Source organism: Arachis duranensis, chromosome 8 (assembly GCF_000817695.3).
Source record: "Arachis duranensis cultivar V14167 chromosome 8, aradu.V14167.gnm2.J7QH, whole genome shotgun sequence".
In the NCBI taxonomy this organism is placed as follows: domain Eukaryota; kingdom Viridiplantae; phylum Streptophyta; class Magnoliopsida; order Fabales; family Fabaceae; genus Arachis; species Arachis duranensis.
In genome coordinates, this window is record NC_029779.3 from 44,505,090 (window position 1) to 44,566,629 (window position 61,540).

At 33.7% G+C, this 61,540-nt stretch overlaps 3 protein-coding genes across 5 annotated transcripts; 2 read left to right on the forward strand and 1 right to left on the reverse strand.

Moving 5' to 3' along the window:
- Positions 1-10,891: 10,891 nt before the first annotated feature.
- Positions 10,892-39,886, forward strand: LOC107463014 (uncharacterized). 3 transcript variants are annotated; one of them, XM_016081710.3, is made up of 36 exons: positions 10,892-11,907; positions 15,190-15,334; positions 16,241-16,519; positions 16,695-16,862; positions 16,964-17,179; positions 18,420-18,514; positions 18,832-19,006; positions 19,932-20,356; positions 20,446-20,563; positions 20,733-20,807; positions 20,902-20,973; positions 21,331-21,468; positions 22,050-22,203; positions 22,386-22,759; positions 23,045-23,508; positions 23,880-24,215; positions 24,770-24,994; positions 25,383-25,473; positions 26,741-26,818; positions 27,045-27,335; positions 27,451-27,648; positions 27,842-28,330; positions 28,719-28,880; positions 29,061-29,390; positions 29,476-29,558; positions 29,693-29,797; positions 30,116-30,347; positions 30,547-30,915; positions 32,732-32,833; positions 33,506-33,649; positions 33,968-34,056; positions 34,620-34,702; positions 34,874-34,989; positions 35,827-35,912; positions 38,428-38,527; positions 39,361-39,886. In XM_016081710.3, exons 1-36 carry the CDS (start codon positions 11,063-11,065, stop codon positions 39,424-39,426), a joined length of 7,518 nt encoding a protein of 2,505 aa, XP_015937196.1. In that variant the 5' UTR covers positions 10,892-11,062; the 3' UTR covers positions 39,427-39,886. The 3 variants fall into 3 exon arrangements, with proteins under 3 accessions (XP_015937196.1, XP_052108864.1, XP_052108865.1); XM_052252904.1 differs by having other exon boundaries at positions 11,752-11,907; positions 15,195-15,334; XM_052252905.1 differs by lacking the exons at positions 10,892-11,907; positions 15,190-15,334; positions 16,241-16,519 and having other exon boundaries at positions 16,698-16,845.
- A 5,672-nt stretch (positions 39,887-45,558) lies between these two features.
- LOC107462964 (potassium channel KAT3) lies at positions 45,559-51,170 on the forward strand. Its single transcript, XM_052253424.1, has 13 exons — positions 45,559-45,713; positions 45,964-46,179; positions 46,409-46,559; positions 46,904-46,972; positions 47,075-47,392; positions 48,045-48,284; positions 48,358-48,456; positions 48,537-48,569; positions 49,097-49,282; positions 49,566-49,643; positions 50,092-50,161; positions 50,698-50,850; positions 51,067-51,170. The coding sequence occupies exons 1-13, from the start codon at positions 45,559-45,561 to the stop codon at positions 51,168-51,170; spliced, it is 1,872 nt and encodes a 623-aa protein (XP_052109384.1).
- Positions 51,171-51,385: 215 nt separating this feature from the next.
- LOC107462963 (uncharacterized) lies at positions 51,386-52,326 on the reverse strand. Its single transcript, XM_016081653.3, has 3 exons — positions 52,194-52,326; positions 51,615-51,666; positions 51,386-51,539 (listed from the first exon to the last, which is right to left on the reverse strand). The coding sequence occupies exons 1-3, from the start codon at positions 52,267-52,269 to the stop codon at positions 51,392-51,394; spliced, it is 276 nt and encodes a 91-aa protein (XP_015937139.1). The 5' UTR covers positions 52,270-52,326; the 3' UTR covers positions 51,386-51,391.
- Between the last annotated feature and the right edge of the window lie 9,214 nt (positions 52,327-61,540).

Consider the following 61,540-nt stretch of genomic DNA (forward strand, 5'->3'; position numbering starts at 1 on the left):
AATAATTATAATTTTAAATAAATAATTAAAATAAATAAAATATAAAATTATTAATTAATTAGATTTTATTAACTAATTAAATAACTTATATACTAATAGAGCATATTAAATTTCTTATAATAATTATAATTATTATTTATTAAAAATATATTTTATAAGTTGTACTTAATATGTTTGTAGTTATTCAAAAAAAATATTAATTATTTATTGATTTCATCAGTATGCATTAAATGTTAATCTAAATCAACGCAAAGTAAATTAAATTTTAAATTTTAATAGTATTTTTTTGTTAAAATTATATGGAGTTTTAAAACTCCAAATATCAAGGGAGTATTGTAACATCCACCACAAACCATATATATAAATTTGACTTAAAATAGCTTATGTCCAGCCTTCAAACAAACTTAAGAGTTTCACTATTAGAATAATTAATTAAATAAGAGATATTGTTTTCCAAAACTTCTGAACCTAAACATTGATTTATGTTGGGATAAGTATGGTTTTTGCCCCTAAAGTTTTCAATCAGAATCGAATTTATTTTTCTTTTAGTTTTCGATTTAGAATTGTCCTTAACTTTTTTTATTAAAAAGGACGATTTTAATACGAAAAAAATGCGTAAAAACGTGTTTGGGGAGTGGGGGAAGAAAAAGGTATACGAAGGGGGAAGGGAGGGGAGGGAGACGATGCCGGGGAGCCTCCGTCGTCGCCGCCGCCTCCTCCAGAACTCTGATGATGATGACGATGAAGGGGGAAAGGAAGCCGCCATCCCGCCGCCGCCTTGCCGTCCTCCGACACCGCACCGCACCACCACCACTTTCTTCTTCTTCTTCTCGCTGCCACCACATGAAGAACCACCGTCTGCCGCTGTCTCTGCCTTCTGCATCTGCTTCTTTGTGCTTTGAATTTCTGAAGAACCACCATCTGCTTTTTTGTTGATTTGTTGCTTTCTGAGGGGGATGGCGGCGGCGTTGGTGGTGGTGTTGGTGGTAGTTGTGGTGGTGGTGGTGGAGGAGGTAATTGTGTTGGTAGTGATGAGGGTATTTTTGTCCAAAAAAAATAAAAAAGACGATTTTAATACAAAAAAAACGTTAAGGACGATTTTAAATCGAAAATTAGAAGAGGGACAAATTCGATTCTGCCTAAAAACTTTAGGGACCAAAACAATACTTATCGCATTTATGTTAGACTGAAACACAATTTAGGCCCAGTTTGGGTAAACGACTTAAATAAGCTTTTTTGAAAAAAGAGCTTAAAAACAAGGACTTTTATTAATAGCAGCTTATAAATAAGTTATTTTGTGTTTGGATTTTTAGTTATAGAAGTACTTATTTTAAAGTTGTAGCGTTTGAATAAATAACTCAAAAAATACAATTTCTGTTTTCACAAAAAATGGATATTAAAACAAGGATGATAACAAATACTTTTCAATATTAAATGTTGATTTTCTATAACCTAATCACTAAAATTACAATTGTTTAAGCAATTAATTCTTTATAATAGCACAATAATAATAGCAGCTATATAAAAATAAAATCACATGAAAAAAAATTAAATTAAAACTGAAATTTTATACCACATACAATGTAAATACAAATTTAGTAATAAAAATAAAGTGGTAAAATAATAAAAAAAACTGAAATGAATATATGTAATAGGTGATTCAGATGAAATATTGTTTTAAAATGGTGGTGGGGGTCAATATTTTCAGCAGATAAATCATTACGTGAAAATGATGGTAGAAGACCAATACTTCTAACAGATGTAATCTTGGATGAAAATGGAGATAGGAAGCCAGGAATAAAAGTAGATTTTTTTGTTTTGAAGTGATATGTTTTACAGGAATGATAGAATGACTTTTTGAAGAGGAGAAGTCATAAAAACTACTTCCCAAACGGGCTCTTAATAACCTTAGATATTATCTCTTCAATAAGACAATAATCTTAAAATTTTAAGGTTGCGTTTGTTTTTAAAGACTAAGGGATTAAGGCCCAGTTCGGGTAACTAACTTAATTAAGTTCTTTTTGATAAAATAACTTAAACAATAAATGACTCTATTAAAAATAGCTTATAAATAAGTAATTTTGTATTTGAATTTTTAACTCTAAAAGTGCTTATTTTATAGAAATCTGATGAAAAGTAGAAATATTATGAGAGAAGTCATTTTTTTAACTTCTCTATAAGCTCCTAATAGTTTCTTAAAAAGTTATAATTTAATTTTAAAAATTACACCAGACATTAATACTACTACTTTTTATAAGTTAAAAGTTAAAAAAAATTACTTCTAAAATTTTCCAAACGGACTCTAAGACTCAGTTTATGTTCAGTAACTAAAAATTAGAACTAAAATTTTAATCTAAATACACAAAATTTCAATCCTTCAATACTTACGAACGTAAAAATACACAAAACTAAAATTTTTTAAAATAAAAACTGAAATTTTAATAACTTTTCTTTACTAAAAATCGTTATTAAATTTTTTAAATTTTAAATCCATCATTTACACGAATTACACCCATTAAAAATATAGAGGAGAGAGACACCATAGAACAGAGAGGCAAAGAATGAGAGGAGGGCCATCAGCCACCACCACCACTACCATTACGATTCCTCTTCTGTCGATTCCAACCCATGCGCTTTGTCGCTGTGACGCGCTCCCTCGGGGTTCATATTTGTGTACGTAGGTCAAGAAGGCAAACGTTTCGTGATACCCACAAGGTTCCTTAACTTATTGTCGGTATTCGCTGGTCTCTTCAAAGAACCTGAAGAAGTTTTTGGTCTTTGATGCAGCTCAGTTTACTCCTTCCTCGCAAAGTTGTGTTCTTCAATAACATGGTGAAGCACCTTGAGAAAGACGAACACACGTACAACAAGCTTCTTTTAGAGGTTTTCGTGAAATGGTTTCTGACTTGGCTTCTCATTTATGCTTAAAAAAAAAAAAGCATTGTTGCCTTCACTCCTCTCTTGCAGAAGCAAGGGTTTAGTTTTTATTAATTAAAGTCTTCTCCTTTTTATTAGTTCTTATTTTTTAATTAACAAGGTTATTTAAGTAATGTTACTTATTTTAATCTTTATATTTACAATTCCATTAGATGATCAATAAGGGTTCTGCTAACTCTTGCAAATTTTTATTGAGGTGGACTCTAGAGTTTATTTTAGAAAAAAAAAAATACATGTCCAATTATCCATGGTAAATTTAATTCAATTCCAATTACCATTAGTAAACATAATAAACCTTATCTTTTACCGTTCAAGTCTAACTTTATCCCTCAATTTCGACGGCTTCTCCCTTTTCGACATATATCCATTTAAAGACATATCTAGAAAAGACATTTCTATTAGAAGACACATGTATAAAAAGATATTTCTTAAAGGCACATGCATAAATACTTCAATTAAAAGAACATTCATAATCCACATTAACGGATGATGCATTTATTCATTCTTCTCCAAATATACATTCCATCGACGAAGCCATCGAAAGATGCAGGATTTTTGTTCGTGACTTTGAGACAAAGTCGAGAGATATGCGTTCGATGACAATCGGGTGATGGAACACGCACGAGTTTTCGCGATAACAGATTTCATCGTCACAAAACGGCGACGCACCAATGAACCGGCGACACAGTGGTTATTGCGGCTGGAAAGATAGTGCACCGCAATGGTGGCGAATCGGCACGAGTCATAAGCTCAGCGTACTTCACCTTTCTAGGGAGGACTAGGATGTTGAAGCCATTGTTATGGAGCATGGCATTTCTGAGCATCAGGCGCATGATAGCAGGCTACACCGAATCGAAAGTATTAATATGTTTATCAGAACGATGATCTGGATGGAACGGGAACAAGAGCGAGGTCATCCTCTCCACATTGCAAGAAAATGAAGCGATGAAACCTTGAAGGCCATGAATAACCACCATGTCGTTGTTGAAGAGATTAGGTTGCGTGATCTTCACCCTCTCCGAAAGAAGATGACGCGATGATAGGAAGAAAACGGAGGCTGATCACAGTGACCTTGTGAGCGGTTACTCAACACAAAACTTATATAATTCAAATTTTTTATTAATGTCATTTTTTGAAATTCAAATTTATTAAAATAATTTTAAAATTATTAATTATTAATTGAGTTGTCAAAAATTGGTAGATTGACTCTTGGTACCCAATATATACTTTTTCTAATAAAAATTTCTTATTCTCTCTATTTTATTTTAAGAGTAATTATCTAAATCAATCCCAATAATTTTAAAAGTGGACATTTTAGTCCCTTAAAAAATTAATATACAAAAATATCTTCGAGATTTTACTCACAAATTAGTCTCTAATCTATTTTCTGGCAGAATAATTACTCAAATCAGTTTCTAAAGATTTTAAAAGCGAACATTTTAGTCCAAAAAAATTAATACACAGATCAATCCCAACGTTTTTCTTTGCTAAACATAACAGTCTTCCATCAATTTTCCGACATAAGTCACTAACGGAAAATACAAATTTGACACACTTCTTTTTTGTTAACATAATTTTGGCGCATATTATAAATCAAAGAAAAATAATTTGTATGTGCCACATGGATGTATCTGTTAAGTTAGTCTAATTGTAAAATAGAAAGAGTTAATTGATAATTTGGTGATTAGGTTGAGATTCAAGTGAAAATAGAAGAATAATTTTGATATTCGACCAAGTCTAAGGTTGAGGGTGCAACTAGGAGTGAACATGCCAGCACAAGCAAACAGAAAGGTAGATAATAATAATAATAATAATAATAATAAGAATAAGAAGAAGAATTTTATTTTATTTTACTTTTTTTATGTGGTATAATTGATACTAATGAATATCACTAAATATGTCTTGGATGATGATGATTCTTATAAGCATATCTACTTATGACCAAATTGGATAGATCCATAACCAATTTTTTTAGCTTATGAAAAGTTATAACATTAATGTTTGGTGCAATTTTTAAAATTAACTTGTAACTTTCTAAAAGATTATTTAAGTACTTATGGAGAAGTTAAAAAAAAGTGACTTTTATAATTAAAAGCTTTTTATCACTTTTGTTTTAAAATAAGCACTTTTATGACTAAAAAAAATCAAATACAAAATAATTTATTTATAAGTTATTTTTAATTTAAGTTTTTATATTTTAAGCATTTTTCCAAAAGAGCTTAATTAACTTGTTTGTCCAAACTAGTCTTTACAATCTTACATAGTGCATACATATGTATATAATCAACGTTTGGACCACTTCTTCTTAATGAAAGACATATCTAACTTGGAATTAGAGAATACTCAACATAACAAAATGAAACATACAAACAATGAAATATGAAACTAAACAAACCATAATAATGTGCTTTTAATGAGTTAAGTACGATTTTGATGCCTAACGTATAGATCGAAAAAAATTTTCATCTCCAACTTTTTTTGCATACAAAATCATCCATAAAATTCGAGTTGGTTTTAAAATAGTTTTTTTCGGACAATTTTATTCCTAAGTTTGTTAGTGTCCATTACTCATTTTTTAACAGATAATTATAATATTCATAATAATAATAACACTAATAATAATAAATAAGAGAGCAGTTTGTGAAGAGGATAACATGATCGTCTTCTTTGGAAGCTCAAGGAAAAGCAGCAACGCTCGGGTTCAACAAAGCAGAGGTAGGGTTCAACAATCAGTCGTCCATGGCATCCCAGAGTTCAAAATCTTCTCGATTTTATTCACCTGCGAAGGAGTTGCTATGCGGACATGGAAAGATGCCAATTTTGCAAACTTCATCAACAAAGGATAACCTAGGGCGAAGATTTTGGAGTTGCGTATGCTATGAGATATGTTGTTGTTCCTCATTTGCGAATCTGATCAGTTTGGGGATTTGATATTTTTTCACTTACATTTATGGCTTGTGTCAAGTTTAGGATGGTTGTGATTTTTTTCGTTGGGCAGATCCGAAACTTGGAGGAGCTCAGCAGCACATTGAAATTGCAAGAAATAGGAGAAAAATTACAAGCTTAAAATCAAGATTGAAGGATGTTGAATGGAACCATAGGATTATTGTTGCTTTAGGGATTGTTGGCTGGATTGGATTTTATTTTTGTTACTACAGAATTCATATAAGTTAAGACAACTATATGAAATGCACCTAAATTATAGATGATTAGTTAGGCAATTTTAGGAGATTGTTGTATTCTATGAATGAATTTTGAGGATAAATTGTGATGCTACAATGATTTAATGTTGTATCATTTTTGAGCTTATTTGAAGTAATGAATGAAAGTGATGTTTAGGTGTATCATTTGTGAACCTGTTTAATGGTGTATCATCTGTGATGTTTTAATTTGCAATCTTAATACAAAAAAATAGTAAAGCAATATGTAAGAATGAGATTTGTAACTTCAGCAATGACCTAATGACCAATTTCAATTAAAGACAATTTAAAACAAACACAATTCAACCCATAGATTACACAAGTCTAAATTGATACTATAGCTTACAATGGATGTCATGCCACTGAGACAAAAACAAGATTTAAGATAGTGTGCTGAAACACCTAATACCAAAAAATAGGATTCAAGATAGTGTGTATAAAACATTGTTTTCAACTAAACATTGTTTCCAACTAAATAACACAGTGATAACAAAAAAATACAACAAGCAATATTTAAAGATTTTCCATTCACTAAGAGTGCCATTAGCTTGAACTTCTGCAGAGGAACATGTGCTGCACTAGTCTGGATGATAGAAAAATGTATCTTTCTCTCAGTTGGTTGACTCGGTGACTATTTTTTGTTAGAAGAAGTTACTGCTATTGTATTCTTGTTCTTGGCCAATGGTTGGGTTGAAAGTGCTTTAGGGGTTAGGCTGGAGTTGGTTGTTGGGCTGAGTTAATGTATTCTTGGGTTGAGCTGCTGATTTCTTAGGCTGAGTTGCTGGAAGATTGGGTTGTGAGGATGAATTCTTTCTCTTATTTCCTATATGAATTGTTTGACCATGGAGTTGTTTGGATGTAGGCTTCCTCCCTCTCTTGGGAGCTTTGACAGCTTGTTGTGTTGAGATTTGGGCCTATGAAGGTAATGACAATTATATAGAAAGAATGAGAATTAAATACATAAGTAAATAGTGAAATATATACATAGCATAATATAAACTAAACCCTAGAATATAATGGCACATTCACTCTTTTTAGGCTTTGTACAACCCCCCTTCTTGTGTCCTACATCACCAAAGTTGGAGCGTCTTTGAATTTGATCCCTCCGTGATATATGATTTTGGCTTCTTTTCTCCTCATCTCCAGACCCTCGCTTTCTCTTCTTTACGAGTCTATGACTTGGCCCTCTATATAGAGGTGGCATGACATCATCATATTGAGTTCTCTCCATTAGATCCAATTCATTCACAGGGTGTATCACCTATTGGTAGCACTTCAGGTAAGCATCCTTTTTGTAGCAGTCATCCATATAGGATTCTAAATCAAATCCTTTGAAGTTAATGCAACTGATGGCATGAGGACATAGAATGCCACTCATCAAAGCATACATACAGTCTCTGAAATACGCAGTAATTCATCAAGCTTGGGTTTAAGCAAAATCTGGAGACCGAATCACTTTCAGGTAGACGGATGATCCTGGATGTGCTTTTAGAAGTTTAGTACAATAATCATTAATCCTTTTATACTGCTCCCTAAATGCACCCTAAATATGGCTCAATGCCTCTTGCTTAGTTTTTGCTATCATTGATTTAGTCACAATTAGATTCCATTTTTGATGTGCCTTTGCCATCAACTCCTTTATCTCGATTCTTAGATTGGACTCCACCTTCTTCTTAAACTAGTTGCCTAACAATTTGGAGTGTATTATGCCAACTATGTGTGTATGCATGCAAGTGTGTTGTAAATTTATGCTTTTTAATTGCCATGTTTATTCCTCTCCAGCCCTGTATGCACAAAAAGGACACTCTTTGTGACAAACAGCCCTCACCCTTACCAAGTCACACTTCTTGAACTTGATATTCCTAACTGTTTGTACTGGATTAGCTACTACAATATCCTTAAACTCTTTCCTAGATTCATAAAGTGTTTTCACCTCTCATTTGTAATTAGTCATGTCTTTTTGAGGTTTATGGAATGAAAACCTTTGGCCCTCACATTTTGATCCACCATCAGCATCCTCCTCTGCCTCATTAGTAGGGGTGCACATGACCCGACTCAACCCGAAGAACCGGCCCGAACTCGAATACTTTGGGCTATGTTGGTGTGATTTCATCAGGTCTAGGATCGGGAAAGGATCTCAAAATTATACCTGGTCATTATTTAGGATCGGGTCCGGATCAATAGTTCACCTAGCCCATGTGCAATCTAGGAGACTAAAAAAGGTATATATGTTTTAAATTAATTTCAATATTATGTTATATTAATTATAAGCTTATTGTTTTGTTTTTAATCACATTTGTTGAATTAGGAAATATATCAAAGAAGCATGAAATTAGAATTTATGGACAAATTCAAGTTCAAGTATGGTTATCAACTTCTCTGTAACAAGTTTGTTTGACATAAAATTTATCAAGACCCGAATTTCACCCGGTCGAGACCCGATTTTAGTGTGGCACTAAAGTAATATGATTTCACTAGGTCTAACGTCGGGTAAATGTCTCAAAAATAGACTTGATCATTATTTAGGGTCGGGTCCATGTAAAGACAAACTCGGTTTCATCTGATCCTATGTGCACCCCTAATCATCAACCCCTAAGTTATCTCTATCAATCATATGGTCTACTTCCAATTCAACACTATATGCCCCTTCCACATCACTTAGCTCACTTGTAACAACCCTCTTACCCTTGGCCGTAGTAGCCATCTTTGGTGCAGAATAATTTTTCCCAAATTCACTATCATATTCATACTCTTTCTCACTATCAGTGAAGTTGATGTCTTTGACACTACTTCTCTCCTCATTAGATGGCAAATATTCAAGGTTATCACTGTCTTTATCACTACTTTCATGGCGATCTCCTTCAATCTGTTATTCACCATCTAACTCTACTGAAATACCCTTATTCTAAAATTCTGTTTCAACCACATTCCTAACTGCATTAGTCACAGGATTATCATCCTTTGCTATCACATTCTTTTCTTGTTCTCCTACAAATACCACTATCTAAAGACCACCACTAATAAGTTCCTCACTTTCAACAACTCCAGTATCTTTTCCTACGATATAACCAACTTTCGAAAATTCATCCGCATCCCCAACATCATGCACCACAAACAAATCTACCAAGCCCCTCATCTTAGCTATTTTGCACATCGCAATTGCATCTAAGTCATCTTTCAACATTTTCAAGTTATTCTCAGAATCATTCGCATTTAGATATTTACTATAATGCTACTAAAAGTATCCAAATTGTCTTAAATATTCATATGCCTCAAACACAGATCACCAATCGCCATCAATTTCTTCGATGATTGTAGTTTGCCCTGTCAAATACTTAAATATCCCGTTCTCATATCCGAATGTTCTCCCATGATGCACCCTCATGTTAGAGTATAACATCTTCTACTCAAATAATCTTATTATTCAACAAAATACATTACTAAAACAAACAAAAAAGAAAAAAAATAGATCATTACAAACCCTAGCTTTATCCACAGTGAATGCAATCTACATTAAACCCTATACAACTTAGATGCATTAACATTGTTCTAAATCTCAAACCACCAAAATGAAAGAAATAGTTGAAGTGAAGCGACATTGCATGGATAGCAAGTTTATTTCAACAACGGCTATCTGCAGCGATGAAGATGAGTGACGAATGCGACAACACAACCTCGATCGAACTCCCAGCAACACAATTTCTTCAACGAGTAGCGTAGATCATCCTCGTAGGAACGCTTTTGTAGGGTATGACGCAAACGTTTCAAAGACCAAGTGTGTTCTCAAACATTGTGATTTATTTGAGGAAGACGAAATGATTTTGTGGGAATGACAAGAAGGAAAAGAAACCATCAAGGGCAAAATTATCTTTAAATTTTTTTTTTTATCCGAAGGACAATTTTAAACCAATTGAAACTTTAGGGACGGTTTTGTATGTAAAAAAAAGTTCGGAACAAAAAAAATTCAAGACCAAAATCGTACTTAACCCCTTTTTAATTTAAGAGAATATGAGATTTAGTACATCTCTTTTTTTTTTTTTGAATTTGAAATTGTGTATGTAATGAGGATGATTTAATTTTTATTTTTTGAAAAAATACAATATTAGAAACTAAATAGATTTAACTTAACCTTAAAAGTTAATTTGATTATAATATCTACTAATATTATTTTTCTAATAAATATTTGAAAAATTTAGTGAGTTATGTCGGAAAATGGCAGATGACTATTATGTCTAACGGAAAAAATATTAGAGATTGATTTGTGTATTAATTTTTTTGGATTAAAATATCTATTTTTAAAACTTTTGAGGACTACTTTAGGTAATTACTCCGCTGAAAAATAAATTGAAAATTAATTTATCTATCAAAATAAAACTTTAAAAATATTTTTGTGTATTAATTTTTTTAGAACTAAAATATCTATTTTTAAAATTTTTAAAAATTAATTTAAATAATAACTTTTATTTTCATATTTACTTTTTTTCTTAAATTGTTTAAAATAAATATTCATATACAAATATCTTTGTATAAAGATGATAATTAAAAATTGTTAGATAATATTTTAGTTAAACTTATTAAATCATGATCTACTAGTATTCAAATATCAACTTCTCTTGTAAAAAAAAAAAAAATCAAGAAAATAACGAATGTTTTGAGGGTTCACTTTTTTCTTTGAAAAAAATCAGACTAAAAAAGGGATTAATAATTAAATTCGTCCCAAAAAATTTATTATTGTTTAAATTAGTCTTCAAATGAAAAAACCAGACGAAAAAAACGAGGAATACTCTCTCTTACACACTCAGACACGCAAGTCGCTGCCCAGCAATAAACTCTCACACAATCACAAGAAGATTCGGTAGAGGAGATTCATGCACAAATTCAATCAGAGCTTCGGATGAAGTGAACCGGCAACTACACCACAGTCGATGTCGAAGGAAACGGAGTTTCTCTCTCGCCTCGCCGCGAACCACCTCCACCTCGCGCAATTCGAGCCCCTCCGCGCCGTCCTCCTCGCCCTCCGCCCTCGCAACCGCGACCTCGCCCGCCGCATCCTCCAAACCCTCGTTGCCCGATCTGGCCGCTTCCACAACATCCTCTGGTCCCCCTCATGCCCCTCCCCTTCCCTCCTCACATACCTCTCCACCCTCGAATTGCTCCAATTCGATAACGCCTCTTCCCCTTGGGGATTCGACTCCGAAACGCTGCGTTTTCGCGCCGAGTTTCTGCTTTTCGTGCAGAATTTGATCGACCTGGTTCCAGAACCTTCGGATGATGAAGAATTAAGAAGGTGTAGGAGAGTTCTTGATGGTGTTTTGGAGCTTGGTGTGAAGAGGTTGAGAGTGGACGGTGACGATGATGATGTTGGCGTTGGGGATTTTGAGAGGAGTGAAAGTTCTGCTAATGCGAGCGTTGCGACTGTGGTTGAGGAAGGTGAGTTGATGAGTTTGAGGAGGATGGTTTTGGATCATGCGGGTGTTTTTGATGCTCTGTGTGGGAATGTGTATAAGCAGATTAAGCGGTGGGAGAGTGAGGACCGTGGATTGGAGGTCACTGTCAAGCGAGGGGAGGGTGGCGGAGTGGTGGTGGAGGAGGAGGAGGAGGGGGCGGAGGAGGAAGGGGATGTTAGGGTTCTTGGTTGGATACTGAGGACTATTCAGGTTATTCATTTGGGTGCTATGAGGGAGAGTCTTGAAAAGGGGGATACACAAGGAGCGGTTTCCCATATTCGTTTTTTACATTTTGATTATGGAGTGGAGCAATCTGAGTACCGGTATGTTGACAATTTCCCCCTCAATTTCCTTAACTTTTTGTACATGGAGACTAATTCTGAGGAATTTGATGTTTTTGTATACATGATGAGTTTAATTACTATCTACTAAGAGTGCAGAGATTGTTGGTAGATTCTATTAAATGTTTTTGTTTTCTTTTACACTGGCATTGTGTGCAAAATAAATCTATATATAGTATGATTCCCATTCAGATGAGGAATTCCAGTTAATCTTGGTGTGTAGTTTAGTAGTTTCGCTTCATATGATTAAGCCTGTAGGGTAGGACATCTAGTTTAGTGTGGTATCATGCCTTTTTGTATCTTCTTTATTTGGACTGCCCTACATTATCTTCTTTCTACGCATGTTTTGATGGCTCAATAACTTCGTTTGATCTGTATGTTGTTGAATATAGAAATAAGGGTATGCTTGGTTTTGTTTTTAATTGTGTTTCATGTCTTTGGTGAAACAAGGAGTGAAAACATCTAAAACAATAAAATACCTGAGGAGATTTAAAACAAAAATATTGTTTCAATTTTCATAATTTCCTTCGCAAATCTTGTTTCATTATTTTCTTCAAAAATTCATAGAGCAACAACAACAATAAAACCTTTTCCCACTAGGTGGGGTCGATTATATGGATCAAGCAACATCATTACGCCCTATCATAAATCATGTTAGAAATTAGTCCATCTATAAGTAAATCTCTCTTGATCGTCCTATTCAGAGACTTCTTAGGTCACTCTCTTGACCGGATGCTTTGATGGTCTTCTCCCAACAATCAACATGCTCAAACCACCTAAGGTGAAATTTTACAATCTTTTTAACAACAGGTCCACTTTAACTTTCTCCCTCATATATTTGTTCCTTATTCTATCAATTCGAGTATGACTACTCATCTATTAAAACGTCCTCATTTTTTGCCACACTAAACTTATCTTCATACTTATCCTTTACCCCCATACACTCTAGCCAATACAACATAATTGGTCTAATTAGAATGCGGTGAAATTTATCCTTAAGTTTCAGATAAACCTTTTTTGTTGCATATGAAGGAAAACGCATTCCTTCATTTTGACAAATCTGCTTGAATCCTTTGGTTCATATCGTCTCTATCTCAATTATATTAAATATAACCAAGATAGTTAAACCTCTTGACTTTTGTTAGGGTGTTTTCTCCAATTTTCACTGCAATGTTTGAGTTTACCCCTTGTTTGTTGCACTTACACTCAATATACTCCTTATTGCGGCTTATGCATAAACCATGTATTTCCAAAACTTGTCTCTAAAATCCAACGTCTTGTCCAAATCTTCCCTCGATTCGCCTTTAAGGACGATGTCATCGGAGAAAAGTATGTTCCATGGTATGGGTTTTTGTATATGCTCAATAAGCACTTCCAAAACTAGTGTGGAAAGATATGTGCTTAGAGATGACTCCTGGTATAATCTTACACCAATGAGAAATTTCTCTGTTATACCACGTGTTTTTCTTTTGGCAATTTCTTCTCACCTTTCACCAGATTCGGAAATCTATAATAAGAACCCTATGTTGAGTACTTGAGTGGTCTAGTTCTCTCCTGGAATAACTTAGCACTCAATTATTTGATTACTGCAAAGTTTCTATCAAATTTTCTCAACAAGAAAAAATCAATTTGAGAGCTTGTGAGTCTACTCTTATGTGTTATAAGGTGATCTTCTTGTTTTCTGAAGCGAATGTTTGCTATAAGAAACTCAAATGTTAAGGAGAAGTTCAAGATGACTTTACCCCGTGTTCACTAATCCAAAACCAAGACCTTGGTGTATCCCTTTTGTACCTGCTCCCATCCTTCCTATCATGTCTGTTTAAATCTCCTCCAAAAAAAAATCTTATCTTCCAATGCCTTGGATTAAACCTATTGGATCTCCCCAAAATTTTTTTTTGTGGTGCTCTTCCAACCAACTTGTGGTGCATAGGCACTAATAACATTAAAGGTCTCCCCATCAATAGCCAGTTGGAGTGATGATCTGATCACCCACCTTTTTAACATCTACCACACCATTCTTCTAATGTTTATCAACAATAATGCCTACCTCAATTTGGTCCTTCTCGTTTTCTATTTACCAAAGCTTAAAACTTGAGGTGTCTAATTCTCTTCCTTTGCCCTCACCCAATAGTTTTTTTTTTGTAGGCACATAATGTTTATTTTCTTTTTTGTCATGGTATCCACAACTTCCATTGATTTCCCTGTACGTGTATCTACACTCCATGTCCTAAATTGCGACTTGCCCACCTTTACATTTGTGAATTACCTTATTTACTGTTGCTCGTTACGAAAACGTCGGAACCCTTGCTCATTTTGCACTGCATTTGCGGCATTGATGCAACAAAATTTACTCATTTGACACTGTATTCGAGCCATACAATGCGTTGCTTCTGAACAACATAGGTTTAGTGCAATTCTGTGTTTGATCCTTGTCATTGGAATTCGACTGAGTTTTATGTTGGCTATTGATAAGCCTAACACAACCCTTCTCTTTTATCCAGATTTGGGACTATGTAAAATGTTTGCAACAAAATGAAAATAGAAACCACGGAGTTCCTAGCTTCCCTTTTCATATTCAATAGAAAGATGAAACTTTAAATGCATGGTTTGCACTTGGGGACTTGATTTTATCATGAACTTCTATAAGCCTCATGTCTATTGTAGATACCTGTAAAAGCTTAGGGATCTAGGCTTATTTGACTGATGTAATTTGAAGCGGTAAGCACTTATTTTAGTGAACTACTTGTTTGGTCCTTGACAATTTCATTCCTCACTACTTTTGTTATACTTTTAAGTCTCCAACCATGCAAATAATGGGACAAATAGTCTTCAAGATTTGAAAATAACAAATTTATCCGCAACCACTTCCTAATTGAACAAGTGTATCTCATTATTAAAAAATGTGGACATATGAATTCTTCATTGTGTATGGCAGGACAAATTTGTCACCATTTTTCAATTGATGGTGGATGAATTTGTCATATTAAATCTTTAATTTGTCTCATGATTTATGGTTAGGGACTTGAAAGATAAAAAGGTTATGAGGGATGAGATTGTCCAGCATGATAATTATCAGGGTCTAGTTGAGGTCTTGCCTCTTTTTCTTTTTTAATATTTTTTTCATTCTTTTATTTGTTATTCATGAAGTGATGGAAGAGGTTTCTTCTTTCTTATTTAGTTAATTTGTTTTCCCCTCCTTTTTCTCATGCAAGCTTTTCCCTATCCAAGATGTTAAGATCTAAATGTTTTATAATCTTTTTGTAGCATAGTTTTGAAAGATCTCCTGAAAGTGGTTTTATCAAGAACTGAAGAGTTTGGGGACTCTTGGAATACCATGCGTAATCAGTTACTAGGGATTTTTAGTGAAGCTCTTTCGTCATATTGCAATGACATCGTTCAAATGATACAGGTACAAGCTCTCTTTTTTTCACGAAGATATTATGAGAACAGAGCTTTTAGTGAGTAGCATATATTCATGGCACCATTGCTAATATGCTATTGGATCTCTTCGACAAATTGTATTCTTTTATTGCTCAAGTTTAGTTTTTATTTATCTCCTGAGTTTTTCCCATGTATGGTAATTAAATTAACATTTTGGAAGTGCCAAAATTGGAGAATGACTTCATCATAGTATATTTGCTTCGCGGGATTTGGATAGTGTCATAATAAATGAAACGGAGGGTGCTAGGAAGGTTACAGAGCATGTAAACTGTAGTAAATGCACCATGTAATCATAGGGTTAAGCTTGTAAAACTCCAGAAGCATAATAAAGCTGCTACTGTATAGCCTGTAGCTAGCTCCTACAGGTTGTCATAGTTAGTTAAACTAGGCTACTATCACATTTTCTAATCAAACCAACAAGACTTTTACATGTACATATATACTGTATGCACAAGACATTGCTTCAACAGGGAAGCATGAAAACAGAGAGCAGAAAATAATTAGAATTCTCAAGATGTAATTTTGAGATAGCTCATTTCAAAGAAGGGCAAGGCTAAACTATTGCTGAAGCAAACAGAATCTTATGGAAATGCTTATTTTAGCTTTTTAAGAGGAAGTTTGACAATGTATTATAGCATTCCAACTTGATCAATGAGGCCTTTTTATCTAAAAAATACATTTTCTAGTATCTTTGACTTTCTTCTATGATGAAACCAACTAGCCAGAATCACTACTCTTGATGTAAAATTAGCGTCTAACAGTTGAGAAAATATTTTTTTTTATGCTATAATTTTTTCCCTTGGACATTTTGATGTAAATGAAGAGTTTGCTCATTTAACTACTTTAAATCGTAAATATCAATTATTCTCTCCAGGGTATTCATGACGAGCTACTGTCTGAAGAGATAGAATTGGATAGAGTTCAATCTGACAAGTTTATTCCACGTCCTCTTGTACGTCTTCAAAGATATGTAGCAGAACCAAAGGCTAGTAAGAATTTAGATGATGAAGCATTATTCCCAAGTGAGGTAATCAGATCTTTTAAGACAGATATGTATCATTATGCTCGTGTTTCTGGACTCCATGTTCTTGAGTGTATTATGGATACAGCCCTGTCGGCTGTGGAGAGGGAGCAACTGGAAGAAGCAAGCAATGTATGTGCCTATCTTTTTGTTACTCTGCCAATATGCATATGTATGAATATTGTCATTCTATTAGATGTTACATTACATTATTTTCTTTGGTCATTTTTAAACTTCTGAATTACCTAATTTAACCTACCATGCGGCTGTACTTTCAAATTCAAAGTTATATGCTTCTTGTTGCCAGGTCCTCCAATTGTTTCCCCATCTTCAGCCTTTGATAGCTGCCATGGGTTGGGATTTGTTGGCTGGTAAAATATCAGCACGGAGGAAATTAATGCAATTTCTCTGGACAAGTAAGTCACAAGTAATTCGGCTTGAAGAATCTTCTCTTTATGGTAATAAATCAGATGAGGTATTTTTCATCTTTCATTTTCAAAATGTGCTTCATGGGTGGTAATTAACTAAATGAAGTACTAGGTAGAATTCTGCTGAAAATTTTGATATTTCTGACAGATGTCCTGTGTCGAGCATCTATGTGATACCTTATGTTATCAGCTTGATCTTGCTGCTTTTGTTGCCTGTGTGAACTCTGGACATGCTTGGAGTTCCAAATTCTCATTGATGTTCTCTGGAAAAGAACAGCTGGAGCTTGGAGATGGAGATGTTTATTCTGATCCTTTTGTTGAGAACTTTGTCTTGGAAAGACTTTCGGTCCAAAGTCCTCTTAGGGTAATAACCTATGTCAAATGTATGATACTGTAATGAGTGAGCTTGATGTTTTGCAGTCTTCGCGTAATACAACATTTGCTTATTATGACAGATGTTATTGACTTATATGTTATTTTATTCCCCATCTTCTATAGAAGGTCACCCTTTATACTGAGCACTTGAACGTTTGAACTTTATGCTTTTAATGATATATGATCTATCTAGAGTGGCAGTTGCGGTACTGTTGGGTTCGGTAGTAGAAAAGGGGCAAAGTTTCAGTGTCACTGTGTAGTTTTTGCCACTATTTGGTTGGAGTGATAGATTTAGGTGAACTAGAGGAAAGGTGAAGAAGATGAAGAGAAGAGGTGAGAGCAGAGCAGAAAGAGAGAGAGATATCCAGAAATGTGAGAGTGATGATTTTGTTCTTATGATCAATGATACTGAGCTTACAGCTTTATATACATGGGGACTGATTTTAAGTTAGTTAGGCTCCTAATAGATTCTAGAAGCCACTTGCCTAATCACTCTCTAAACTGCTCAAGTTAGTTAGGGTCCTAATTCTGACTCGACTCTTCTAGAGCTTCTCTCTAGCTCACTCTATTAGGAGCTAATGCGTGCACCTTCAATGACATATTTACTGACAAGCATGTTTTATGGGATAGGATTAGATGCTTAGCATCTTTTTGCTGTAAAGCTCATGATCTTTATAGGGCTTTTCCTCTCAGACATGCTGAGAGATCGGAAAGTTATGTTTTTATAAATTAATCTGTTGGTTGTTTTTCTTTTGTATAGGGGAGCCTTATCCCCAATAATAGTGATGTTGTTTTGTTACCTTTATAATCCTTTGGTAATACTTCTTGTCTCATTCTGTAACACGTTCTTAGGTGATTCTTAACCATGTAGTACTTGAATCTTGACTTGTGCATGGTAAATATACAAACTGGGATTTGAGAATTGATTAGGAAAATATATATTTGTTAATATGTAAAATACAAAGGACATCACTCAAACTTAAAAGATCTTCTAATAGATTGGAAAGCTATCATTGTTAGCTTTTTGTTTTTTATTTTTGTTCCTGTATTAGATGTCTGTTGTTCTAGTCTTCTTATATTGTATCATTCTTCTTTCATACAGAAAAGAACGGTATATTGGTTTCTATTTTAAACATTTCAGATTGGGATATATTATGCATGGATATTTTAATGTTCATATGTTAGTCTTATCTTCTGTTGTACAGTCCTGACTTTACAGTCTTTGTTAGGTACTTTTTGATGTTGTCCCAGGCATAAAATTCCAAGAAGCCATTGAGTTGATCAGTATGCAACCCATTGCCTCTACTCTAGAAGCTTGGAAGAGGTGTGCTTATGTTTTCCTTTATCTCTCTGAATGGTCTTTAGAGTCTCTTGAGGTTAAGATGGATATTTGCAGTTAAGGTGGCTGGATGTCATATTATTATTATTTTTTTTTTTATGGATTAATTAAGCTACATGGGATTATGCAAGTCGTGTGTGGCTAGAATTTCTTGACATGAAATGTTAAAATACTTAATCTCGTGTTTACTCTTAACTGTATATGTTTTTTCTTTTAGCCTCTCTGTTTTGTTGGTTTTTCTTCATGCTATTCACAAATCATCCCCCCCGCCCCCCAAACACCCATTTTGTGTATGTGTGTAGGAAGCAAGATGTAGACCTCATGCACATGCGTTATGCTCTAGAATCTATTGTTCTTGCTTTAGGAGCGATGGAAAGGAGTACATCTGATGAAATAGGGAATCATCAAGCTGTGCCATTATCCCATTTGAAGGACTTGCAGAGCCATTTGGATGCAATTAGTAATCTTCCTCGCAAGGTTATTCTCTTTTAGTGATCATATGATTCTATTGTCCCACTTGCAGTAATTTTCTTCAGTTGGTTGTGTAAGGCAGGTTCTGTTAATATATCTTATACTTATCAATCATGTTGTAATTTTCCTAGTTCTATCTAGTTAAACTTCGTTGTGTCATTCACATGGAACATACCACCACACACCAGTGATGTGAACTCATGTTGTATTGGCCATTGGGATCTTTTGTTGCTTTTTCCCCCATTTCAGATAAAAACAGTTGATTTGTTCCTAACTTACTTTTTGTTTTGAAATTTGTCTTTTAAGTAGTAAGATATTCCAAATTCGTTCTGTGAATAATGAACATTAAAAAATTACCCTCTAATTTCTTCAGGCCAAACTCATTTACCCTCTTTGTAGATCTGGTTGGTTATATTTAAAAGGGTTGATGTGAAAATAGAACTTGCTACATAAGGTGTCATTTATGTTATTTTTGTCAGTTCAGATGCTAGATAATATTTTTCTGTATATGTAACTAATATTGTTCACAATGATGATAAATATATTCAACTTTTTAAAGTTAGATGGCGAGTTTGAGACATTTCTTACTTGGATGGAAAATGTAAAACCAGAAAATAAGCTAGTGGACTAATCAATATTTTTGTCTTCTCTTAGTATTCCTTATCTAAAATTGAAAACAAAAAAATTCAATAGGTAACTGTAAGGAAAAAGTTTTGCAGGATATAATATGCTGCGTGTCGGGAACTGGATGTTTAGTAATTGATAATGAGCATCCATGCAGTAGGATAAACATTTTAAAAGGAGTCCATGTGCCATTGTTTTTATATTTCTGTGATTTAAACTGTAAATTTCAGTGTTGTCATAAAAGTGTTCAAAGTCTAGTAATTTTCTGTCAGCATACTTATCTTTTGGCAAATTTTCAATGATGCAGATTTTTATGGTGAATGTGATTATTTCGCTATTGCATATGGATAATGTTTCTATTAACTTGATGCATTGTGGATCACCATGGAGTGATTCTAAATTATCCAGTGCTTGCTCTTTGGAAGATGATTATCCAACCAGAACTGAAGGGGCAAATAAAATGGTTATATCTTTCACTTCTTTGCTACTTGATATATTGTCTCGCAACATTCCGACATCAGAGATTGAATTAGAGAACACACTATCTGATAGTGTTAATACAGCCACTAGACAGGCACTCGAGTGGAGAATCTCAATCTCAAAGCGTTTCATTGAAGAGTGGGAATGGCGTTTGTCAATTTTACAGCATCTTCTACCATTATCTGAACGCCAATGGAGATGGAAGGAGGCTTTGACGGTTTTACGTGCAGCTCCATCTAAGCTACTTAACCTGTGAGCTCTGCCTTTCTAATGTATAAAATAGCAAATAAAATGTATCTCATGTCATATTTGAGAAATCAAATCTCGTGTTTCTTCTGCAGATGCATGCAAAAAGCTAAGTTTGATATTGGAGAAGAAGCTGTTCATCGATTTTCATTATCTGCTGAAGACAAAGCTACCCTTGAGTTAGCCGAATGGGTAGATAGTGCCTGCAATAAAGTATGCATATATTCTTTTCAATTTTATGTGACAAATGTAATCAGTATTAGCTGCTAAGAGTCGTAGCGGTTACAGTCTTTTGGATGCATTCCTATTTCCGTTTCTTAATTGCCTTTGATTTCCTGTTCCCTGTCTTGGAGGATGATGTAGTATTTTCTTCCATATGTAGGAAGATGATGTGGTATCCCGTGTACATGATCTGGATTTTTCCTCTTTACGCTCCCAGTTGGGTCCCTTGGCTACCGTAAGTGCCTAAGCAGTTTTCATTTTGTCATTTCAACATAATAAAATGAGTAATATATATTTTGTTGGTTTTGAGCATTTGCATTTCTTTCCAGATTCTTCTTTGCATTGATGTTGCTGCAACTTCTGCAAAGTCTGCCAAGATGTCGCAGCAGCTACTTGATCAGGTGCTGCTATCCTTTGTTCAATAGATTCCACTCCTTTCAACTAACTTTTCCTTGCATTATAGAGGGAAGGAAGAAATAGCAAATCATAAGATGTAGGATAAAAGTAATCCCCTTTACAGAAGCATGATAACAAAACAGAGTGAATCCGATCTATTTTGTTAGTATTACACTTCTCTAAAAGAAAATTGGAATGCATAAACAAGGGGAAATAACTAGAGTGAAGGAAAACAATTATATCACCTAGGCAGTTTTATGTTCATCAATTGTTGAATCTATTACTAACTTTTATCTCCTGTTATTCTTTACTCTTGCAAGGTTTTGTCCTGCTGACTAAATCTTATGCTCAACCATTTGCAGGCACAAACTATGCTATCTGAGATATATCCTGGAGGATCTGCCAAAGATGGATCCACTTATTGGGATCAGATCCTTGAAGTGGGAGTCATCTCTCTGTCACGGCGTCTTCTAAAGCGCTTACATGAGTTCTTGGAGCAGGTGAGGAATTTTGAGTACTATTTATTGGTCCAGGAATCATTTTCATGTACAGCATTGTGGGCCTTGAAAGCTATAGTTTAAACCTTTCTGATTTTAGTCATGGGCATAAGCCAACTGTATCTCATAAGCTTTCCTACAGTGTTCCTCTGTCATGTTGTCTGGCAGACTCTAAAAAGATAAAAGTTCTAAGTTACTCATTCTACAACATCATGTGCATTACCTAAATAACTCATTGATTGCAGTTCTTCATTAACTAATTTATTAGGCGAATTCTAGTATGCCTATGTTTATGGTGGCTACTGTGGCTATGAAGTGTGTTAAAATTAAAATCACATTTTTTTTTTTACATTTTAGTAACACTTTTTTTAGCAACACTTTTTAAAAAGCGTTGTTAAATAGTAAAAAAGCATTACTTTAATTTTAGCAACACTTTTTATAACACCACAGTCACCATAGCCACCGTAGCATAGGCATACTAGAATAACTGAATTTATTATTACCCACATATCTACCATCTATATTTTTTCAATCTTGTAAGAAGGCTGTCTTGGCAATGATGTTTATATGTTCTGCCCCTTCAGGACAACCCTCCAGCACTTCAGGCAATCTTATCTGGGGAAATTATTATCACTTCCCCGAAAGAGTCTCACCGGCAAGAGCAGAGGGAGCGTGCTCTTGCTCTGCTGCATCAGATGATTGAAGATGCTCATATGGACAAGCGACAGTTTCTCAGTGGTACTTCTTTCATGCTTCTTTTGGCATGTTATTAGTAGTGTTATTAATTATTATGCAAAAATATGAATAATTTTATCTATGGGCATTTCATTCCTCATCTTCTTTGATTTAAGCAATTGGGTAGAGACCACCTGGTATTCCTCTCTTCTGATTAGAACACGTTTTTTATGCATAAATCATAGGTAAGCTTCATAACCTTGCAAGAGCTGTCGCTGATGAAGAAACTGAACCAAGTACTACTACTAGAGGTGAGGGACTGTATGCTGATCGGGGTGTTATTGCCACACACAGTGACAAGGACATTATACTTGGGCTTGGTTTAAGAGTTGCTAAACAAATACCTTTGAGTTCAAGTGGAGGAGAAACAGGCCAGCACTCTGCTGGTTATGATATTAAAGATTATGGGAAGAGGATATTTGCTCCCTTGACTGCCAAACCCATGACATATCTATCACAGTTCATTCTTCATGTTGCTGCGATTGGTGATATAGTTGATGGAACTGATACTACTCATGATTTTAACTTCTTCTCTGTCGTGTATGAGTGGCCTAAGGATGTAAGGTTCTCAAAATGTTTAATTATTGACGGAACATTTACCATGATTTTGATTTACTTCAATGAGTACCCATTGCATGTGATGGTTGACAGCATATAAATTTTGTAATCAGATGATGCTTGTTTATTAAGCTACCCCTCTTTGCCTCTTACGGAAATCATAATAGTTTATTTTAAAAGATATAATTATCATTTATTCATTTATTAATGTATTTTTATGTTTCATGTTATGAGCAATATTGCTTTAATTTAATCACCTGTGCTGGTTTTGCTTTTCTATGTACAGCTTTTGACCCGGCTTGTTTTTGAAAGAGGCAGTACTGATGCGGCTGGAAAGGTAGCTGAAATCATGTTTGCTGATTTTGTACATGAGGTGATTTCGGCATGTGTCCCTCCAGTTTTCCCTCCGCGATCTGGACATGGATGGGCATGTATTCCAGTTGTTCCTACATTCCCCAAGAGCAGCTCTGAATATAAAGTACTGTCTCCATCATCTAAAGATGCTAAACCTAGTTGCTATTGCCGCTCTTCAGCAACACCCGGTGTTGCTTTATACCCTCTACAGTTGGATGTGGTGAAGCATTTGGCAAAAATTTCCCCAGTCAGGGCTGTATTAGCATGTGTATTTGGGAGTACTATACTGTACAGTAGCAGTAGCTCTTCAATTTCAAGCTCCTTGAATGATGGATTACTGCAAGCTCCAGATGCTGATAGATTATTCTATGAGTTTGCTCTTGATCAATCCGAAAGGTGCATGCCCGTTCTTTCGATTTTTGTTGGCAAGTGGCAGTTTCATATAAACATGTGTCAAACTATTTCACTGGCAACAATCTTCTGGGTTCTTTTGGGTTTGCTCAACACCCCCTAGGATGAAAATTTTGTAGGTTAGAGTAGTGTTTTATATATATATATATAAAACCATTCATTTGCTTTCCTTAATTTGTTCATATCCCATGTTTCCATAGGGTTTTGTTTCCTTTCTTTGCTTTTTGTAAGGGAGGAGTGTAACAAACTGTTTCAAGAATGCATCTCGCCCTCTTCTTTTAGTTTAATATACACGGTTTGTATGCTATCAGTCAGTCTGTGTTATAAATACTTGTTTATTCTTATCTTCTCTCCAGGTTCCCAACCTTAAACAGATGGATACAAATGCAAACTAACCTCCATCGAGTTTCAGAAGTTGCAGTAACTGGTCAAACAGCTGATGACAGCAATCGCGAGGCAAGAACTTCTATTAAGAGAATTCGTGAACATGACACTGAGACAGAGTCAGATGCTGATGACATTGTTAGTAGCAGTTCTATCCCTGTGGCTCTAACAGAACTGAATGGCCATGGAATTGAAGCCACAGATTTCTCGCATGATTCCTCAAAATATGAAGCTGGTCAAATTGATACCACAATATTCCTTTCATTTGATTGGGACAATGAAGAACCATATGAAAAGGCAGTAAGACGGTACAATTACTTCAAAATTTTCTTCCCTTTACTATATTCAATTGTTCTTGCATTAGAATTGTAGAATAAAGAGAATATCGTATAATGTGTTAATATATTTTAGAATATATTGATGAATATTTCTTTGGATTAGTTCTGATGTTTACTGTTATTCTATGATTATTTCCGTATTTGAATAGGATTAGGGTTTCCCTATTATTATAAATAGGGATAGGGATAATGCCTTTCCTCTTGTAACACACCACACATCAATCATTTTATATTTTCTTCTAACCTTTCCCTTCTCTCTTCCCCTGCTTTCCTAAATCCCTAATCTCGAGAAAGAATGTTGCCTACATTGTGTAATCAAGCAAAGCTCAGAGCTGTTGTCTGAGGTTTTTCCCTAAATGACATGTTTAGTTTATATGCTGAGGATGCCTAATTCTCCTCACTTTTATTCTTTCAATTCGTATAAAAAAGAAAATAATTTTTTTTAAACTGAGGTTTACTCTTTCTTTAGCGATTTACATGTTACACATGCTCTTTTCTTTTCTTTTTTTTATTGTCTGTTGTAGACTTATTGAAGAAGGAAAACTAATGGATGCCCTTGCACTCTCGGATCGCTTTCTACGTAATGGGGCCTCTGATCAGCTTCTTCAGCTACTCATTGAACGTTCAGAAGAGATTCACTCAAATTCTGCACAGCATCATGGGTATGGAGGAAGTAATCTTTGGAGCAACAGTTGGCAGTATTGCCTAAGGTTGAAGGACAAACCGCTGGCAGCTAGACTTGCCTTAAGGTGTGTGAATAATTTCATTTTCTTGATTTAGCAGGAACTCTATGTATCTGGTAAAGGATATATTCTGTTACCATAAGTTCTGTTAAAAATATAGAACTGTTTCTTGTCTTCACCTAACAGCTTAAAAGTTTAGGATAGCTAGTTCTTGATGTAGTTTGTCAGTTATTCAAATCGATAGGGTCTTTCACTAAAGGCTTGATAGATATATGAAATCATTTATTGTAATCCTGTTGGCGAAGTAAGATGTTATGTTTCAGCCAACACTTCTAGTGCTGCTTTCTCTTCATTTTTGGCATGTTAACATTAGAGAATATGATAGTTGCCTAATTGCTTTTTTAAATTCTCTCAGCCTATGATGGCATTCTCAAATTTCAGAATTTTATAATAGGTATGTGCACACTTGGGAATTAGATGCTGCTTTAGATGTTCTGACAATGTGCTGTTGCCACTTGCCTCAGAATGATCCTGTTAGGCAAGAGGTACTTTTCTTTTCCTATCATTCTTTCCATTAATACTATATTCTTACATCAACATTGCCATTATGGTGTGATGCTTGGATACTCTTATAGTGTTTGTCATACCCATGCTGGATGCATCTCTGTTATGATTAACTGGTGGGTACTCAATACTCATGGATTGCTAGTTAGCTACACGAGTATACTATATATATGATTAACTCTGCTACAAATTTGTTGAGGTACATCTTGGTCAAGTCTTACCATGAGTTGATATTATCTAAGTAGAAGCCAATGCATGCAAAATGTCCTAGTTGTTTGGTTTACTACTAAATATAGCAAATCCATAGTTTTTGAATTTTGATGGTGGATGGCGGCTAATGGCGGAAGGGTAAAAAACCGCCATGAGGTTATAGCGGATGGTGTTGCGTGAAATGGCAGATATGGTGGATACATTCAAAAAAATATAAATTATATACAAATATATACTAAATAATCTATAAAATTTAAATAAAACTACTAAAAGACAAAAGAAAATTATATCTAAACTACTAACTACAATACTTTATCAGTAATAATATGAAACTATTTATCCACAATCAATATTAAAGATTAAAACTAATATCAAATTGACATAAATAGTAATATCAACACAAATAAAGCAGTAGCAAAAGCAAATTGAGGGTTTTATAAAGTACAAAAATTGAGGGGTGAGAATAGAAAAAGAGAGATTAGAATGGAAAAACAAAAAAAACTCTAGGGTTCAAAATACAAAGAAAAAAAGGAAGCAGCTTAGAGAAGCAGAGTTTCACAAACAACGTTCAATGTTGTCATCTTCCTCTGTAGTTCGTGGTGCAATTGTTGTCAATGTTCTGTGCCTCTGCAGAATAGCGGTGATGCTATTGTTGGTGATGAGTCGGGGTCACAAGTCCTCGTCTTCCTCAAGCAGCAGAGAGGGAAAGTTAACAACAAACCAACCCGCCATTTCTGCCATACCAGTATCAGACCGCCATGCCGCCACCGCAATTGCGGCCGCCATTTCTGCAACGCCACAAACTTAAAATGACGGTTAGCCCAAAAACCGCCACGCCATAATGTCATGTTCTGGCCATGGCTGCAATTTGAAAACACTGAGCAAACTACTCTCTTTCAAAAATTTTATCTGTTCTACGGTTTGATACTTTATTCTTTTTGTTTTTACATTTCCGTATTTACCTGTATTTTAAAAAAAAATAAATCTTTTGACATGCTTCATATGGTATTAAATTACATTATTCTTTGTAATGTTTAGATTTTGCAAATGAAACAAGCTCTGCAGAGGTACAGCCACATATTAAATGCGGACGATCATTATACAAGCTGGCAAGAGGTTATATTCTCTTCTGTAAACTGTTAAATGTCCAATGTATCAGTGCTTTTCTTTTCTTTTCTTTTCTATTTTTTTTTATTTATTCAGAAGTCTATGTTGTTTATGTATACGGGTTTACATGAAACCACCAGTAAATGATGTATTAGGAATATACTTACAGCAACATATTTTTCTTTCTTGATTATGACAAATCTTGGCGTCATGAAAAGAAAATTGTCTGTTTCAGGTTGAAGCAGATTGCAAGGAAGATCCAGAGGGGCTGGCACTTAGATTAGCTGGAAAAGGAGCTGTATCTGCTGCATTAGAAGTGGCAGAAAGTGCAGGGTTGTCAAATGATTTACGAAGAGAGTTGCAGGGACGACAGCTTGTGAAACTTCTAACAGCTGACCCTCTTAATGGTGGAGGACCAGCTGAAGCCTCACGCTTTCTTTCTTCATTACGGGACACAGATGATGCCTTGCCGGTTGCGATGGGTGCAATGCAACTGTTGCCCAATTTGCGTTCAAAACAGCTTCTTGTAATCAAACATTTATCTATCATATTGTTCCTGCATTTATGATATAAATTGTTGTCTCCGAACTTTTGGAATTCCCTCAACATCCTGGTAAATTTTCTCTATGGATTTTTTGAAGGTTCACTTCTTCCTGAAGCGGAGGGAAGGAAATTTGTCTGATGTTGAGATTTCCCGGCTTAATTCATGGGCGTTAGGGCTTCGTGTGCTGGCTGTCTTGCCAGTACCGTGGCAGCAAAGGTGCTCTTCCCTGCATGAGCATCCTCATCTGATTTTGGAAGTGTTGCTTATGCGGAAACAGTTGCAATCAGCAGCACTGGTACTATAATTTAACTTTGGCTAGGTGCTTTAATTACATGCATTAGTATTCATTTTCCTTTTTATGGCTACTTTATATCTATTATTTTGTATAGGATATGCCGTATCCTTTTTGTATTTTAAGAAAATCTTTTGTTACTTATATACTCATAAGTCACAATCAATGCGATGTTTGTTTGCCTTTGTTTCTACAGATATTAAAGGAATTTCCTTCCTTACGAGACAACAATGTAATTACTACGTACTCGGCTAAGGCTATTGCTGTAAGCATCAGCTCACCTCCAAGGGAACACCGGATATCTGTTTTAGGATCCAGGCCAAAGCAGAAGGCTAGACCGGGTGCCCCTCCCAAGATGTCTTTTACAAGCAGCCTAAGTAACTTGCAGAAAGAGGCCCGAAGAGCTTTTTCATGGGCTCCTAAAAACACTGTGGACAGAAGTGCTCCCAAGGATGTTTATAGGAAAAGAAAAAGTTCTGGATTATCCCCTTCTGATAGAGTTGCCTGGGAGGCAATGACTGGGATTCAAGAGGATCGTATTTCGTCCTTTTCTACAGAAGGGCAAGAACGGCTTCCTTCTGTTTCAATTGCTGATGAATGGATGCTTACAGGTGACCTTGTTAAAGATGAAAGCATTCGTTCATCTCACAGATATGAAAATTCCCCTGACATTACCCTTTTTAAGGTTGGTTATTTCTATCGAGTGTAGTAGTACATTAGATATATAACCATTCATGTACTTTCACTTGACAACTTATGCTTTTAAGAGGTATATATTCATGACATGGTATAAGAGCTTCTATGCTAAAATGTCTAAAGTTAAATCCTTGTCCCTCCCCCCAAAAAAAAAAACCCCAAACACACACACACACAAAAGATAAATTGTTCTAACTATCAATCTTAAAAGTGGTTCTTACATGAGGAGGTGTTAGAGATACAACTATTCTTATACCTCTACCTGATGCCTTAAGCGCTTTTAGGAGAAATAGTTCATGTCATAGTAGAATATCTCTGCCATCTTTTTATTATTTTTATCGATGCCATTTTGTCTCTTCTGGATGCTTGTGTTGTAGGCACTACTTGCTCTTTGTTCTGATGAGTCCGTCTCTGCCAAAATTGCCCTTGACTTGTGCATTAATCAAATGAAGAATGTCTTGAACTCCCATCAGTTGCCTGAGAATGCTTCTATGGAAACGATTGGGCGAGCATATCATGCCACAGAAACATTTGTGCAGGTATTTATTCGAAAAGAGTAGTTTTGTTGAGTATAGTGGTTGATAATTGAATACGCTCTAAGTATGGTTATTTGCTTTAATGCAATTTGTAAGATGGCATCATCATCTCTATTTCTGTCATTAGTTCATTAGAATTTTGCTACAAATGAAAACACTACCATTCTAATATTGTATTTGCAGGGTTTGCTTTATGCGAAGTCCCTACTAAGAAAGCTCACAGGTGGAATTGATTTTTCCAGTAATCCTGAAAGAAATAGAGATACTGATGAGACATCATCTGATGCTGGTAGCTCTAGTGTGGGTAGTCAAGCGACGGATGAGCTATCTGAAATCTTGTCTCAGGCAGATGTCTGGTTGGGACGAGCAGAGCTTCTCCAAAGCCTTTTGGGTTCAGGGATAGCTGCTTCTCTTGATGACATCGCTGATGCAGAGTCATCTGCCCATCTTCGTGACAGGTTGGTTGTGGAAGAACGGTACAGCATGGCTGTGTATACCTGCAGAAAGTGCAAGGTAGATTATGCCTGTCAGTCATATAGTTACTGGAAGTGCTGATTTCCTTTACTGTGGGTTAAAAACTAATATTTCCCTTCATTAGATTGATGTGTTCCCTGTGTGGAATGCATGGGGACATGCACTAATTCGGATGGAGCATTATGGACAAGCTCGTGTGAAGTTCAAGTATGTGATATATATATATATATAAACATTTTTAAAGATTTGAAGAGTATTGCACAAATGCAGTGATAGGCATCATGAAGGACTTGAGTACGGACTTAATCTCAGTTACATATTATATATTTATTTCATTTCAGGCAAGCACTTCAGTTGCACAAAGGTGATCCTGGACCTGTAATTTTAGAGATTATTAATACCATTGAAGGTGGTCCACCAGTTGATGTCTCAGCTGTTCGTTCTATGTAAGTTGTCTGTTGCTATATTCTACCAGGGCTTTTTTGGTTCTAGGCTGGGCAAACTGTGCCTTTCTAGAGAAGACTGAAAGTATACAGATGCTAAAGGGTCACAGTTCTTCCCGTTTGAGGTCTTGTTCTGTGATAAAAACCTAAATGTGTTGATCACACTTAACCTTTGATTGTTCATATTGGTTAATATTTTGAAAGCAATTATTTTATGTAATAGGGTGAAAAGGATGAAGGCCAAGTGGGAAAAAATAAGAAGTAAAGATGCCCTTAGTCTTGGTCACTATAAAACAGCTTCTAATTATATTTCTGCTTCAGGTATGAACATCTTGCAAAGAGTGCGCCCACGATCTTGGATGATTCTCTTTCTGCTGATTCATATCTCAACATTTTATACATGCCATCAACATTTCCCCGTTCAGAGAGATCAAGACGATCTCAAATATCTACAAATAATAATAATTCTGTATATAGCCGAGACTTTGAAGATGGTCCTCGAAGTAACCTGGATAATGTCAGATACACTGAGTGTGTAAATTACTTACAAGATGTGAGCATAACTCTCTTGTCTGCAAATAATGGCTTGTGAAATAAAATAATTATGCATTGGTTGTCACAATAGGTTTATGGTCTTTACTAGGAAGTGTAGATTATAGATTCTGCTTTGATTACTGTTTTACTATTACCTTTATCTTTTGTGATTTTCTGTTTAACGTCTGGATTTCATGATTGTTGCTTGAACTTTGCAGTATGCTCGTCCGAATTTGCTTGGTTTTATGTTTAGGCACGGTCACTACCATGATGCTTGCTCTTTGTTCTTTCCTCCTGATGCTGTGCCCCCACCACCGCTGCCATCAACATTAGCCCCGAGTGGAGTGCCTTCTTCATCTCCTCAGAGACTAGATTCTTTGGCGACTGATTATGGGACAATTGATGATCTCTGCGAAATGTGCATTGGTTATGGTGCTATGCCTGTTTTGGAGGAAGTAATTTCATCTAGAATGTCATCGACTAAATCGCAGGATGTAGCTGTGAATCAGTATACAGTTGCAGCCCTTGCCCGTATCTGCCTGTACTGCGAAACTCACAAGCATTTCAATTATTTATATAGATTTCAGGTAATATTTTCCTCTCTTAATGTGTTATTTAATTTTTTATCTAACAGAAAATTTTTAGATATCTGTAAAAAATAAACCAAAAGTAATGAACAAGGGTCTTGTGTGGGTAAAATACTTTTGGACACGTCAATCTTTTATACGTTAAGAGAACACATAACATGAAACTGACCATAAGTAGGTCACCAAGGAAAGCCAAAAAACTGATTGTAGGCTATAATTGAAAATGAATCGTTCCAACTAGATAACCAAAGTACAGTATAATTCAAGGGCTGTGTATTGACATTTGGATATTCTCAAGAGCCAAAACCTATAAATTAGTTGGAAAATGAAGTAAATCCATAGGGGCCGCACCATAGGGTGATGGTGAAAGAGATAAACTTCTGCTTCAGATTCCAAACCAGATATAATATACATATTTTTAGAGACAAAGCAATGCCAGGCCTATGCTTTTGCTACATGTCATTTTTACTTATCCTATTAAGAACAGTAAAAAAATATTTGTCTTATTGAAATCTTTCTTCCCTATATTTGTAGAGGAACCAAGAACTGAAATATAAAGTTTACAGGAGAATTCTTATGAAATCAACTGCCCAAATTCTGAGTCAATGAAATTAGCAAAAGTGTTTAAACAAGTAACCTTTGTCATACGAATTTCTTAGAAAATGGAAGTTTTGAGAGACTCAGTTTTTTAATGGTGGAAAACTGACACAACAGGCATTATACAAAGGGGAACTTAAAAAGTCTAACAAAATTTCTTAGAAATGAGTAGTATGATTCAAATATACTTCCAAAATTAAATATTAGAGCTGTCACCCGAATGTAACAACTACAGACAAGTAGGAGAAGGTAACCCTAATAAATGAATTTTGGGGGGCTAACAGTAACTATACCTTAGGAATTGATGTCCCACCCATTTGAGGCCAACTATACTTTGAATAACTTGAGGCCATGTAGGAGGAAAAAAAAACAGAAGTTACTTAGTTGTCAATGCCCTGTTCTCTAAGTCAATGCATTGTTCTTGGACACCATTTTCACAGACTATGAAGATAAAAAGGGTGGTACAATTTTCTTTAAGTGATATAATTTCTTTAAAATATGATATACATGACTAGTAACCACTCATCATTGCATATTAATATTTTCGAATTATTTGGTTATATATTTACTTGTCACCCGAGTAATGAATTTATAAGGTTTAGATAATAGCTGTAAAGATAAGACGTGTATAATAAGAAGATTAGCATAAATTTTGTTTTAGTATAGAGTCAATGTTAATAGGATATCAAACACAAAAGAAATATAATATCCACATACTTCCGAAAAATTCTCATGCTTTAAATTGGGACATGTGTTCATGTCATATCTACTCTAAACAATGAAGCACACGTGCAATGCAACAAAATGTTGGCCTCCTTGTCCCAAAAACCAAGAAAAAGTCTTTCATAAAAAGCCAGCAACAAGATAGTGCAGAAACATATCTAATAATAATTTTGAATTCACCCTACACTGAAACATCACAAGGGGAAATAGCCTAATGTTGCTTTGGAATTTGTAACAGACCATTGGTATTGTTTTGGTTTAGCACAATTGGTTTATGAAGGTGGAAAATATTGTATATAGGAAATGAGTTAAGGAACTAAAAATAAGATTTGCATAATCCAAAGGGATAAAGGGATCTCAACCTTTTGTCCAAGCTAGCCGACAAAAAAAAGTATTATCAATGTCATATTGTAAAATAAATTGATCGTAATACTTCTATTTCTAGACAATTTTTAACTTACTATGGATGTTTTCCTGATGATCTACACACATTCAGGTAATTAAGAAGGACCATGTTGCTGCTGGACTGTGCTGTATTCAGCTATTTGTGAACTCTTCGTCTCAAGAGGAAGCCATTAGACATTTGGAACATGCTAAGGTATGTCCATAATTTGATAGAAGGGAAGGCTAGCGTGGTTAATTTTGAGCCTGCATAGAGTGAGTGAGAGAGAGTTTTCGGAATTTTGCAGTTATGATTAGCTTAGTCATAGCTGAGCCAGTTTTCTGCTTATATACAAGATGAGAGTAGCTTCTGAGGGAAGCTACAGTAAGATTAGTATGGGGCATTACAATGTTAAGTTAGTTACAGATCTATCCTAGCTGACAGAGGCGGTTACGCTGCCTCGATTTTACTCTACTCAGGCTTAGAGTCACTTACAGCTTTTCCTAACTGACACTATTAGTAATGGTTTGTTTTTTTGTTGAGGGGATTAATTCATGCCAAGGTTCCAATAGCTGATACAGCTAGTTTTTAAGATATGGGTTGAACAGATTTGGCTCATCAGTGTGGATTTGATGTGCATTTAAAACTGATTTATTGTTGAGGAAAGTTGATTAGTAAATAGGTTGATCCCTAATATGACAAAATCTGTAAAAATTGACACAATCAAAAGCATTTTTTAGCTGTCATCCTTGGATGCCTGTGCATTTGCATGATTGCATCCAAAAGAAATTATTATTTTTTTATTATAGTTAAATTATCATAACATGTTTCTTGTCACTTATGGTGCTGCTTTTGTCCAATAATCTCTGTTTTTAACTCATTGAATAGATGCATTTTGATGAGGGATTGTCTGCAAGGCACAAAAGTGGGGAATCAACCAAGCTTATTACAAAAGGTCTTAGAGGAAAAAGTGCCTCTGAGAAGCTTACCGAAGAAGGTCTTGTCAAATTTTCTGCTCGGGTATCAATTCAGGTAAATACTAAGGTTACTGGTGAAATAATTAATTTTCTAAGAACATGCTTCAAAGCCAATTGGGAACTGAAACTGATATTAGAGACTTCCTTTGACAGTATTTATGGACACTATTTTGCTTTTGAAAATATATGAATATATGCTTAGCTATACAAATATGTGTTGGGAGTTGTTCTAGAGTATGAATCGAATTGACTCTGTTTTGGATTTCTTGAATAAACTTCTTCGAAGTTTCTGCATTAATATATTCCCCTATGGATTATTGTAAAGTCATATATTCATTTCTCAAGATTTCTTTGGATTTATTTTATTCTGTAGGTTGAAGTTGTTAAATCCTTTAATGACTCGGAAGGACCACAGTGGAAGCATTCACTATTTGGGAATCCGAACGATCCAGAAACTTTCAGGTTTGTTTATTTCTTGAGCTACCCTATAACATTGGCCATCCATTCTCTCTAGATGTATTTTATACCTCTTTTCCCTTCTATTAAGTAGGGGTTATACTCACATAAGGGAAGATAACCCATGACCCATGATGTTGGAAAAAGTACATAAATAGGTTTCATAGTTACTTGAATGCTTTAACTGGGAATGGTAAGTAATCTTTTGTTCATTGGTATGCAACTTGTAGATAACCAACAACGCTAACCCATTTTAGGTTTCCACCCCCAGCTCTCGCATACATAAAAACATGGGACCTTCTATCTCAACAGCTACTCTCTTTTCTATCTCTGTTTTTGGTGTCTACACCAAAAATGGGTTTAGAGTTAGTTATTGTTTGACTGTCATAGGGAAAATTTTTATTCTATACCCAAAGTCTTAACTATTAAGGTTACCCGTAGGATGCTATTAGAATTTCTCTACTGTACATGCTGTAAGCATGAACTATTTTTAAGCCATATCTTGTAGTATTTCATGTTTATGTACTGATGTACTATAAAAAAGGCTCATAATTTCCTAAAAATTTCAGACGGCGGTGTAAAGTTGCTGAGATCCTTGTTGAGAAAAATTTTGATTTGGCATTCCAAGTGATTTATGAATTCAATCTTCCTGGTAAATTTTTATTCTTTCTACAATCTGGTTCTGCAATCTTGTTTACTACCTTCACAAAGTTCTGTCAGCATATCTAAAGCCTGGTCTTTTAATTTTATCACACAGCTGTTACTACCTTCACAAAGTTCTGTCAGCATATCTAAAGCCTGGTCTTTTAATTTTATCACACAGCTGTTGATATATATGCTGGTGTTGCTGCATCTCTTGCTGAGAGAAAAAGAGGCAGTCAATTGACAGAATTCTTTAGAAATATCAAGGGCACAATAGATGATGATGACTGGGACCAGGTATTTTTGATAAATTTTCTCTTTTCTCTTGCATTTGAAAGGTTCTTATTTCAAATGCATGTGTAGAAAAATGTTGTTTAACTTTATATAGTGCAAAAGAGGTTACAAGCCAGAATAAATAGGCTAAAGGGACAGTTGTAGTGTCCTATCCCTAAGTTGAGGGAGGAAATCACCTCCTCTTCAATTTAGATAAACTATAGATATTAACAACCCAAGAAGGAAATATTTAATTACTCCTATTTGCACAATATCATTTCCTAAGAAAGCAAGGGATTAAGCAGAATATCGTTTCCTGAAAAAAATGTGCTTAGTTGGGAGTTTTAATGCGGCTTCAAGTTAAATAACTAGGGCTTTTTCAGAATGCATTGAGTTGGTATAAAAAAGTTGGGAAAACTGTGGTTGTAGACTGCAATGTCTGTGTATGGAAATTACCTTAATAAAAGTTGAGAATACATTTGGAAGTTCAGGGGAGTTAAATTTGGTTTTTGCCCGTAGTGTAGTTGAATGCTAAGTATCCTTGGTATGTTGGGAGTGCCCACACAGTTATGCCACCAAGATCTGAGGTTAGAAGGTGCTGCAGCATCACTTTTACTTCTTTTATGAATGCTATGGTAAAGGTACAACTTGAATCCAAAAAATCATCAAAGGGAAGTTGTGGCATGTAGACATGGGTTTTATATTGTCTAAAACAAATTAGGAAATTAAGATGTTGATTTTGTAACATGAGTTATGGTGCATTATCTGGAATTTTCAGTCCAGCTACTGGAATAAGAATGTCTTCGAGTAATAATTTGTGGACTTAAATGTTGATCAGCTTGAACGTTTTGAATGCTGTAGGTCTTGGGTGCTGCAATAAATGTATATGCCAACAAGCATAAAGAACGCCCAGACCGTCTAATAGACATGTTAACTAGCAGCCACAGGTGAGTCCTTTTTCTTAATACATTTTCAATTATATTGTTTTCTTGGGTAAAATATTTTGATGCTTTTTATGCATCATTATAGGCTTGTTCAGCGAAAAATATTTAGGCACAGATATTTGGATATCAATGATCATTCATTTTTTTTCTCCTTTGTTGGTGTTGGATATAAAAAACATTAATGTCTCTCTGTCCAGTTCAAACATGTAGGAGGTGTCAAGGTAAAAGGTTAGATCAAACTACATATTTATGTGTACATATGGGCTGCGTTTGGTGTGCACCTGAGATATAAACACTAGAGACAGACACACACAATATTTGTGTCTATATATTGTGTTTGGCAAAAGAGGGACAAGATACATAAAACTTTAAAAAAGTCTACGATACCCTTTATTTAAAAAAGAAACAGAAAAAGGAAAACTATTATCCTCTTCTCTATCAACCACAATGGCCGTCTCCACCTTTCCTGTAACCTCCATGTTCTTCAAAAGAAATAAATTTAAACAAAAAGTCAAAAGAACGATACTAATAAATAAAAATAATAATAAGAATTCATAAGAAATAACAAAAAAACCATAATCATTCATCATCAAATTAGTTTCAGTATTTTTTTCTTTTCTTCTTTAACAATTTCAAAAATAAAAAAGAAACCAGAAAATACAAAGACTGAGACTCATGGCAGAGGAGCAAATGTCGTCGATGGTGATGAGAACACCGAGATTGGCAACAAGACAGGTAGCTGTGGCGCAGTGAGACAACGACAATGTGAGCACATGAAAGCTTACGTCGCATATCTGGAAGCTGATGTCTTGGTGCTTCTAGAAGCTCACATCATCGCAAATATGGAGGTGTGAGAGAAGGAGGAAGAGGGATGAGGAGATGGAGGCAGAAAGTGGAGGACCGTAGGGTAGAAGGTGGAGAGTGGAAGGAGGCAGAATGGAAGAGGGAGAGGGAAAGGGAAAAGGGAAAAGGGAAGAGGAGAACACAGGCAGAGGGCGGAAGGAGGCAAAATGATGAGAGAAGAAAAACTAGTAAGGGACGAAAGTAGAGAAAAATTGTCTCGCCTTTTTTCTTAGTGTCCCAGCTTTGAGGTGGTGCACAAATTGTGTGTATTTGTGTTCACTTGGGCCTTGTTTGGTGTCAGCGTAGATCTGGCCAAATGAAGAGTGAGCAGAGTCAGAGCAGAGGGAGGAAGGGTGGAACGAAGAGTGAGTGGAATCAGAGCATCCAAGAGGCAATGGAGCAGCAGAAGCAAAAGTGCAGAGCAGTTCAGAAAGGAGGCACTGGTGGCAAACTGAAAGGCCCAGGCGGCTTAGAGAGAAGGGGAGGATGAAGAGAGGAGTGCAGCAGCGGCTATGGCGGTGGCGGAGGGAGCAGTGGAGGGAGAGGGAAGTGGTAGAGGAGGGAAGAGGAAGAGCAAAGATAGTGGTAAAAAGAGGGGTTAGTGTTAGGATAAAATTGGCAATTTTAAAAATAATTAGAGATAAGTGTCAAAACTTGTCTTATAGATTGTCTCAGTGTCCCGGTTTTAAAGAGGGACCCTAAAGACATGTATTTTATGTGCATTTGTATGCTACGGCATCCATAAAAAATCTGTCTATTAGGGGTGTGCATGGGTCGGGTGAGACCGGGTTTGATGTGACCCAGACCTGGTCCGAAATATATATCGGATAAAAACTGGGTGAAAACCGGGCCGTTAACATTACATTACCTTGATACTTTCTTATAAGTTAGCATATGAAAATATCCAAATTTCCAAGACCCAACCATTATTTGACATGGTGAAATTCACTTAGAAAAATATAACAAGAACCAACTCTTCTCTAAAATTAAAGCATAACCATAATCAATACTAATATTGTCTAATAACATCAAATATTTAAATCAATACAAATAACACAATATTATGCATTAGTCTAAAATCTTATGCATTTTAAACATAAAACATTAACTTATAGTCTTATAATAACTAATAACACAAAATATTAATGTTTACAATACTTAAATTCCACATAAGAATAGCCATCATCCATCACTAATAACACAAAATATTAATTGTATATGATGACTGGGCCACCGGGCCGAGTTCGGCTAATCCGAGTCATGCCCCAGACCCGACCCAATAATGACCGGGTCTATTTTTGAGACTCTTACCCGGCCCTAGACCCGGTGAAATCACACCAAAATAGCCTCTAAAGTGTTCGGGGCCGGGTCGGGTCTTCGAGCCATGCACACCCCTACTGTCTATTATTAGCAAACAAACAGTGGACATGTGCCACCATGTCCTTGTCTGTGATGGACATAAACACTAACCAAACACTGCCTTGTGCACTCCCGTGTCTCAAACATTTGTATCTCAGCAAACCAAATACTAGACGTGTGTAACCGTGTCCGTGTTTTTGTTGGATATGGACCGCAAACACCGACATATAGCTGAGTACATGATGTGCCACGTGACTTCATATTTAAATTCATTAATCAAGGTAACATATTTATTTATTCATTATTGTGTTTGCAGGAAAGTTCTTGCTTGTGTTGTTTGTGGTCGTTTGAAAAGCGCATTTCAAATTGCTTCACGGAGTGGTAGTGTGGCTGATGTTCAATATGTTGCTCATCAGGTTAACCTCTCAGTTTTGACATGGACTTCTGCATTATTTGATCATAATTTAGGAACAATTGACCAACTCCATTAGATATGCTGCATCCTGAACTTCAAATTCATAGGATTCACCCTTATATTTTATATTCTGAACCCATTTCTCCAAACTAGGTAGATCTTGCAAAATGCAAGGTGTTCTTTTAAATTGATCCTTGGGGGAAATTTTTGGGTAGAGAGCTTAATTTTTGTGTTCAGCAGACATAGCTCTTTTCCTAAGTATGGCGCACATTACGTGTCTGCTCTTAATTTCTTTGATTCCATTTCATCATCAAACAACATTGAAATCACATTTAAGACCATCCTTTCATCACCAAAGTCCAGCTGAAGCAGCTACTCCATTTCTCTGGCTTGGAGGTCCAACAGGTGCAAGTTCCGGCCATGGAGGGCAAAAAGGAGCATGTCGCTGGTGGCTTATGTCTGGTAACTCCTTGGATAGAACCTCATGCCAGTTTCAATCCGAAGTAAATCTCAATGGCTAGTCTTTCCCTTCTAAAGAATGCTTAGGTCACAAGACAAAAGAAAAAGTAGCTGTTGGCTTAACCCATAGGTTCTCAAGTGTATTGCTGTGCTATTAATTTGAGAAATTGAATAAACCGTTTTTTTCTTAGCGGTTCCTACAGTGGCTGTTAATAACATGCCCCAGGATTATCACTGATCAGTACCTCCTCCACCTGCACCTCACATATCAAATTTCATCGTCTCATTCATTATAACTCATAAACTTACTGGGTTGTATAAGTTTGTCTAGTAACATATTCAAGTTGTCATATCTTATTATTAATGTTCTTGCAGGCACTGCATGCAAATGCACTCCCCGTGCTTGATATGTGTAAGCAATGGTTGGCTCAGTACATGTAACACATACCAGAAGAAAGCACAGATAATGTTGATCGTCCAAGTATGCATATTTTGGTCAATTGATGCACTAGATGCGTTGAAAGCTGGAGTTAGACCAGTGTGATTCTTATGTAGAGTGGTTAAAACCAGATCAACAGGGATCAAGTGTTGTAATTGGTTCCTTATTTTGTCTCAATGTTTTTAAGAGTTTCTGGAGTTTTGAAGTTTACTGCGATCTTAGGCGTCCATATGGTATTGCTGGGATTGCCAATTTCAGAAGATTAACGGTAGCATGGCCTTTCCTGAAATCAGGGCACCTACATGTTTGGAGTGCTCACTGAAGTTCTAAAACACACAATAGCATTGGAGAGGAGAACTCTTAAGGATGCAAGCATCTTAAAGGATGTTCAGACTGTACGATAACGCTGGTTCATGATATTGGGGTTTTTTTTTTTTTTTTCGGTAGACTGGTTCAAGAATTTTGACCCTTCGTTCACTCTTATCATTGATATGATTTTTTATATCTGTATTAAATTTCGTTGTATTTTTCCTTGACAACGAGGTTGTCGACTAGTCGGTAGTCCAGTAGATAGAGATTGATAAATACAACTTGAATTTGTTGTGTGGAGAATAAGGAATAAGTGGGTTTCGAAGACGCATGGTTTTAATAATGTGCATAACTGAGAAATAGAAGCAAAAGGGTTATAAAATTTCAGTTAGATAAGTGCCTAAGTGTTAAAAAAATTGTGCTAATTAATTATTGAGTATTTACTCTTAATTATTTAAGTTGGTATGTTAAATAGTTAAAAGCTAAAAGATTAGATGATCTTGGTATGTGTTTCAATATACTACTGGATTTAAATCCCCGCGATGCAAGAATAATATAAATGAGAAGATTTTTACGGTTAAAAAATATAATTTTGTTACACATTTAAGTTTTTCTGGCTATTAAATTTAATTAAGTCGGTTTAAATTTAACAAAAATCAGTTTCATTAGTGAGAGTGTGTTTATATGTTTCAATTTTTCATTAACGTGAATGTTCGTATCTCTTTCTTCGCGTGTTTCTTTCTCATAGTTGTTCTTTTATTGTCACTGTTGTTCTCTGCGTTTTATTTAATTTTTTTCTTTTCTTCCTTTTTCTAATAATGATTATGAAGAAGAGAAGGAATGAGAGTTTTAAATTTTGTAGAATTTATCAAAAAGATAGTACCAAAATTTTTTAATCATTAAACAAATTTTTGTTTTGATAAAAAAAAATTTAACTGTGATGGAAATATTAATTTTTTTAAAAAAATTACACATTTAATGAATTGAATGTTTATCTCATATATAAAATAACACAAATTTAAAAATTAAGACCGAAATGTCTTCATTCTAACATCAAAATGTTCAACTAAATGATGTGATAGAATTAAGAATTTATTTCATGAAAGCTTGAATTGCAGATTCACAAATTTTGATAAAAAAGAGAATAAGTGAAAAAAATTGTAGATATTTCAACGAAATTAAGTAGAACAAATGCAAAAATTTGAAAGATAACAACTAGTGGCATTTATGTATAAAAAGAAGACGATGTATCTGATATATAAAATAATACATAAATTTGTAAAGAATAACACCGAAATGTCTTCACTTTAATACCGAAGTTTCTAACTAAATGATGTGATGGAACTAAATTTATTTCCTGAAGATTTGAGTCGCAGATTTACAAATTTTGATAGAAAAGAAAATAAGTGAAAAAATAAGTAGATAACATAGCGAAATTAAGGAGAACAAGTGTAAAAAATTGAAAGAGAATGAATAATAGTGTTATTTATAATAAGAAGAAGACGACGTTGATGATGATAACGATAACAATGACGACGATGGAGGAGGAAAAGGAAGGAAAAGAAGAAATCAAATAAGAAACAGAGGAGGAGGAGGAAGTGGTGACAATGGTGGTGACGACGACGACGAATACGATAACAAAAGAGAAAGATGTGAAAAAAGAAAGAGGAGGAGAAGAAAAGAAAGTAGAAGTAAGAGTGTGTAAGTAAAAAAAAAGAAGAGAAAAAGATGAAAAAAGGCGTAGGTATGATATGAAAAACAATTATAACAATTTGGTTGGAGTTAATTAGATAATTCACATATTATTACAAAAATAACGTAATTTAAAATTAGGGATAAGTATTATTTTAGTCTCTAACGTTGATGGTCAGAATCAAAACCGTCCTCAACGTAATTTTTTTTATTTAGAATCATCCTTAACGTTTTTTTTCGTATTAAAATCGTCTTTTTTAATAAATTTTTTAATTTTATTCCTAAAATATCCCTATTTTTATAAAAAAAATTATAAAATTTAAAAAAATAAAAGAAAAGACCGCGTTTTGGGAGAAGGGAGGAAGGAAATGCGTTTTGAAGGGGGGGAGGAAACGCGAAGGGGGGAGGGGAGGAGGCCATCGCCTTCACCGCGAGTCTCCACAGTCGCTTCTTGCCATCGCCGCCACCTTTGGGTCCTTCGCCATCGAGCACGAGCAGCGAGAGAGGTGATCTGAGAAAGAGAGAGGGAGCACAGATGGAGGGGAGGAGGCCGCTGCCACAGCCGCCGCCACCATCGAAACACTTGCATCGTCGCCGGTCCGCCCACGAGCCGCCGCCAGAACTGCGAACAGAGGAAGACGTCACCACCGTTCATGCATACTTCTGCCGCCGCCGTAGAGTGCATCGCCGAGAAGGGAATCCCGACACGAGGAGGGCGGCGCGCAAAGGAGAGAGAGAGGAATCTGAGGCTGAGCTGGGTTCTTGCAACCGCCGATCTACCTAGCCGCTGTCGCTCCGTCGCCCACGAGCTGCCAGTGGTTCTGCTTCGGCTTTTGCGTCTGCTTCTTCTTCTTGCTTCGACTTCTGCTCCTTGCTTTGGCCTCTGCTTTCTGCTTTTGCTTGAGCTTCTGCTTGAATTTCTGCTTCTACTTCTTGTTGAATTTGTGTTTCTGCTTGTGTTGATTTGGCTTTGTGTTTGAACTTCTGCATCTATTTCTGCTTCGGTTTCTACTTTCTACTTCTGCTTTTGTTGATTTTTTCTGCATTCTGCTTCTGCTTGTATTGATTTAGTTGTTGAATTTGTGTTGATTTGTTGAATTTCTGATTCCTTGATTTGTTGAATTTTGGTTGATTTCATTGATGTTGTTATTCTTGGTGGTGTTGGTGTTGGTGCTGGTGCTGGTGCTGGAGGTAAAGGTGCCGATAGTGGTGGAATGTATTTTTATTCGAAAAAAATTAAAAGAACTATTTTAATACGAAAAAAAACGTTAAAGATGATTCTAAATAAAAAAATTACGTTGGGGATGATTTCGATTCTGACCATTAACGTTAGATACCAAAACAATACTTATCCCTTAAAATTATTTAATAAAATCATTTTTATGTCATTAATATTTTACGTTAATACTTTTTTGACCTTTTTATTATAATTTTTATAATTTATAAAATAAAATTTACTCAACAAATAAAATATGTAATATTAAAATTTAATTTTTTAATAAGAATTAACATTTTTTTATAATATACACTTTTTAATATATAATTGAAGAATCTAATATGAGAAATTATAAAATTGATTATAGGTTAGTTATATAGATCATAAATCTCATTACTTTACTTTAATACTATTTTTATTTTAATCTTTTATATGATTTTCATAGTTTTATAAAATAAAATTTACTTAACAAATTGAACATGCAATATTAGAATTAGGCTTTTGATATAAATTAACATCTTTTAGAATATAATTTTTTTATATAATCAAGTATGAAGAGAGTAATTCTTCACATTCAAGCAATTTTATATTTAAGTTTATCTAAGTAATTTGAGTTACGTGTTTTTCATGTTTCTTCTTCACTCTGATTCGGATGCTACATCTTCTTCTTCTTCTCTTCTTTTTTTATTATTTTTCAATTTCGTTATCGTCGTCACCAACAATACATCTTCCTCTTCCTCTTCCTCCTCCTATTGAAATTTTGTCTCCTACTTCTTTTTCATCCTTTTCCTCCATCGTCATCGTCATCATCATAATCATCATCGTTATCGTCATTATCTTCTTCTAATACATATCATTGTTATCGTTATCATCGAATTCGAATTTATATAATAGACAATTTTCAGTTTATTTGGTATTATACAATAGTTTCGTTTTGAGCTAATTTTCAGTTCATTCAAGACGCAAATGTTTCTAAATTCGAATTTATATAATGGACAATTTTCTATTCATTTGGTATTATACGATGATTTCGTTTTGATAACATTTTCGGTTCACTCGAGAGGCAAGTGTTTTTGAATTCGAATTTCTATAATAGACCATTTTCGGTTCATTTGGTATTATTACAATAATTTTGTTTTGATAATATTTTTGATTCATTCGAGACGCAAGTGTTTCTGAATTTGAATTTATATAAATGACTTAAATGAATTTAGATGTAAAATTATTTGAATTTATAACAGAACTCATATTAATATAAAAAAAATTGTGAAATTGATAATAGATTGCTTACTTAAATGCTATTTATAATTATATTCTACGGATGGTTATATAAATAGATTATTTTCTATACGTTGTTACAAACCAAATTTAATGTTGACATGGAAAATTCATATAAAATTTAGAAACTTAGTTGTCATTAGCTTGTTAAATATTATTTTGGCCTCTTTTTATATAGAAAAATGTAGGGAATCGAGTGTCCACCAACCAAGAATTGAACAACTCAATTAATAATAATTAATTTTAAATTATTTTTTTAAATTCAAAATTTGATTAATTGACATTAATGGTATTTTTGAATTAAAACTTATCCTAATAATTAATTTATTTTTACTTCCACTCATCATTCACCACACAAAACCACAAATCCCAATGCCACTTCCCAATGCCTTATGCGGCTGCAGTATCGTCCTCGCGCCGCTAGCACCACCGCTGCACCGTCCTTGGGTGTCATCGCCAGTCGTCCTTGCATTCTTTTCTGCCACCTCATCTGTCGTTCGCGTAGAAAAGACAGACACCATCGTGCTTCTGCTTCACCATCCTCGCGTCTCATCGCGACTCTCCATCGCTCGCTACTCGTACCCCACGGTTCTTCATCCATAGCGACGCAGCCACCACTAGGTCCTCATTCGCAACGCGCGATCAACTACTCCTATCCATGGCGACTCCTCCACTCGTCGCAATGCGCCACTGCGAGTCCCTCCACTGTCCACGCAACGCCGTCTAAGACGTCGTCGTCGGCCACCCTGCGGCTCTTCTTCTCCTCCTCCTATTTGGTTTTAGATGATTTTTTTTATTAGTTTTTTATGTTTCTTTTTTCTACATTTTGGATGATTCTTTTTATTAGTTTTAAATGATTTTTTTCCTATGTTTTGTATATTTTTTTGTTAGGATTTGGATGATTCTTTTTATTAGTTTTGAATGGTTTTTTTCCTATGTTTTGTATTTTTTTTCTTAGGATTTGGATGAACTTTTATCTTATGTTTTGGTGTTTTTGTTTTTGGAATTTCGAAATTTTTTTTTTGAAAAGAGGAATTAGAATTTGCGTAATAAATGGTAACAGGTGAATTAGATTAAGAAGAGGCAATTAATAATCATTTATTTTGTATCTTTAAAAAAAAATTTAAATAACTACTAATTAATAACAATTAATTAGTATAGAATATAATTTAAAAATATTTGTTAGCTTGTTATTGGCTAGACCCTTCTTAGTTCCTTAGTAAAATTGTTTTATATATTACAATAGATATATAGATAGCAAATAGAGAAATAGATTTCAAGTTTATTGTGTTCTAAATACACCGTAAAGGAAAATCCATGACATCCAAAGGTTTCAGTTTTGTTGTTCTCAATGTTGACAAGACCCTGGATCGCTTGCATCTCTAGTCTCCATATACCATAAAGAGTCTGTGAAGGCTTGCATTGTTATCTCAGATTCTAGTGCTTAGGTAGAATTACAAACAAGATAATTAGCTTTGTTGTTATCTAATATGTAGCCTAAGGCTTGTCGCTTTTGCATGTATATATATATTACTGTGCTATTACGGTATACCACAACGTTGATAACAAAGATTCAAAGAAGGATTGATATTTGTTTATCCATCAAAGGAAGCCATTTTGGAATAACGTGGCCCCAACAATGTTGCCATTTGTAGCTAGAAGTAGTTCTAGGAGCGAAATAAACCACTTCGCCTCAGTTCCCAGCAGCCTCTTACCAGCATTTGGCACCAACTTTGATGAAGGGTATTTGAACCTTAGAAAATATGTAATAGCTCCGTATAACCGAAGATATCGGTAGGAATATTAATTTTCTTCAAAAAATTAGTTGAAAAATATTGAGTCGAACAAAAGCTTCTCTGCTATAGGTCATGGTATGTGTGAGACTTAAATGAACTTCACGTTCCATCTTATGGTAAAAGACGAAGTGTGTGTCTCGACTCAATATACAAAACATGAATGATAAATCCAGATCGATAAATATCTATTATTAGTTATTTTTCAATTAATTTATGCATTACTATGTGGAATTGCAATCCATGATTAGGTTGTGGCAAACGTTCTTAGTTGCATTGGTGGTTTACTCTGCATGGGCATCTCCATTCGAGCTAGCCTTCAGAGAACTGTCAATTGGGTCGCTGGTGCCAGTTGATATCATTGTGGATGGCTTCTTTGCCATTGATATTATCCTTACTTTCTTTGTGGCTTATTTGGATAGATCAACTTATCTCCTCGTTGATGACCATAAGAAGATTGCTATAAGGTGGGGACATCTTATTAATGTGATATATCCTGGTTTTGGTCATTTACTTTCTTATTACGTGCTCTCTTAGTTTAGTTTATGTCATAGATAACCAAATCAATCAAAGCACAATGAAAATATGTTAGTTCAGTTTAAGTCAGAGATAACCGAATCAATCAAAGCATTATGAAAATATGTTGGGTTTCTTCTATCATTTTTATTCAAGATTTTTGCATTTTCACTTTGTCAGATATATTAAAATGTTACACTTCCCAATGGATCTAGCATCCACTCTCCCTTTCGACCAGATATACCAAATTCTGACAGGCAAACGACACGGGCCCGAGATCTTTGGTTTCCTAAATATGCTTAGACTATGGCGATTGAGACATGTTAGCGAAGTCTTCTCAAGGTACATTCATAAGAATGATAGTAGATCAAAAGCAAATCAGAAAAAGAAAATGAAAATGCTCCCAGGTTAGTTTGATAACTGACTTCAAATACAAAAACAAAATGATATCATAATATCATGTGTACTCGACCACGTAACCAACCTTCTATAAGAAAAATTATTGTGTAAGCACACTTAGTGATACCTCACAAATGGGTGTATATTTTGAAGAAATAAGTAAAACTCACTTGTATTATGCTTAAATATGATATATGAAAACTATGTCAACTTAAGATTTTCTAAGAATATTTGGTAAATTTTCTTGTTTTCCCATGTGTAACTAAATACTGCTAGTTATTTTCCAGGCTAGAGAAAGACATACGAATAAGCTACACTGCAACAAGATTTTGTAAACTTATATGTGTAAGTGAATAGATCTTCTCTTTGGGCATAAATCCGAATAAGAATATGTAGAGTGACTAATCTAGGTTCATTCATGCTTTATTTGTCTCTGGTGTATCATAGGTTACGCTATTTGCAGTTCACTTCGCAGGCTGCATGTATTTTTGGTTGGCTTTCCATCACAAAACACCCGAAAATACATGGCTCCACAAGGAACTACCGGATTTTAAATATAGGAGTGTCTGGTTGTGTTACATCTATTCCATGTACTGGTCCATAACAACTCTTACCACTGTTGGCTATGGAGATCTGTATGCAGTGAATACAGAGGAGAAGGTTTACAGTAGTTTATTTATGCTGTTCAACATAGGCCTCACGGCATATATAATCGGAAACATGACTAATCTGGCAGTTCATAACACCGTCCGAACCTTTGCAATGGTAATATTTCGTTTTTTCCAATGAATATTTATGGAATTTTAATTCCCTTGACTAAGCATTATATTTGATAACACTACCATCCACATAGTTGGCTTTAAATCTTATGCACAAAATAAAAATTTTAAATGTGAAGTATGTTTTTAGTCCTTAACGTTTGTGATTTTTTTTAAATATTTTTAATATTTAATTTAATTCAATTTTGTCCCAAACATTTTTGTATTCATTCTATTTTAACTTTTTTTATTTGTGTCAAAACTATCTTTAAAAATTTTTAATTGTGTCCCTAACATTTTACATGGAGTTAACATCTAGGGATAATTTTGACCAAAAAAAATAAAAAACATTAAGGGCAAAATTAAATGCAACTAAATGTTTGAGGTATTTTTGAAAAAAATCGTAGAACTTAGAAACAAAAAACATACTTTATCCAAATTCAAATAACCAAAGCTTTCCCAGCTGCCTAAGTTTGGTTGCCTCCTGCCTTCTTAGAAGAAGTCAAAGGAACAAAACAGACACATAAAGGAACAAAACATTAAGCTATAATTCCACATTTATATGTTTTAGTTTTGTTGTATTGGGACTCTCCTATATATAAAAACTATCCAGACTAGATGCTTAAATTGATCTTCTTTTTTCCCTCCGGGCTCGACAGAGGGATGCCTTTAACAGAGTGTTACGATATGCAAGCAAAAGTAGACTCCCAAAACGTTTGAAAGAACAAATGTTGGCGCATAAAGAATTGAAACTTAAGATGGAAGAGTCACAGCAACAAGAAGTGCTACAGGACCTCCCTAAAGCAATTAGATCCAGTATTGCTCAACATCTTTTCAGCAATGTAGTTGATAAAGCATATTTATTTAAAGGAGTCTCTGATGAGTGTATCATTCAGCTGGTAAAATCTTTTTCTTGTTATCTTCTATGCTGTTATAAAGTGGATGGTAATCTCATGACACTTAATCACACAGGCGTCAGACATGAAAGCAGAATACTACTTACCTAAGGTTGACATTATCTTGCAAAATGAGATGCCAATATATTTCTACATTCTGGTATATGGATCACTGGTAAGGACATCTGTATATCTTTCTCAAATCCTACCCTTACACCAGGCTTAACTGAAAACCTGAACTATTTCTAACTGTAGGATCTATTTATACACAAGAATGGAAGCGAACAGGTGAGATGTTACTCAACTAACCATTTTCTGAGTAAAATACCATTTTCTAGCGAAAGGGAAATGTTAATATTGCAAGCTCCTAGTGATTTAGAAAGAGTACTACATAAATCCCAATAAAGTATAATGCTGAAGAAAAAACGATCAAAAGAGGGAAAAACAATAACATGAGAATGAACTATAGAGAATGAAAGTGTCCCACAGACCTGGAAGACACCATATGCATCAACCTGAGATTAGAAGTATTTTGAAAGATCATGTCTTCTTCAACAATTCCCTGGTAACCTGTGCAAGCAATTCAAACTTAGTCTTTGAACTGTGATTTCAGAAAACCTTCATCAAAACTGTAAATCATAAAAGTGAAAATGTAATAAGTATCATGCATAACTGTAGAGAGCAATAAGCAAGTCAGCCTACTAAAGAGATTAGCAGAATTAAATTTGTTGGGATTCTGGAATTGAAAGTAGTATCAATGTTTCCAACCTAACATTTCATAGACGAGCTCTTAGAAAAAAAAAAATTTTTTCCAGCTTTTGTTTGAATTAGAACCTGGAGGCATGGCTGGAGAAATCGGCGGGATGTTTAATATTCCACAACCTTTTACAGTTAGAACTAGGAGGCTCTCCCAGGTCATACGAATCAACCAACATCAGTTCAAGCAGATGATGCAACCATTTAATAATGATGGGAGACAAATCATCAACAACTTCATTAAGGTTTGGAGATTTATAAGTTGATAACGATAGAAAACAGAATCACAAATGCATACACATTGCTGTTTCCATTTAAAAGTCGACTTTAATAAGCACACTTCAAGAGCACTCCCTTTTTGCTAAATTTATCAGAATATAAAATGTTGGTCCAAATAGCATTTTGAGCCACACCAAAAAATGACGGAGAAATCAATCCCAATTTCCTTCATCCAAACCTCATTTATATCCCTGTTCAAATGGCTTTAGCTATATTTTTTTATTTTAACATTGGTACTTATACTCCCAGTACTTGAGGGAACAAAGAGGCAGCGTGCTAGAAGAAATACCATACTTATCAGAATTACTAGGAGACCTGTATCTCGAGGTATATCTTTTACTTCTGAATATCAACAAATAAAACTTTTGATTGATTTAGGCAAGAAACCTGAAGTTTTAACTAATTCACAAACATAGTACAAATTCAAAATGAAAAAGATGCACTGAGATCATGGGTAGTATGGTTTCATGCTTATGGCTAAAACCTTTTACAAGTTGTTTTGGAAGACTATTGTATTTAGAGATTAACTTCAATAGTGTCCAACAAAAAATATTTTACATGGTCATCTATTGTAAAAGTTAAATAATTTTTGCAAACATGATAATACATTTATTTGGTATATAAAAGGACAGGCTAATGCAAAGCATCCGATGTTACGTAGGTTTCAAGGAAGAATTTATCTGTAATAAAAAATATTTAAAAATGAAAACAACATTGAAAATTTTTATCAAAATTAAGTCATTATATTTTATGATGATAACCGTGTTTCTTGCAGCATATAACACAAAATGGGGACTCACACGATGAAGTTTCAAGATATCACGATGATGGACCATGTAAAGAAGGTAGACTTAATCACGCCTAGTAAAAAACATTAAGCTGTTAACAGTCTTAAGTTTAATCTAAACTCTAGAGTAGGAACTTCGCAAAATCATTTAGCTAAAAACGAGCATTCAGGATTCTGTAAAACAGATCCAGGGAAACATGTGCATGTTCATGTTTGTGAAACAGAAAGAAATATTGGATTATGGTATGTTAGTTGTTTACATGAACTGATAAAGGCGCACAAAAATCAACCGGAGGTTATGCACAAAAGCATCATCTTGGTTGTAGCTACCTATCTAAACCTTGATTATGAATAAAACCAGCTTCATCACAATCTTAGTTCAGTGACAAACAAATCAAACTCTAAATAACAAGAATTATCTGATACGTATGATTTTCAAGGTTGCTTTCTACAGTTTCTGTGTTGAACCACTTCTCCAAAAGATAAGGTTAAGGAAGTTGTCAAATATTTCACCGAGATTTTTTTAGTTAGATGACTTTAATACTGCTTAGCCATATTTGCAGCATCGGCTCATGCTACTGCTACTTATTTCAGGAAGGACTATAAATTCCAATCCATGGTCAAGCCCAGCTTCCACTAGAATAATAATCCATGGTCATCATCCCAATGAAAAGAAAATGGGAAAAGGAGACACGAAAAAGCTCATACTTCTCCCGAGCTCAATAGAAGAGCTTTTCAGAGTAGCAGGTAAGTATATTTAGAACATTTTTCATATCAGCAATAAACCATCTGATTCAATAGAAGTTACTCCACAGTAAAGGTCAAGAAATTGATGCACAAGGAGTGATGTTCCACAATGAAAAACTGTTGTACTGGCAACATTTGTAACATTATGATTTTACCAGTTAATTGTGTTCGTAGAATCAAGAAGACAGAGCTGAATTTTGTCATCTATGTTTGCAGAGAAAAAGTTCAGTAAAAGAGCGAGCAAAATTCTTATGGCGGATGGCTCAGAAGTAGAAGAAATAAACGTCTTAAGAGATCATGACGAGTTATACATCTTCTAATGATCAAATTCAAGACATCTAGATGAGGCCGGTTTGGTCTTTGGGATATGATGCTGTGTTTCTAGACGGTTTAATCAAACAAGCTCGGGATGCACTGTAAGTCTGTAAGTAACTACATTACAAATTTACAATGACAAAAACAGGTATCCATTCAATATCGAGGAATTAATCTGTTGTATAAGCATGGAAAAATCCAGAGTGATACCTTTGGCTAGAGTATATCAGTCTCTGTTGAGCATGTCAAGAACAGCATAAGCAGCCTTTTGGAAATGATTCTTCTCTTCATCCAAAGTTCGTTTCTTATCCAGAGCAGAGCCTTTACATTTCTCTATCTCTTCCTCTATTAGAACAGAATTTTGATTGATTTCACTGCAACCAGAAAGGAACATAAAATTTCAGAACATATATATCACTCTCTAACAAATAAGTGATTAGCCATCTCACGTGATCATCTTAAGCATGTTCTCCATGATCGCTTGTGCTTCGTGTGATATCTCTTCACGGTAACCATGATCCAAGTCAAACAGAGAAAAAAATCAGTGATGGGTGTCAAAAACCTAACAGCTCAATGTTGCTAAAGATTCTCTGACGCCACGCTTTTGAGACAACTCAAGTTCAGTTAGAATGAAAGAGAGTTCGTTAAATTGTAGCTGAAGTCTTCTATCTCAGCCAATTTATTCAGCAACACTTGAAATCAGATTTATCAATAGTATTTTTTTTTTCCAGAAAGGATCTATCTCGAACTAGATCTAAAAATGTGAATATGCTTCATATTCGAATTCTCTCTAGATTTTCTTTATTACATTTCCTTGCATGTTTTATCTTCTGATAATCGGAAAAACGAAGCATAACTAAGAATTCCTTCTGTAATCTTAACAACGCAATGATTCATCTCGAATTTACAAATTCAAAATCACATCTCCTGAGATTTGAAGGAACAATTACGTTTTAGTTATTGACAGCAATTATTAGTGAAATGAAAACTCTAATTAACGAGCGCGCTCAGATGAAAATGCTTCTCACCGTAGACTAGAGAACAAAGTTGATTTTCAGGTTCTGGTTCGTGAGGTGGCGGAGGAACTGCATCTGAAGACGCCATCGTCGCCGATGAGATTTCTCACTCTGCTTTTCCGCACTTGGTTATCGGGATGGGAGATTCAAATAACAACTGAACGCGCGTTTTTGCTTTTGTTTCGAATTTTCCGCAATTTATAGGGTAAAAGACGTGGTTCAGGAGTTTACTATTTTGCCCTTATAGGGTTTTGTCTTGCTCGCGGCCCATATTGTTACAGAAATACAGTTTTAATAAAATACAATTTGATAAATATTTATCATTATTTTGTTGTAAAATAAATAAATAAATAAGATAAAATAAATATAAAATAGAGAAGTGTAAATAGAAAATTTTAGTATTAATATTTTTCAATATTATTATCTCAATATAACTGAGATAATTTATTTATTTTTTAATAATTCACTCTTTTATATGTTGTAACATACATATATATAGAAAAAAGTGTTTTATGTTAATCTTGTGTGTGTTTTATTTCAGACCATGCTCTTCTTATTTATATAGGTATAAAGTTTACATTTTCAAGCTTCATTAAGTTAAATCATTTTAAGAATTTGAGTCTTCTACTGTTGAAAAAGTGAACCGCCTATATTATAAGAAAAACTCATATATCATTAAATGGGCATTTATATCATAATATTTTTTATTAAATGTCTATTTAAGATCATACCTTATTAAAATTTTATTAAAAAAATCTAATGAAAAAGAACTTTAGTGGAAAAAAAATACAATATCATTTATGATAAAGACTGTCTCATTAAAAAATTTGTTAAGAAAAATTTAATAGGGATAAAAATCTAACAAAAAAAAGAGTACAATCTCTCTCTCTTATTGACATTATTTAATATTTCAAAATCGGCGTATATTAATCTGATGTACCAATCTTTCAAATGAGGATTTTGAAAGTGACTTTATAAATAAATCTGTCAGATTATTACTTAAGCAGATCTCTTGGACATCAATTGTTTTTTTATTTTGAAAGTCATGAGTGAAGAAGAACTTGAGAGAAATATACTTTGTTATATCACCTTTGATGTATCCACCCTTAAGTTGAGCAATGCATGCAGTATTATCTTCAAACAGAATAGTTGAAGCTAATATTTAGCATGATGATAGAATATATTGGATTAAACTCATCGGCCAAAACACTCGCGATTTGATTCATGTATCGCTAATATTTCATCATGATTAGAGGATGTTATTGCTATCGCCTGTTTTCTAAATCTCCATGATATAGCTGTATCACCATATGTGAATCTTGTTTGAGATCTTTTTTTGTGTAGATCAGATAAATATCATGTATCTGCATAGCCAACTAATTGTGATTTTAATTTATATGGATAAAATAGTCCAATATTAATTGTTCCATGAATATATTGAAAATTTTGTTTCATTCTATTCTAAGGTCTTCTAGTTTGAGAGAAATTATATATTGCTAGTAAATATGTCAGATAGTATATTATTAGCAAGATAAATTAGTGCTTCAATGATACTGAGATTGGTACTTCAGGACCAATGATATCTTCATTTTCTTCCTTAGGATTGAATTGATCATTTTTTACATCCAAAGACCTTACGATCATTTGAATACTTAATGGATGTGACTTATCCATATAAAATCTTTTCAATATCTTTTTTGTATAAGTTGTTTGATGGATAAAGATCTCATTGTTTATATATTTGATCTACAAGTTGAGAAAAAATTTAATCTTTTCAAAAATTTTCATTTCAAACTCTTCTTATAGAGCTTTTATAATTGTTAGAATCTCTTTAAGAATTCCAATGATATTTAAATCATCAACATGCATAACAGTTATAATAAATTCAGATGCAAATTTCTTTATGAAAATATATGGGTAAATGAATAATAAATACATACAGCAATAAAACTACATTTTTGAAAATACATATCATCATTTTTGAATATCATCAAAGATACTCATATGCAAATATCTTTATGAAAATACATATCATCATTTTTGAATCTCTTTTTTTGTCAGATACTCAATAAGACGATTAGATCACATTCATCTATATTGCTTTATACTATATAAATATTTCTGAAATTTCACTGAGTATAACTCCTGAAAATATTCATTTGATAATTTAGATATCTTTAATCCTTCAAGAATTCTCATATAGATATCATGATCTAATAATCCGTATAAATAAGTTGTCACCACATCTATTATATGCATATGTAGTTTATGGTATACATATAAACTAATCAAATAACGCAATGTTATTACATCTACTACAGGAGAATATATTTTTTCATAATTTATACCGATTCTTTGTGAAAAATATTGTACCACAAGTTGACGTTTGTAATGTATAACTTTATTTTTCTCATTTCGTTTTCTCACAAATATCCATCTGTATCCAACAAATTTTATATCTTCTGGATAACGGACTACAAGTCCAAAAACTTCACGTTTTGCAAGTGAGTCTAACTCAGCCTTCATACATTCTTCCCATTTCGGACAATCATTATTTTGTCAATACTATTCGATTGTTCTTGCCTCAATATCCTTACTTTCATACATGATATGTAATGCCACATTATATGCAAATATTTCATTGATAATTGTTTTATTTCGGTTCTATTTTTCTCTTATGAAAATATATTTTATTGATATCTCATTAGTTTCACAATTTTTCAGGTACTTGAACCTCTTCTGGCATCAAAATTATATTAGAATTTTAGACAATTATTAAAGTCATTTCCATGTCTTTATCTTTTTTAAAAGGAGTACCATTTGTCTTAGTAATATCAAATGCCTCTCTTCTTTTTCAAAGTTTTTTATTTTTGGAACCAATTGGTCTACCACACTTCTGGCATGTACTTGTTTTAGTAGATATTTGTCCAATTAGAATATCAATTTGAATTGGGACATTTTTAGCTAGTATGTAGGATTTGTTATCCTCTTTTGATAAAAAAAATACATTATGTAATTCATTTGTTAATCTTGTATAATTTTTTGAACTTCTAGTTCACACTGTCCTAATTATTGTGAGTCTAGATGCATTAACAATGATGTATTTCAATTAAGTTCTTTTTTTCAAGTGGCTTATTCTCCACCCGAATGTTGAAAACATTGATTCATTAAAATAATAATCTGCAAATCGAACTTTAAACATATCTTCTATTTGTATATCAAGATACCTCATTATAGATAGGGAATCATATCCCACATAAATTTTTAATTTCTTTGGGGTTTCATTTTGGTGAGAGAAGGTGAGGTAATTGGAACATATATCACACATCCAAATATTCTCAAATAGAAAATATTTGACTGCTGGCCAAAAACTAATTTTAAGGGAGAGAATTAATGGTAATTTGTTGGCCTCAAACAAATAAGTATCACGGCATGTAAAATTGCATACCCCAAACAAAAATAGGGACATTTGTTCTCATAAGTAAGGATCTAACAATTAATTGAAAGTGTTTAATAAGTAATTTTACTAACTCATCTTGTGTATGAACATGATCTACTAGATGTTCAACACTTATTCTGTTAGTCATAAAATAAGCATCATTATCAAGGTGATTTATTTTGATTGAATTTTCTGGAAAATTTACTTTTATTCAAATAATTTGAGTAAGTAATTTGCAAATGCTAGGTTGCGAAAAGACAATAAAGACACATGTGACCATCTCAAAAATGCGTCCATTAGAAACATAAAGTATTTAAAAGATCCACATAATAGATGAATTGATCTACATATGTCTCCTTAAATTCTTTCTAGAAATTCAGGAGACTTAAATCTAATTTTTACCGGTGATGGTCTTATAATTATTTTTCTTTGAGAACATGCATCACAATAGAATTTACTAAATTGAAGAATTCTTACTCTTCAATGAATGTCCATGGGAGTTTTCAATAATTCTCCGTATCATGGCTGTTCCAAGATGACATAATCGATTACGCTAAATTATAAATTCATTTGGGTTAGTAAACTTCTAGTTTATAATGACATGTGATTTAATTGCACTGATTTTAGTATAGTATAATCCCAAAAAAAAAGTGAGGGTAACTTTTTCAATATAATCTTTTATTTGAATCATAAGTTATGATATATAAGTATTTATGATTTTTCTCATTCATTATTTTAATATGATATTTATTTCGGCGAATATCTTTAAATTTGAGCAAATTTCTTATAGACTTAGTAGATAATAGTGCATTATTTATTATGAATTTGTTCCTTCGAAAAACAAAATTATAACTTTTCTGCAGTCTTCTATCACATTACCTGAATCCTTAATAAAATTGTATTCCTTAATAAAACTATTTGTTTAAGTAGTATACAAAAGAATAGTATCATATATTATTATTATTATTATTATAAAAGTTGACACATTTAGTGATTTTTAAATTCTTAAACATAAATATTAATATTTTAATAAATGTTATTTATATACATCATATTTAAAATTTAAATGTATAGAAAATAAAACTTAACAATAAGTTTCTTACATTATTTTATGACATAATTACTTAACGAATTTAAATATTAAATATTTTCATAATTGATTAAATGACCAATATTTTCTTTAAGATTTTCAAAGAAATCAGATACTTCATAATAAGTGGTATAATTTTCAACAACATCCTATTAAACAAAATTTGTCTCATTTTTTTCATTTTTTTTAAAAATGCTTGATAAAGATCAATTAAGTGCCTTTGGGTACGACATGTATGTGACCAATGGTCCTTTTCACGGTAACGGAAACATTTATCCTTTATTAATTTTTCTTCCTTTCATAATTTTTCTTTTTACCAAGACCTTGTCAATTACCTCTTTTGGATTATAATTTGTCGCATTTGCTTCAGAAAATGGGCGGTGCCAGTTGGGGACGTTTTATGATTTCTTAAAGCAATTCATTATTTCGTTCAACAACAAGAAGGCAATAAATTAGAGTAGAATATTTTTTTTAAATTCTTTTTCTTGATACTGTTGCTACAGGAGTACGTTCGAGGTATGGAAGGTCGAAATATTTTTTCTAATATGTCATTATCAGTTATCTTTTTTCTACATAATTTCATTTGTGAGGTAATTCGCAACACTATTGAATCGTATTCATTTATGGATTTAAAATTCTGTAGACACAAATGCATCTATTCATATCGAGTTTAAGAAAATATCACTGTCTTTTGATGTTTATACCTTTCTTCATTATTTTTTCAAAGATTTGTCTTTTTAATGTGAGATATTCATTTTTCAGTCCTTTGTTAAGATGACGACGAAAAAAGATAATGGCTTTAGTTTTATCCTTCAGCGATGTTTTATTATCAACTTTAATGGTATCTCCAATATCCATTGAATCAAGATGGATATTGGTATTTAATATCCATGATAAGTAGCTATCTTCAGATATATTAAGAATATCAAATTCAAGATAAGAGAGTTTTGATATAATATAAATTTATTACACGTGTCTTTCTGAATTTTGATTAGAGTGCCGTGCTAATAACGTGTTGTAAAATAAATAAATAAGGAAGAAAAAATAAATATAAAATAAAAAGTGTAAATAGAGAATTTTAGTATTAATATTTTCTAATATTATTATCTCAATATACCTGTGATAATTCATATGTTTAATTTCTTGATAATTCACTCATTTTTATGCTGTAGTATGCATTTATATATAGAGAGAAATGTTTTATACTAGTCTTGTGTGTATTTTGTTTTAGACCATGTTTTTCCGATTTATACACGTACAAAATTGACATTTTTAAACTTCATTAAGTTAATTCATATTAAAAATTTGAGCCTTTTACTATTAAAAAAATGAGCCACTCATATTATGAAAAGATTGGCATATCATTAAATAGGCATCCTTTATATAGCACCTATTGTGGAAAAGATGGTTGAATCGTGTCTCAAGTGGTTTGGACATGTGAGAAGAAGACCGATAGAACATCCAGTCAGGAGGGTGGATGAGATAGAAGATGGACAAAGAACGAAAGGTAGAGGAAAATCTAAGAAGACCATCCATGAGGTGGTCAAACGAGATCTACATGTAAACAGTCTCTCTGTAGACATGATACATGATAGAGCACAATAGCATCGTTTGATTCATGTAGCCGACCCCATTTAATGGAACAAGACTTTGCTGCTGTTGTTGTTGTATTAATATATGAAACTTAAAGTTTGGTCATTATTTCTTTAAAAAAAATCTTGCTAAGAACCATTGTTGTGATTTTTTTTGTCAAATTAAGTCCAATAAGAACTAAAATTTAAATTATATTTAAAATTCATCTTTATATTTTTTTAAGTAATTTTATCATATAATATTAAAAGATATTTTTTACTCAATCTCTTTTCAAGTAAACTATTAAAATGATATCTAAAAGTTTACATTGCTGACAAAAAGAATCATAAAAAAAGCTAACGACAAATAAGTCCATGAAAAATTTAAGAATGCAACAAAAAGAACTAAATATTAAATATATATTCCAAAAAAAGGTTTTAGATAACAAATTTTGATGTAAATTTTTGTAATCATTATTAAAAAAATAAAATATTTCCATCCTTAAAATTTGTAATTTTATGTTAAGTGAATTTTTAAAAAAAATTATTATGAATAAATATATTTTAAAAAAAAAATAGAAAAAAAAATCTAGAGATAAAATTTTGTTCTGAATTTTTTTGTGCAGCTTCCAAATATTTATTCAAATGTTACTACAAAAAAAAAATGAAATGGATAAGTCGTTTGCTAAATACGAAATTTTTTTTGTCGCTTATAAAAAATACAATATTTATTAGTTATTTTGTCATATATTCAAATCATCACGAATTGTTTTGTCGATAACATCATTTAGAAATTTTTTTGTCACTGATAAAATCTTTTAAATACTAAATTAGTAGTTAATCCAATTCTTTTTATTTTTGGTATGGGTAAATTTTTTTTTGGTAATAGATATAGTTGAATTTTATTTATTTTTTGGTCAGATAGATTGAACAAGCATAATTTCAAGTATTACAAGACATTCATACTATACATATAGTTTGCCATTTGAGCTAAGGCAGTTGCTTAGTTGAATTTTATTTACACACATATAATATGTATGCTAGCTACTTTTCTTATTATTACATGTTGAATAAGTTACCATTTGTATTTATAAAAGATACAGACGCTAACAAATATACACATATAAGAATAAAACGATAATTATAATCACGTAAGATGGTTTTTGTGTGCCAAGAATACCCGGACGTTGGTTATACGCAATTGGTCTATTAGGATACTTTTGGCACACGTAAGCCATCTTCCGTAGTTACAATTGTCGTTTTATTCTTATATGAATACATTTGTCAGCGTCTATATCTTTCATGGGTACAAATAGTAATTTATTTACTAAGAAAAATATAAAATAAACCCAAAATTAATATGATCTGGATGAAGTATCTTTATTTTTAATTTTTTTTATCATATCCACTTGCCAATACTCGCCAATAAATTGCTATCTCATATATAAGGCAAAATTCAAATTTTAACCCTTATTTAAATGGGTAAATGAGTTGGTTACTCGACCAACTCAATTTTTTTTTTTAGTTTCTCACAATATCTCATAACCTAACAGGCAATAGATTAAGAACTAATCCGCAATGGCTCTAAGCTTTATTAAATGTTTGTTATTGACCAAAGAATTATATACATAAAATGGAATTTAAACTCCCGACACTTATTTAAGTGAACGAGTAAAATGATCACTCGGCCAATTCAAATTTTAAATTCATTACTTATTTTTCACATTTATTTGCTCCTCTTTTCTTTTTTCTTTTAGGTGAACTACTTTTCGTTTTATCTTTAGGACATGATAAGAAACTAATATTTACCCATCTAACATATGGGCTTATGACTAATGTCTAATAGGAACATTAAAGAAATGTCCAAAATAATCTCTAAAATTTTTAATTTGCTTCAATTAAGTCTTCTATTTTCTAAAAGTATCCTTCATTCTGAAAAAATATAAGTTTTTGTTAGTCCAAATATCAATAGTCATTTTAATGTTACTGATCTGTGCAGTTAAGTACTAATTTGATAATTTGTTGCAAACTGACATGAACAAATAATGAATTTAACTCAAATTAATGTCCCAAATTTATTTAAAATACTCAAATTAGTCCATATATAATTATAAAATTCTGACTCTTAAATCTTCATCTTCATCATTTTTTCTTCCTCCTCTGTTCTATACTCTCCTTTTCCTTATCTTCATCATTCGTCTCTTCTCACGCTCACTCACACTCTCATTTCAATCGCTTCCTCTCTTCTCCTTTCGCCTCCTTTTGATTCTCCCCAATCCACACCAAACCCGTTTTTAAGTCCATTTTTAGTGCCTCCATTAGCACCAACAACTTCACTTCCAAAATTATTCTCTAATTGTAAGCCACATCGTCGTTTAGAGCACTTCCGCTTCAGCCAGCTCTCAGAGACAATGATGAGCTTTTTGGAAGGGCTTCCTTCCTCTCTAGTTCAATCAAGGGCATAAGGAAGAGGACCCGCCTCTTGTTAGGATTTGGTTGAATTAGTCCCACATTGCTTAGGATAGCAAATGAAGTGGGTGGCCTAGGCTATAAATATGAGGCTAAGTTCTCCATTTGTTTTTGCACCAGTCGAAAACACTTTAAACTTGTATCTAATTTTTCTTTTCCTCTATACTCTTTGATTAGAGAGTGTTGTGAGGTGTAGTTAGATATTTGCTTTGAGAGAGTGTGGGTGTACTGGGGTGCCGGTGTTAGAGAGAAAGAAGTCTATGTGTTGTAACAATTTTCACATAGTGATATTCTCTGGTTGTCATTTGACAACGGCCGTAGTTTTTTCTCCGGTAATTGGAGTTTCCACGTTAAATTCTTGTGTTGTGATTGTGTCTATTTTATTTCTCTGTCAAAAATGTTTTCTCAAGGGGGAATTGTGTCTTATTCCCAACAGCCCTATCTCATTAACTACTAGTCTACTACTCAATTTTAATCATTGCATGCGTAGGGTAAACGAAAAAAAAAAATAATTAAGGGAGGAAATATTGTGGTTCTAGCTAGCCAGTGAAGTTAAAATAACTCTTGTATTATTATATCATATGATTCTCCACATCCATAAGTAGTATACATAGTTTTGAGCCACCTGTTATCAACTTATTAACAATATCCTTGTGAAAACTCTCGGTTCAACCAAATTAAATAATAAAGGCAAAGTAAATGTAGTTCTTAATAATATGAATATTATTATATTTTGACAATCAAATAAAAGATATATCAGTATGTCACCCTTATTTCCCTAGTAGTGTTT

Excerpts from the sequence above, each read along its gene's own strand:
- LOC107462964 (XM_052253424.1), top strand. The coding sequence starts at position 45,559 with ATGTTGCCATTTGTAGCTAGAAGTAGTTCTAGGAGCGAAATAAACCAC. Across the intron at positions 45,714-45,963 it reads CCGTATAACCGAAGATATCG|GTTGTGGCAAACGTTCTTAG; the intron begins GTAGGAATATTA and ends ATCCATGATTAG. Across the intron at positions 46,180-46,408 it reads CATAAGAAGATTGCTATAAG|ATATATTAAAATGTTACACT; the intron begins GTGGGGACATCT and ends TCACTTTGTCAG.
- LOC107462963 (XM_016081653.3), bottom strand. The coding sequence starts at position 52,269 with ATGGCGTCTTCAGATGCAGTTCCTCCGCCACCTCACGAACCAGAACCT. Across the intron at positions 51,667-52,193 it reads ACTTTGTTCTCTAGTCTACG|AGATATCACACGAAGCACAA; the intron begins GTGAGAAGCATT and ends GTTACCGTGAAG. Across the intron at positions 51,540-51,614 it reads AACATGCTTAAGATGATCAC|TGAAATCAATCAAAATTCTG; the intron begins GTGAGATGGCTA and ends TTCTGGTTGCAG.
- LOC107463014 (XM_016081710.3), top strand. The coding sequence starts at position 11,063 with ATGTCGAAGGAAACGGAGTTTCTCTCTCGCCTCGCCGCGAACCACCTC. Across the intron at positions 19,007-19,931 it reads TTAGTAATCTTCCTCGCAAG|ATTTTTATGGTGAATGTGAT; the intron begins GTTATTCTCTTT and ends TCAATGATGCAG. Across the intron at positions 20,974-21,330 it reads CGCAGCAGCTACTTGATCAG|GCACAAACTATGCTATCTGA; the intron begins GTGCTGCTATCC and ends AACCATTTGCAG.